The sequence below is a fragment of the Solanum dulcamara genome, chromosome 1, assembly GCF_947179165.1.
Source record: "Solanum dulcamara chromosome 1, daSolDulc1.2, whole genome shotgun sequence".
Taxonomy (NCBI): domain Eukaryota; kingdom Viridiplantae; phylum Streptophyta; class Magnoliopsida; order Solanales; family Solanaceae; genus Solanum; species Solanum dulcamara.
Window position 1 is genome coordinate 16,298,916 of NC_077237.1, and position 72,089 is coordinate 16,371,004.

The 72,089-nt window shown below is 34.2% G+C and overlaps 2 protein-coding genes and 1 non-coding gene across 7 annotated transcripts; 2 read left to right on the forward strand and 1 right to left on the reverse strand.

Moving 5' to 3' along the window:
• The first annotated feature begins 675 nt into the window (after positions 1-675).
• On the forward strand, positions 676-13,290 carry LOC129902648 (uncharacterized). 2 transcript variants are annotated; one of them, XM_055977997.1, is made up of 4 exons: positions 676-883; positions 1,788-2,818; positions 9,280-10,147; positions 12,833-13,290. In XM_055977997.1, the coding sequence occupies exons 2-4, from the start codon at positions 1,844-1,846 to the stop codon at positions 12,877-12,879; spliced, it is 1,890 nt and encodes a 629-aa protein (XP_055833972.1). In that variant the 5' UTR covers positions 676-883; positions 1,788-1,843; the 3' UTR covers positions 12,880-13,290. The 2 variants fall into 2 exon arrangements, with proteins under 2 accessions (XP_055833972.1, XP_055833979.1); XM_055978004.1 differs by having other exon boundaries at positions 676-837.
• Positions 13,291-19,831: 6,541 nt separating this feature from the next.
• Positions 19,832-47,290, forward strand: LOC129902657 (ABC transporter D family member 1). Of its 4 annotated transcripts, none has more exons than XM_055978024.1 (27): positions 19,832-19,937; positions 21,940-22,110; positions 23,764-23,880; positions 24,990-25,269; positions 26,756-26,980; positions 27,324-27,521; positions 27,673-28,127; positions 29,238-29,373; positions 29,450-29,528; positions 33,180-33,418; positions 33,548-33,852; positions 33,936-34,047; positions 34,131-34,289; positions 34,812-34,911; positions 35,006-35,114; positions 36,060-36,150; positions 36,802-36,926; positions 37,009-37,158; positions 37,233-37,305; positions 40,998-41,178; positions 41,272-41,430; positions 42,652-42,795; positions 42,871-43,098; positions 46,236-46,396; positions 46,501-46,553; positions 46,652-46,730; positions 46,820-47,290. In XM_055978024.1, the coding sequence occupies exons 3-27, from the start codon at positions 23,819-23,821 to the stop codon at positions 46,946-46,948; spliced, it is 4,032 nt and encodes a 1,343-aa protein (XP_055833999.1). In that variant the 5' UTR covers positions 19,832-19,937; positions 21,940-22,110; positions 23,764-23,818; the 3' UTR covers positions 46,949-47,290. The 4 variants fall into 4 exon arrangements, with proteins under 4 accessions (XP_055833999.1, XP_055834015.1, XP_055833991.1 ...); XM_055978016.1 differs by lacking the exon at positions 19,832-19,937 and adding an exon at positions 19,982-20,162; XM_055978031.1 differs by lacking the exon at positions 19,832-19,937 and adding an exon at positions 19,982-20,162 and having other exon boundaries at positions 21,940-22,046.
• Positions 47,291-48,272: 982 nt separating this feature from the next.
• On the reverse strand, positions 48,273-48,344 carry TRNAW-CCA (transfer RNA tryptophan (anticodon CCA)). The gene has a single exon. It is a non-coding gene; the product is annotated as a tRNA-Trp (tRNA).
• Between the last annotated feature and the right edge of the window lie 23,745 nt (positions 48,345-72,089).

Here is a 72,089-nt window from a genome sequence, read left to right on the forward strand (position 1 = left end):
TTTACAAAAGTTATGAATGATTTGAAGTGAAAATAATTTTTTGGTATGTTTCAAATTTCGTAAATCAACTTTAAGTTGAACTTTAGAATTGTCCAAATTTTATGGTCAAACATAATTTTCATAATTCAACTCTAAAAAATAGTAAAAAAATATTCATGGCTAAACAGTCCGTTAATCCTCTTTAGAATCCTGAATAATTTTGAATATAAACTAGAACAAATCTCTAATATATTCTTAAATATTTGGGAAAATTACATCTAATAGACCAATTATGAAACTATTTATTCAAATTGGACTCAATCCAAACTATTTAGCCTTAATAAACTCATGACCCAAATTATTTACCCTCTTACCTCACTTTTTCCTTTTAATTTATCGCATGACGTGATGCTGACATCAGCATCACTGCTCCTCTTTGATACCATCACCATGAGAGCATATTATATACTCTCATATATCAAATGCGCAAAATAGTTAAAAATAAGAAGTATGAAAATAATGTGGTATGCAGTGATAAATAATTTCTTTTTTTTGGATATAACAATAATTATTCCAAAAAATAATTTATATTCTCTCCCCCGCACTATTATTTCTTTTTTCCCTTGACTGGAATTAATGTGCACCTATATTTTCAGCACAAAAATAAAAAGACCAATTTACTCAAAAACCCATTCTTGAAATTTGAGAGTCAAGAGGAGTGAGGAGACATCCAAAATTCTCAAACAGTAATTAAAAAACACAATCTTTTTTTGTCTGAAAGCTACTTCTTGCTGTACTCTTCTGCATACCCAAGTTTTATTTTTTTGAAAAAGAAACTACTCTGCCTGTTCTTTCCAAGTAACTTTCTCAATTCTTCTCTTTGGTTCTGGGTTTTTTCTGCTAGGTTAGTTTGTTTTTCTTGTTGTTATGGCTTGTTTATACTGTTCAGACAAATTTATTAGTAGAAAAACAACTTTTTGGGTGGAGTTTCTTAATTTTGTAAATCTCAATTTGTCTGGGGTTCAAATTTTCTTTTGTAGTTTCTGCTAGGTGTAACTTGTTCTTGATTTGTTGTTTAGATCTGTTTGATTTTGCAAGATGTCAACTTTATAGGAAGGATCAGCTGTTTTGTCTGTTGTTTGCTTCTCTCATTTGCATTTTGGACTTGGGGTTTTATGGTTTTTGTTTTATTCTTGAATTCGGGTGCTCGCTCTGTTTGTAGTGATTAATGCTTCAAGGCAAAAGTGGAACTGGTTTTTTTAAAAAGTTTATGTTTAGATTTTTACTGTAATTTCGCGGAAATTGTGGAGTAATTGGACATGGACAAAGGAGTGGACGTGATAGTGTAACTTGTATAAGAAATGGAAAATGTGTAAGTACATTGTTTTGTAAGTTTAATTTCCCCATTTATAGTTCCCAATGGCAGATGGGCTTTCTTGCCTGAAAATTACTTTATTGGCGGATTTGGTTCCGTTTATTGGCCTCACATTTTCAAGATATATTTTTTCAAATACAATGCCCTCTCATACATGGATCTATTGTTGCCCTAAGCAAATGTGAAAGCCTGGCTGGAGGGGTGATGAAGCACCTAATTCACAAATAAATCATGAATAATATTTCGTGTTATTTCATGAACTCTTGTTTAGACGAAAGCCATGGACCTTAAATTGATGTGTTGTTAGTGACTTGGGGAAGAGTATCAAAGTTCTTATGTTATGCACATTTGTTGACTTCTTAGTTCTTCTTATGGTCTCTGCTGCAAAATGCATTTCAGAACTTCACAATGGCAATCCAACATGTCTTTGCAGGTATAATTGCCGACGAGAAGGTGGATTAAAAAGTAAATTCTTACTCTTTCATTTAGATGAGCATGGATAAAGCTTCTGCTGACTGTCCATACCCAGGATGCTTCTTCTGTGTCATGAAGGAAGGAAACCCAAGTAAGCGCCGAGCAAGTATATTGAAGTTTTTTCGAGAACTTCCTTCACAGGATGATGATGGTCAAGTTCTTCCCATCAGTGGCCTATGGAACACTGCCATGGCGCATCCTAATGATCCAGAGTTTATTGAATTGGGGATATTCGAATGCATGTCAGCACTTATTTGGAAGGGTTTAAAGAACCGTCGCTGGCTTTCACATGACCAAAATATCTATATTCCTTATTATGCGGCACATATAATTGGATCCTACACCATGAATATGGAAGAGTTTGCTGATAGAGCTGTGCGTGCTGGAATCATCCCTCCTTTAGTTGAACTTTTGAGAGGTAGGCTAACTTGGGTTGAACAAAGAGTTGCAGTGAGAGCTTTAGGACACTTAGCTACCTATGCCAGCACCTTTCCAGCTGTTGCAAGTCATGGTGAGATTCTAGAGCTCTCCATCCAACTCGCAATGAGTTCTCTTGAAATTGTTTACTCCCACTTTTACCAATATGTTGATAGAAGACTTAGTTATCATTGTGACCTCCTTACGCGTGGCATGGGTGGAGTCGAAATGGAGTCCCGAAAGGCAGAAGAATGGGCCAGTCAGCTACAATGTTGGTCCCTTCAGCTTATTAATTGTTTTGCTTTCAAACCTGAATTTCTTGCTACTATTTGCAAACCGGAATTTCTAGCAAAGCTTCCAGGAATGTGGGGTGGACTTGTTAATGAAAACTCCCCTGCTGGAATTGGTCTGTTAAGGACAATTTGCCATCACAAGCTTGGTAGAGGGCCTGTTGCTGCATGTCCTGGTATTATAGAGGCATTGTGCAATATAGCTCGCTCATCGGATGACTGGCAGTATATGGCAATTGACTGTCTTTTGTGGTTGCTCCAGGATCCAAGTACCTGTCATAAGGTAATTATGTTCTCTAGAACTATTCTGCCGGAGCTAATAGCTGGAATATTTTATTCGGTATTGGTTTTACATTCAATAGAATCTGGTGGCGGAATAGGGCACTAATGTAGCTGGAATACGTTATTCAGTAGTGTTAGTATTTAGGTTAAATTGAATCATGTGGTGGAATATGACATACCTATGTTATATAAATGATTTTATATCTCTCCTTTACTTCATGGAGCTTAACTTTGATCATATAAGCTCATCCATTAAATGTGGAAATGCTCCATTTTCCTATGTTTGCAGTTTGCGTCCAGAACTTATTAAATCAAAATAGGTATACACTTCACACTTTGGATACCTCTTCTCCTAGTTCACAATGTACGTATCTTATCATAGATGTTTAACTGATCTTTGAAATCAATGTTGTTCATACACCCAGCAGACTCTAATTCAAAGAGGTTGGTCCTTCAGAGTGTGCATAAGTATTCATATTTTGGAGCATGCACGTGTAGGTCCATAATTTGTAGAGAGACAATGGAAAAAAAGATGAGTGTTATAGTGATGTGGAACTCTGTGTGAACTTTAAAGTATGCATGCTATCGGTATAGACATAAGCAATCACCCTAAAAAAAACCTTATGTCTTAAAAGTTTTGTTCCACTGTACTTGTCAACAATAACATACCCAGTGAAATCTCACAAAGTGGGGTCTGGGGACGGTAGAGTGTACGCAGACCTTACTACTACCTCATAGAGGTATAGAGGTTGTTTCCAAAAAATCCTCCGCTCAAGTGTATCAAACCTAGGAAAAAGAAGAAAACAATGACGAAAGCATAAGAGAGAAAACAACAACAACAAATAATATGATAAACAAAATGCAATAAACAACATATGGCAAGATCTATAAGGGCACGACTAGTCCTATGACCTGCACTATACCTCTACACGGCAAGACAACACTCTACCCCTACTAGCCTTCTATCCTAATAAGTAATCTCCACTTCTTTCTATCTAGAGTCATGTCCTCGGTAAAATGAAGTTGCGTCATGTTATGACGAATCACCTCGCCCTAATACTTTTTCGGCCTGCCCCTACCCCACCGCTTACCCCCTACATCCAACCTCTCGCACCTCCTCATTTGGGCGTCAGCGCACCTCCTCTGCACATGCCCAAACTATCTCAGTCTTGCTTCCCTAATCTTGTCCGCCATCGGAGCCATTTCCACCTTCTCCCGAATAACCTCATTCCTAATCTTGTCACTTTTATTATGCCACACATCCATTTCAACATCCTCATTTCTGCGACATGCATCTTCTGAATATGAGAGTTCTTGACTGGCCAACATTCCACCCCATACAACAAGGATGGTCTAACCACCATTCTGTAGAACTTACCTTTAAGTTTAGGTGGTATCTTCTTGTCACACAAGACTCCAGAGGCAAGCCTCCATTTCATCCAAGCAGCCTCAATGCGATGTGTGACATCATCGTCGATATCCCCACTACTCTGAATGACGGACCCCGAGATATTTAAAATTTTTGCTCTTGGGAATAGTCTGTGTGGCAAGCCTTACTTCTACGGCCGTTTCAGCCAACGCCACACTGAATTTACACTCCAAATGCTCCGTTTTGGTCCTACTCAATCTAAACCCTTTGGATTCCAGAGTTAGTCTCCAAATCTCCAACCTATCATTAACTCTGTCCCGAGTCTCATCAATCAGTACTATGTCGTCCGCAAATAGCATACACCATGGAACCTCATCCTGAATATGCCGTGGCAACTGTACTTGTCCAAAAAAGAAAAATCAGATGTCCTGAGAATATATCTCAGAATACTGTGCTATGTATTCTGCTTCTTAGCTTGGTATATTCAGCTCCATTTGATGAAGTCTGTGTTGCTAGATTAAGTATTGAAGACAAACATGCCACACCTGAGAGATGTATTATGTAATGAGATGGTATTAGTAAATATTAGAAAGAAATAGAAATTAAAAAAAGAATCAATCAGCAAATAGGAGAACCTGAGTTCTGAAGTTTGATGTATACCCTCTCAATCCGGTGCCGGCTCCATGGTGAAGCATGTAAGACACTTGCTCAAGGCTTTCCAGAGGGGTGGGGGTGGGGCATTTTTTTTAGAAATAATAAATTTATAGGTTTTTTAAATAAAAATAGTGAGTACTTTTAGTATAAAGGTTAAAAAAATTCATATAAAAAGAAAGATAATTTTGTTACATTTTTGAATAAATCATCAAATAATTATTACGGGATGTATGAATACTTATTTGAGATCATTAGATGATGAGAATTTAAAAAGATATTGTCCTAACTTTGAGTGTTCCTTAAAATATAATAGTCAATCTGATATTGATGATTAGACTTTTTCTGAATTAGAAGTGTAAAGGAAAATAGTATAAGTAGAAAGTAATACTCTAATTGACATATTCAAGCAATTAAAAAGATTTGATTCTTTTTCAAATGCTTTTTTTTTTGAAACTGGTAACTTTTTGTATTCCTCAGCATTAAGGCTTATATGCTGGCCACCTCCAAAAGATGTTACAAGAAAAGAAAAATACAAAAATACTTACAGAGATCCTATGAAGTCCACTAATTGGATCTCCTCTTCTATATCCTGTTCTTTACACCAAAAGCCTAGAGTAGTAGTTACTTTCCATTTGATCTTCTTTATTGTACACTCCTTTCCTTCAAAAATTCTTTGATTCCTTTTCTTCCATATAGTCCACCAAACATATGCTGGAACTGTTCTCCACCATCTTTTCTGACTTTACTGCCTCCCCTTTTGATCCAACAACTTAGGAGGTCAGAAGTGTGTTCTGGCATAGTCCAGTATTCATTGGCTATGCTAGTAAACAGAGCCCACACTTGTGCACTAACCTTACAGTGCATGAATAGGTGTTTGTTAGTCTCCAGAACTTCTTTACAAAGGAGGCATCTAGATACTATGTTGATGCCTCTCTTCTGCGTTGCCTCATGAGTCAGGCAACTTTTCCTAGCAACCAGCCAAGTGAAGCACTTCACCTTGGTAGGGGCCACACACTTTCATATTGTACTCCAAGGTCTTGTTAAGTCCCCAATTGTATAGTCTGTTCACAGAAAACATCTCCATGCTAATTTGTCTGGCTCTAGAGTAGTACCATGGAATCCACCAATCAAGCTCAACTGCTCAAGAGCTCCACCACTCTATCAATCTCCCAGTCATTAAGCATCCTTCTGAATACTAGGTTCCAACCTTGTGGAGACCACATAAAATAATGTTAATAATTCCTGTTACAGTTGCCAGTTGCCTCATTGGAAAAATGATTTTTAAAATTAAAATTGAAAAATCTTACCTAAGATCAACAATTCTCAAAATAGATTAAATGAGTTGACTATATTATTATTCGAAAAAGAATTATTAGAAGAAATGGATAATAACAAAATATTAATAAGTTTGCATCTCAAAAAGCTAGAAAAATAGATGGGAAAAAAGTTTTTCTATTTTTTAAATTTAAGGCCTCAAATAAATTTTGGCTTTAGGCTGCTAAAGTGCTTGAGCCACTACTGTCTCAATTACATAACAATTGGAAAGCTTGTTCAACCACCACCACCACAGTAACCAGTGTGTTTTCCTCAAGACCAGTATGTTCCCTTTGCATGTGCATATGGATGACAGTTTATGTTCATATATTAGGCGGAAGGACGTAAAGCAAAGAGGGTGGTGTGAGGGTGTTGGTCATGTTTACTTACACGGGTCTCTGTTTTTCTCCCTACAGCACCTGATTTCACTATTGTTACTTTCTCTGATGCCAGTCTGTCTTGAAAATGTTTGGCTTTGTGCTGTCAAAAAGGTTAAAATGAGCATCTTGTTTGGTTGATCTACTTCTTCTTTCAGATATTCTGTTTAACAAGTTTTACAATTCTGAGATAAATTCTGTTGTTAACAAAGATAACTCTTTCTTATTGTTGGTGAGATGTGCCAAATCAGCAGAGCCATACAATTAGGACTGATAGCATTCTTGATGCATCTCTAAGTAGGTTTTGTTTTGTCTATCTATTTTCAGGTAGAAGCAGAGAACCCATTTTAGAGGTGGGAAGTGACACAATGTAATGAAATCATATTAGTTTATCCTTCTGGAATAACTCACTTGAGACCTTTTTGCAACAGATAGAAAAATCTACTTGCACAATGAGAATTAACCGCAAGTTCTATTAGCAAGAAGAGAATTATGTTAATTTACTTACACCGTTGTACATTAGGTTTAGGAGAAACTGAAAGTCTTCTCATTTTGCTTTATGAAAGTCTCTCATCTTCTAGTTTTAAGAGAGAAGTGAACATCATAGCTATTTTGACGGAGTAGAAAATACAACAACTACTACTATGCCTCAGTCCGTAACAAGTTAGAGTTGGCTATATAAATTCTTGTTGTCCATCTTTCTCCATTTAAAGTCATCTAGGTGAACATTACAAAAATAAAAATGAAAAGTACTGGAAACTCTATGTTTTCTACCGGCATAAAATTTTCTGACAGGGCTAAAAGACTAGAAAGCATAGGACCTAAAGTAAACGTACTAAATTTCCAACTAGTTAGTATCATCTATCTTGATCTTTTCTTCCCTTATGCCTTATCTCTCATGAAGTCTGCATGGATTCCAAGAGATTGTGGGTACTTTAAGACAATTTCCTTCCATGTGATTTTAGGTCTATCTTTTCCCTTTTCAACACCTTCATTATCATGGTTTCGCACCTTTTTAGAGCTTATCATTCACCTTTGGTAGGCATCATTCTATTACGTAACACCATGGTTAGCACTTCCACATTACAACCATGGACTCTGATTCTCTGTATATCTACATCTATCTTTAGTTTTCGTGGAATGATGAATCTACATTCTGAATTGTGTTTGCATTGAGGCACCACAATCACGTCTAGTTTCACCTCAATTTCGCTCTTCTAATGCTGACTAAACTTGCAGTAGATGTATTCTGTCTTACTTCTCCTTATCCTGAAAACCTTACCCTCGAGTACTTATCTATAGCTCAAGCTTTTGGTTGGCACCCTCACAGGTTTCGTCAATTAGCACAGTATTCTCAACAAATAGCATTGGGACCATATCTTGTATTTTGTTGAGTGGCTCATCCATAACTAGGGTAAACAATTACAGTTGACGAGCTCAATGCCGATCCCTGGTGTAAACCCACGGTTATGGGAATTTTTTTTGTGTCTCCTACTAATGTTCTCACACTAGTGATGGGTCCTTCATACATGTCCTTTTTGACATTTATATTTGGCATAATACATAAATATGCCCTTTAACTTAACTTCAACTGGCATCTATTCCCTCCAACTTTGAATGTGCACAAGTAGACACTTAAATTTGTATAAAATTGAATAAGTAGACACACGTGTCCACGTGGCATAATACACGTAGGACGCCACATAGGACACAAAATTGTCACGTAGGATGTCATGTAGGACGAATGTGTCTATTTGTTCAAGTTTTGGATAGTTAAAATGTCTACTTGTGCACTAGTAAATTTAGAGGTCATAGTTGCCGGCTAAAGTCAAGTTAAAGGTCATATTTATGTATTATGCCTTTATATTTTGACTGAGAAGAAATATTAACCTATTTGACAGATTGAAAACACTTCTCTTACTAAGGACTAGTTACTTTGAGTAAACTCAATGATTAATAATTGCTAACAAAGTCCCCAGACTGTAAATACTTTTAAGACACCTTGCTTTATCAAGGATATGAATTTGACTTATCAAAAGAGAAAGAAAGAAAATTCCAGAGTGGCCATGTCAGTGTTACCACTAATACTCTGAATAGAATGCAACCCCAGGAAGATGAAGACATCAAATCAGACATGTGCATGTGTGTTATTGACTCTGTACTACTGCTTTAAACATATGCACTTTTGATTGCTCAAAGTTTAGAAATTTCTGGTGTTTCTTTCTGGTAGTGCTGCTATTCATATTGCTCCTGATAGTATCATTATAAACTACTGCAGCCATTTTCATCTCTAGCACTTTAGGTTCAGTATTGTACTGCTATGATCCATTAACATGTAAAGTTCTCCTTATATTAGAATTTTAGGTTTTGTTTGTGTATAAAAGAAAGTGTAAATGCGATAAGTACAAGTAATAAGGAAGACTAGGAGTTTTTCTGGGAATTTAACCCTAGTCAGTAGACCTTAACTTGGCAATTAGATCGGTGCGTTCAATCAAATTGGATGTGGTATCAATTGAATAGAAATAGCAGCTTTTGGGTGTGATCTCTATCTATATTTCATAGTCAAGATGTGCCCACAGGATGAGATTGTGCCCAGCATTCTCCTAATTTCTTTTTGATGACTAATGTTACAATATTAATATTATAGCCATAATCTGAGTCTGAAGAAGCCATGGCTTGCAGTATCTTAACCATAGATCTGGACACATCTAAAATTGTTGAAGTTCTTATCTGCTATTTTTACTGTAGGTTATTGAAAAGGCTGTACCTGCACTTGTGGATCTTGCGGAGATATCATCCCTTGGGGATCATAAGAAGCTTGGAGACTCTATTGTCAATGTTCTTCAGGAATGTATTGAATCACAAGGGACAGGTCGTACTCAAATCAATAGTCATGTGAAAGAAGAAGTTGAAGAACTATTGAATTCCAAACAGAGACTAAAATGGGAGAAAAATATGCCTAAAGAGGACCTTCATATCAAACAGGCTGCTGCACTGGTGGTAAAACTTGAAGGGAATTCGCTGTTTTCATCAGGAAATATTTCTGGGGCTGCAGCTAAATACTCTGAAGCATTGGCGTTATGCCCAATGAGGTCAAAGAAAGAGAGAGTGGTGCTCTACAGCAATCGCGCTCAATGCCATCTTTTGTTGCAACAACCCTTGGCTGCAATAGGTGATGCCACTCGTGCATTGTGTCTTCATAATCCTGTGAACCGTCATGCCAAAAGCCTTTGGAGAAGAGCACAGGCATATGACATGCTTGGTTTAGCTAAAGAGAGCTTATTAGATGCTATTCTGTTTATAAATGAGTGTTCACAATCAAATGATCCTGATCTGTCTTTAAGGCAAAACAAGATTCCTGACTATGCTGAGCGTTTAGTAAAAAAGCAGATGCGTGCAGCTTGGTTATTTAGAGAGGCTGCTATTAAACATGGTGGAGTTCAATGTGAGGGTGATGCTGGAGACATGTGTGGCCAGGAAACTGATGATTCTGAATGGGAGACAGCTAGTGAAAGTGAAATAGGAAATGAGGAGAGAGATGAAATCGGCGATGACATTTGTGGATGGGAAAATGAGGTTGAAAGGAAGGATAAGTACAAAAAGGCTTCAATCAAAGGTAATTTGATTCCTAATTTCTAATGGTTAACTGCCCCTATCACTGCTAAGCTTATAGAAATGGTGAATTATACATCTTGAAAATATAAGCCATATCGTGTGTATGTCAATTTGGCTGAAGTTACAATTTTTGTCGTCTTTGCTTAATTAATCTTGTATTCGGGATATATTTCATTACAATTGCCACAAAAAAAAACTTGTATTCACTGAATTCTGGACTTCACTAACCCAGTACAGAGCTGTTCTTTTATCCATCTTTATTTCATCATTCGTGATATGATTTGTGAAAGTGTATCTGTTCAAATAGATTAGTTTTAGTCCATCATATGCATTTCTGTAGCTTCAAATAAATGATCATAGTACCACTATTTTTGGGGAGTGATTGAAATCTTGAACAAGGATATATAAAGTGAGACAAATGAATAAGAAACTTTCTTAACTCTGTGAACTGTTGCCTTTCCTCTGGCTAATTGTTGCTGGACTACCAACAGTCTTATCCATTGTGGTTACTTCCTGAAGAGAGGGAAGCAAGTTGGATATGAAGTAATCATCTAACGTATACAGCAAGTGATGCAAGTATATGATTTCTTTAAAGTAGTGAAAGATTAGAATGATGAAGCAAATATATTGTAAGGAGTTCTCTTGGACACTTCTATGAAATTCACAAGATAATTTTTTAATTTCTAGCAGTGTCAAATGATTGTTTTAACACTTTCTTCCAGGATTCTGTGTGTTATTTTCTACAGCTCACTTAGCATTATATAAATGCCATTGAGTTATCTTGCTGATTCTTGTCTAGACATTTTTATTAAATGGTAATGCTCAATGATTGGCATTGGGTTCACATTTAGTTGAGAGCAGAACAAGTGGTAACCACGGTCCATATCCATAACAGAGAGGCAATGTTAACTATATGCTCCTGTTTCTTATCTTTATTTATCTTTCTTTGTTTCGTTTGTGTTTTTCTTTTAATCTTTAAATGTGGTAATTCTTCTTTATCAAAATAGTAATAATATCAATGAATTTGCTGATCCTAAATTTCATAATGAAAGCCATTTAGACACTTGCAATGAACTGGAATTTTATCTAAGCATATCTTTTGTGAATAATATCTTCTCTTTGGGGTCTCAATATCTACAGTTTAGTATATCCTTTGGGCTCTGCTAGCATAAGTTGACTTTCGGAGGAACCCATTTGCAGCCCCTTAAAGTTGGTATCAACTTTTCACTTATACACCTCAAGTAGGTCTAGTCCTTTTTAAACACCCGTATAGTAGTGCTTTGCTATGTCATTTTGACACTTTTTTGACAATCAACAAAAAGTTAAGGGTTGATGACATGGCAAGCAACTAATTAAATGATTACATGTGACATTTTAAGTAAAAAAAAAGAAGAAGAAAGAACTATTTTAAAATCTATTTAATAAACAAAATAAAATAATGTTCTAAAAGAAATTAGCTTACACAGACCCCCCACCCCACCCCGACCCCCCTACACATCGTCCCATACCTCTAAACTCTCTTTATCTCTTATAGAAAAAATCATTTGACAAAGAAAAACAAATCTTTAACATAAAAAATTGACAAATCATTAGAATCGAAGAATTGATGTTTTCATCTAATAATTTAAAAAAGGAATTGGGTTCGAAAAGATAGGGTCTTTGATGGTATCTAAGTGCGAATTCACCATCTTTCTTCCCCTTTACGTCTTTTTCCTCATTCCCACTTTAAATTTGCGTGTGTTTTTTGAATCTGTTCTTTTTCTCTATTGTGTCAGATCTGTTCTTTTTTCCTTTTTTCTGAGAACAGATTTGAATCGAAAATCCGATCTCCATTGATAAGCTCGGGGAAATAGTGGGAGGTAGTGGCTTGAGAAATGGAGAAGAAGAAGAGAAGAATAAAAAAAAAGTGGCGAAATAAGCCTCTCACGCGCCATTAATGAGTGTATCACACTCACTATGCCATGACAGGAAAAAGTGTTAAAATGACAGAGCGGGGCCATACTACGGGTGTTTAAAGTGTACAATAACATAATACTCATTTTAATCCCACGAGTGGTCTGAGTAGGGTAGTATGTACACAAACCTTACCTCTATCTTTGTGGGGCAGAGATGTTGTTTCCAATGAACCCTCAAAAAAGAAGGGAAGTAAGAGAAAAAGAGACAAGAAAATAACAATGCACAAAACAAGTGTAGCAATTGGAGAGAGAAAAAAGAAAATGGTCACGCACGTCCCAATAAGAATTTATTACTTTTCTTTTTCTTATGTCGCAGAATATATGCATAAAATACCTAATGAATCTCTGCCGTGGAGTCCATGATAAATCACATCAAAGCCTTTAAGAGTTCCTGAATATAAAATGGTGCCCGTCTTTTTTGGACGGACAAAAAAGGAAAGAGCTCCTAACTAATTGGGATAGAGGGAATACCATACAAAGTCTTGACTTACTTTTAATGGACATACTTAATCAAACTAAGATCCTAGGTGAGATGAGAGTTTCCAGCCTAATATTATAGGCAAAGCAAGTTGTTAGAATGCTCATGAACTTCATAATCGTTCCGATATTTGTAGCATTTACTGTTCCCAATGAAAACGATATACTTTTTATATCGCTGTCTAGATGTATTTCTGGATGTATATTGTGGTTCATCTCATCCTTAAACTTTACCCAATTTTACACTGATGCAGAGATAAAGCATGGATATAATGTGCAGCTTACTGAAGACAACGTGTAAATTTTCGCCAATTAGCTCTGTTCTGGAAAATTTAGCATCTATTAGCTTGAGAATCTAAGAGTCTCTCTTGCTGTGTCTACTCTGCACAAAGGACAGAGGTGTTTGTTCGTTGTTTTTGCACGTCGCATTGCTGAATAACTGCCCCCCCCCCCTCGTAGCCACCCTCTTTTTACATATAGTTTAAATAGATCTAGAGGAAAAGAAAAGAATTGTTAGTGTGTTTATTTCTCTTGTTTTCCTTTTTGGTTTTGGTTTGTTTCCAAGTCATTCTTTGAGAATATCGACAAAGTCGAAAGTGGTTTCTGTACATACACACTTTGGTATTTATTTTTTTTTGGCTAATTCTGGAAAAAAAAAACAGTTGTGAGTTATCTTCATTAATGTGATTGCATCAAAAATGGTTCTTTGGTATTTACTGTATGGACCATAGCTTATTAAAGCAGTTAACAGATGGCTTATAAAAGTCTATTGTGTTAGCCAAGAGGTTCTGTTTGAAATGGACTACTCAGTTTAATGAGGTTTCTTCCTTATTTACCTACAAATACTTTTATACTTTTTGTCACTGACCTCTAAAGATTTTAATGTTGTAATTTGCACGTTTTATAATACATGGTCTAAATTCATAATTTTAAAAAGATACAAATTTTGAATCAACATATACCAAACTTGTGGTGAGTGGGATTTAATGTACTTGGTTAAATTTACTTCGACTCTAAGCTTAGAAAGGCAAGATGTATGTCTATATTAGTATCCACAGTGTCATTTGTTGCTCCTTGCCCGCACTTATTACTTTACGAGAGTCGATTTGATTAATTTTTGGAGTTCAATTGAATTAGAATAATTTAATATTTTGAATTTAAACTTTAGATGTCCGAAAGTTACATAAAAGATAGGAATAATTTTAGAAACTTCTCTCCAGGTTTTGCTTTATAACACTCACCTCCCCTATGGTTTACAATATCATGCTTACTTTTCTTATTTTGAACTTTTTTGGTAACCATTCTTTAAATCTATTTAAAATAAATATAAATCAATTACGATTTGACAAGTTTCTCCTTATTTATATTAATTTCTTCATATTAGTGCATATTATTAAAAAATTATCTTATTTAATGAATATTTTAAAAATAAATCAATATTAAATTAACAGAAATAAATTAGTACTATAATATATTATACATAGATATACATGTTCATTAATTACCAAACAAAAATTAAAGGTATTTGCAAAGCAAAGTGAACTAATTCATTGGTGAGTTCATTCACGGTAATTCGCCATTTTCACCAAGAAAAATGAAGAGAAACTGAACAGGAACGTGGAAGCTTGGATAGAAAAGGACTTTCGATTCTTAAGAATGAGAATAATATTTATTTATGTTGATTTATTTTTATAATATGCATTAATATAAAGAAGGGCAAATTTGTCAAATCGTAATTATTTGATATTTATTTTTAATAGGCTTAAAGAATGATTACAAAAAAAATTCAAAATAAGAAAGTAAGCGTAATATCGTAAATCACAGAAGATGTGAGTGTTATACAACAATATTTAAAAGAGGTCTCTGAAATTATCCCTAAAGAATATTATAAATTATAATTTCTCCTATATTAATATGATTTTTAAAAAAATACATCTTTGGAAGGAGTAGCTGTCAATGTTTCATTTCTATTTTTATCGAAGTGCATTTAAGTCTTCTTTATGACATGAAATATAGATGCAACAGCAGCCTAGCTACCTTGTAACTATTGTGTCAAACATCTAATAATAACTATCAACCATTATGATAGCCGATAGGAAAGTGAGAGTCAAAAGTCAAGAAGTAAAGGCCAGTAAAGAAGGTGTTTAAGTTATTTTATGAATGTAGTTAAAAGAGTGTGGTTTATCAGTCAATAAAATTAGAAAGGATCATAAAAGCCTGATTCAAATTAGTATAGAAATAAAAAAAATTGAAATAACCCTCCGTCCCAAAATATTTGTCATATTTCACTATATTGATACGAGAAAAAAAAGAAGTGATTTATAGTATAAAAATTATATAATAATAAGTTAATCTAACCAAATTTAATTCTGAGAATAAATTAAATTAATTCTCAAAACGTGACAATTATTTTAAGTACAATTCTGTATTGCGATGGATGAAGAGGGCATGGAATTGAGGCTTGCCACTCTTTCTATTCCCAAGAGAGAAAACATTAAATATCTTGGGTCCGTCATCCATAGCAGTGGGAACATTGACGATGATGTCATGCATCGCATTGAGGCGACATGGATGAAATTGAGGCTTGCCTCTGGAGTGCTATGTGATAAAAAAGTCTCATCTAAACTTAAAGGTAAGTTCTACATAATGGTGGTTAGACCGTCATTGTTATATGGGGTGGAGTGCTGGTCAGTCAATAACTCACATGTTCAAAAGATACATGTTGCAGAGATGAAAATGTTGAGATGGATGAGTAGACACACTAGGAGTGATAAAATTAGGAATGAGGTTATTCGGGAGAAGGTGGGAATGACCTTTGTATCATACAAAATGAGAGAAGTGAAATTGAGATGGTTTGGACATGTGCAGAGGAGGTGTGTCGGCCCCAGTTAGGAAGTGCGAGCGGTTGAATTTAGGGGTTACACGGAGGAGTAGACCTAAAAAGTATTATGGGGGAAGTGATTAGACAGGATATGACGCAACTTCATATCACCGAGGGAGGTGATTAGATAGGATATGACGCAACTTCATATCACAGAGGACATGACCTCAGATAAAAAAGTGTGGAGATCGCGTATTCGGATAGAAGGCTAGTAAGGATAGGACGGTTTAAGGTTGGTCATAGGACTAGTCGTACCATTATAGTTGTTTTGTTGTTGCTGGTGCTACTGTTATTGTTTGTGTCTTGTAAAATTTACAATGCTCTTCGTTTTAGCCGCTATGCTATATCTATTTTTTTCTCTTACTTGTGATTGATACATTTGAGTCAAGGGTCTTTCAGAAACAACCTTTCTATCTTCATGAGGTAGTGGTAAGATCTGTGTACACTTTACCCTTTTTAGATCACACTTGTGGAATTCCACTGAATATGTTGTTGTTGTTGACAACTATTTTGAGATAGCCCGTTTGTTGATAAGGTATTTAATTACACATGTGCAATAACTCAAAATGGTCAATATGTCTTAGCAGCAAACTTACCAGCCATTACTAAACAGTTGTTATTTTTGTATTAAAAAATTTCATTTCTGCAGATTTTTTAGTTGAACTAAGAAAAAAATAGTAGTGCTTTTACACTGAAAATTTAGGAAGGTTCTCAATATTTCAGTGAGAATATTATTTTCATCATATATTTCCGCAATGAGTTGATTCAGTGAGAAATAAGTAGAAAAATCATACTTTATAATACCAATTTCTCATTAATTCACGGTAGAAAAAGACTTTATTTCTTGTAGTGAGCGTCAAAATTTCTTTCCACTTTTGTTAATTTTGCTATAGCAAAATATTATTATAAAGAACATATCATACACTCTCTTTGTCTCAATTTATCTGACTCACTTTTTTTTTAGTCAGCCTCAAATTTTTTTATATTTAGTAGCAATTTAACTTTAAAATACTAATTTTATCTTTAATGAAATGATTTAGAGCCACACAAACATCTATAATTTATTTTAGACCATAAATTTTAAAAAAATTCTTTCTAAAATTTTGTGTCAAGTTAAGATACATCACATAAATTAAAATAAAATAGTAATATAATATAAAAAATTGATTCCTACGTTGTTGAGGATAGATGTTATAGATATAATATATTTTGTCATAGTCCATGGAACACTGATTTGTACTTACTCACAAATCGACTTTTGTCTCAAATATTACGATTAAAATATCATGATGTTTATTAACATCAAAGGTAAACTTGGAAAATTAAAGAGCAGCACAAAAAAGAGAAGGGCAATGACCCGTATTATGTGAATCATTATTTTTTGATTATACAATAATTAATGGAAACATTAGCACTTTTAGTTATTGATAGATTTTAATTTTAATTATTATAATTTGAATTCAATACATTTAATAATTGGTTGGTTATCATTTTTTTTATCAAACACAATTAATATTCAAATAAAAAAAAGATTTTTAAAAAAATCTCTTAGACTGTAAAGCTTCACAAGTTTAATAAATTACTAGGGTAGCTTTAGAAATAATTGAAGCAACAATATTCACTTTTTAATACAATCGGCTATGACTTTAATATAGTATTACAAAATATCGTACTGAACGGAAGTTTGATTTATTGTTTACCGAATCAAAATTTAAAAATTTGATATTTGGTATCTACTTTAACTACCAATTGTCGAATTATCGAATCCAAAATTTGGAAATCTTGAACCAAATAACGAATGCCCATCCTTTTCATACAAGCTTTACCCCTTACTTTATATGTATAGTTATGATTTGACTAAATAACTAGATTCTCTTGAAGCATTAGCTATGATAATTGTCTTTAACCTGTTTGGATTGACTTTTCATTTTTGATTTATAAGCCGAAATTATAAGTTAAAAATTCTAACTTATGATTTTAAACTTATTTTTATTATTTTAGTTTTAAATTAAGTGCTTATAAGTACTTTTTAAATTTAGCCAAATACTCTAAAAATGCTTTAAAACTATTTTAACTTAAAAGTACTTAAAAATAAGCCAATCCTCAATTAAAATCAATAAGACTAGAATTTTGATCTCTACTTCTATTATAAAAAAATGATAAATTGTGTGAATTGTCTCATTTTAAAAATTTAGATATCAAAAAAGCAAAAAACTTTTATTTATATTTTGAATTTCAAAAAAGTTATGTCCAATTTAAATGACAATAATTTATTATTACTGTCTATAAAGGAAAAATAGTTTATAACATTCAGGTCAACAAAAAATATTTTATAATTTATAACTTTCATTTGGTCAACAAAAAATAATTTATGTAACATTAACAAGAAAATACTTTTGGTGTGGAGCCTTAGATCAAAAAAAGGTTCTGCACGATACCCTCTTTTTGAGAAAGTTCAAATCTCAATTCATAGAGCAACATAAAAGAAAAAAAATAAAAGTAATATTACACGAGGAAGTACAAAATGTGAAGGTGCACATTATTACTTATTTAAGATCAAAATAACAAGGCGTCCTATGAAAGTTAATAAACAATTATTGAATAGCAATAACAAAAAGAAATTATAAATAAATTCATAATATATTAAATCGATTGGATTAATTAGCAAATATAAAAATATATATAAAATTATTGAGAGAATAACCTCCTCCTAAACTTAATTTCGTTTGAAAACTACATTATGAATATTTTTGTATTTTGTGAAGAGTAAATGATCTAATTCATAAAAGTTCGAAACTTTTCCTTAAAAAAATTAAATATAAAAAAATATATTTTTATGAAAGTACAATTTTGATAATATTTTGAATTTCCTTTAGGAAAACAATAAAACTTCAGTATGCTAAAACAGTTATGGCAACAATCCTAATACTACTTATATAGAGCCCGTTTGGATTTAAAGCCCCTTTTTAGCTTTTGGACGTGTTTGCCTAATGCTGACTTTAAGCCATAAGGTTCTTAAAGTCAGTCAGAAATGAAAAGTTAGGATTTCTAACTTTTTTTTCCAAAGTGCTTAAAGTCATTTTCTTTGACCATGGAAATTACTTTTATATCCTTTATATTTTAACTAAATTCTCAAACTACCTTTTTTTATTCTTTTAACCCTAAAATTCACATCATAAGCACTTTTATCCAAACACTCAACTGCTTATTTATAAAAATAACTTTCAGCACTTCAAAGTTCTAAAAGCACTTTATACATAAAAGTTACTTTTTTTAAGCCTATCCAAACGGGCTCATAATCTTCTAATAAAAAATCAAATAATTTAATAGATCTCTTAATATGTTTTTTCTTTTAACATGCACTCCAATAAGTTAATAAAAAAAAATCCAATTCCAAATTTTAATTTTAGTGGACAGAGTTATATAATATTTATTATTGGTGGAAAGTGATAGGTTTCTCCTAAAATTAATTGAGATGCGCAAAAATTGATCCAAACATCACAATCATGAAAATAAATAAATAAAATTAATTAAAAAATACTAACAACTTGCTTGGATAGTTATTTCCTATTGTATCATAATATATATTATATGTGAAAGTGGTTGAAAAGACCTTTTTTAATTATCTTTTATGAGTAAAAGTAAATATCTCTCATAAAAATGATATAAAACAAAAAAAATATTTTTGTAAAGGATTATAAAATCAAATCTCCCGTCTGTGCATTGTTTTGATGATACTTCAATTATCATATTGTGTAGCTTTCTATCCAGATGCCTTTGTCATGACTTGTTTATTTTTATTACGGATTACTCTTTAACTATATGAAATAGAGCACATATACTTTTAAATTATATTCTGGCTCAAAAATACTCTTCTCGTCATACTATTGGCTCACTTCTATCCCTCCGTTTGACGAAATGAAATGTGGCATCTCATGTGTCTTAATTTATGCCACATATAATCTCCACATAAACACCCATCCCATCCATCAATTAAAAGCTCCAAATTCATCCATTAAAAGACCCAAATCCATCCTTAATTTGGGTCTTTTAATTGATGGGATAAGTACTTTTGTAGAAATCTTACATGACGTGAATTAATATATATGAAATGCCACATTTCATTAAGCCAATAATATGACGGAAAGAATATTTTTGAGCCAAAATATAATTTGAGAATATATGTGCTCTATTTCTAATAATTATTTTTATTTGTTATTGCATTTTCATCAATAACCCGCATTTTCATCAAGACTCTATAAGAAACAATTTCATAAATGGTAAAATAAGATTTTGAAAATGGTTAAAAAGTGAATGATGGGAAACACACTTAAATGAATCCTTAAAATAGGAGTTGTCGTGGTTAATTATTAACAAGAGAAGAGAATAGTAGGTAACAACCCTGAGAAAAAAACACCTCACTTTTTTTATTTGTCTCTATCATCATCATCTTCATCTGCTACGTCTTCTCCAATCTAGTAAGTATTTATTACTTGCACAATACCATTTCTTTTTCTCCATTTTTTTTGCACTCCCCCAACTATTCAGCAAGTTTGTTACTTTGTTGCAACCAAAATAAATAAATAAAAACTAGATTTTTTTGTATAAAAATTCTAGGGCTTGACCAGTAGTCTGGTGGTTTTTTTAGCGGTGTTGCTAATTGTCAATTGGATAGTCTGAGTTTTTCTGGTTCAAGATTTCAGGTCATCCATTTTTCACTTGTTAATTTGCTTTGCTGCCTTTTTTTTTTTTCCTTTCTAGATTCTGTATTTTGGATTCAGCAAGTAGACACGAGATAGATGTGGGTTTATCTTTTCTTGGAGTATAGCGCGAGTGTTTGTGAAATCTATGATTACATATCAAGAAATAGTTCAAGAATGATCAATTTGATAACTACATGGGAATTTAAGAAGTTGGTGTCCTTGATTCTGTTTTATTTAAATATAATTAAATGTGGGTTAGTATTTGTTTTCTTTAGTAATTTTGATTTAAAGTGACCCCTTTTCAAGACTGAGAATTCTTCTATGTATACTGAGGCCAGCACATTCCTTTGTTATAATTCCCCTTGCCCCGAAAATTCAAATTTTGTGGGATTTCCTGTTAACTGTTTGGAGTTCAATCTTTTTGCGGAAGTTTATAACGAAATAAACAGTATGATTAATGATCCTCATGGAGATTCAAAGGAGGAATGTTGTAATATAGGATCTTTGTTTTGTTGAACTTTGTTGAAAATTCAAATTTTGTAGGATTCCGTTCAACTGTTTGGAGTTCAATCTTTTTGCTGAAGTTGATAGCAAAATAAACAGTATGATTAATGATCCTCAGTGAGATTTAAAGGAGGAATGTTGTAATATAGGATCTTTGTTTTGTCGAACGCTGTCAAAAAATTAATTAAAGCAATGCGTTGTTGATAATTTTATTTGTTTGTTTCCTCTACATTAATAAGTAGTTTGTCGTAACGTGAAAGTTTGTACCTTCATTTATTGATTAGTGCTTTCTTATAGCAGCAAAAGTTGTTACTAAGTGTGGAAACTGCACACTAAACTTTTCAATTTCAGTATTTCTTTGATAGTGTCCACAAGGATTGGGATAGGAGTTGATGGTGAAAGCTTTAAACATGTAAATTCTAGATTGTTCCCAAATAGTTATGTACTTCTTGGCATTGAGAAAACATTCCTTAGATACATAGAAATTGGGAGTCTCAAAGTTGAGACAACATCAATAAAGGAGAGGCAATAAGATTTTGAAACCATGTACTGTTGATTCACATCATTCAAACATCATTATCTTTTTAGAACTGTTGACTGAGACTTGAGTTGCGTCAAGAATGAAACAAACAGGTGTTTTGTTCTATTCAATTAATTGAATTAAGTGGTATTTTCCTTAGATCTAACAAGTCTCAACAACTCAATTTTGAGATCAGCGTCACTGTCAGCTTAATGCAAGTTTAATCTCATCATTTTTGTAATTAAAAATCTCAAAGTTGCTTTGCTTTTCTGCATTGCTGCATTTTGGTTTCTTTGTCAAATGTCAACTCAAATATAGGGTATGATATTGTTGGGTCATTCTTGGATGGAGGTTGTTTCTAAGATCTACCCTATATGATGATGCAAAGTATGATGGGTGAATTATGGAGGAAAATAGTGCAGGAGTGGGGGAATGATGTTGATAATCTTATGAGGAGCTGTTCACCTGAGCTTTTTGCTTAGGAATTGGATTGAGTGTTTGGTCCTCACACGGGGTGAAGGCATGCACAAGATAAAAAATTTACAAATATTGTTTTGTCAATGTATGTGTGATCTGAAAACTATGAATTGTGATCTTGAATTGAGATCAAGTTGGTTTTGATCTTGGTATTAAGTGATCCACTACTTCAGCACTGCGTGGTTACCATCAGTGTTCCATGCCATGTTCTCTATGTTATTTTCTATGTGAATCAAATCATTCGACTAAATCAAGTTTTTTAATTTACAAGTACAGCTGTTGCTTTGAGACTGTGAACTCTGCTAGAGAAGTTTTGTGCCATATTTACGCATGGTATCTTGTGCAATGGGCTGAAGTTCATCCAGAAAATCCACTTAAAAGAAGTATGTTTTTGTACCGATTTCTTTATTTGATGGGGCTTGGTTAGATTTTTCGCCACTTCCAAAGGTAGCTTTCTATCACCATCATTGAGTACTTTTTTTTCCTGCTGCTCATTAACGTGTACAACTGGCTAATTGAACCATTTTGTAAATATGAATGAAGTCCCATTTAGATTTCATGAGTTACATGATCAGGACTTTGATTACCTTGGAAATACATGCATCTTGTCATGTTTTCATTTGTCTGATCCATATGAGGTCACGATTGACACTGTCCCACGCTAAGCAGATTGAGAAGAAGATAACCATTGGAAAATTCAAAAGTTCCTATTGAAGATCGAATGAGTCCTAGTGACAACTAGTACATTAATTAGAAATTACCTGTGAGTATATTCAAGATAAGTTACCTAGGCGTATAGTGTCTATGCTAAATGAACTTGGCTCCAGATATTGAAAGGGAGCAGCAAAGGTGAAATTCATTAGTAAAGAGAAACAAACCAGTGGACTAGCTGCTGGGAAAGGGAGATCCAACAGATCAGACAACAGGGAGTAAAGATAAGAGAGAAAATAAAGAATCAAGACAGGACTGAACAATCTAGGTGCTATTGAGCTAGCAATGAAATGGAAAGAATAGAATAAAAGTAGGATGATGTTGGTTCTGCCAACAAGGATTCAATTAAGTAGGCAATGGTTTTTGTCGGCTACTTTATATAATACTAATTATCTTAGATTCTGATTTCTGACTTTAACCTTCAATTGGCTCATGATGCTTTCAAAACAATCTCCATACTCCCTAACTACTGTTGCAGAAATTTGAACACTGATCCTCTTTTATATATCAGTAGCCACATTAAGAAAAGCCAAACACCTGTAAAACCCATAATTTTGAACCTTCATTTGGTAGTTAAAGAGTAAGATTGGATATAATACTTTTCCATTTGGATTATTACCGCTCAATGGATCACCACATACTCTCTTTAAGCAATGGATGGTTTAGTAAGCTAAAGTATATGATATGCTTTTCTATTTTCCTTTCTGGATAGGATAATTGGGCCGAAATTATTGCTTTTTTTTTTGCCAGTTACTTGTTTATACTTGTTTAGGTTACAATTGTCAAGGTTGGAGTCGCCTATGCTGAAAATTTAGGTAAAGAAAATTGTTGTTGTCGTGGGTAACTTTTCTGATTTAAGTAATCGAAAGCCATGTCCCTGATTTGTAAGGCTTGCTATGTCAGCCACCTTGGCACAATAAGATTCTCATGAATGTCAAAAAGCTAGTAAATGTAATGTTGCTCAGTAATAACTAGCCTGTAAGAGAATGCTGGATATCAAAACATGCAAATTTCTGTATTTGGTGATCTTTGGATTGTCCTTTGCATCTCTTTTGCTTTCCTATCTTCTTCTTCCCCTCCACCCTTTAGAATTTTTCTAGGGGTGTGGGAGAGCTGCTAGAAGAACTAATGAATAGGTGTTACTTTTGGTAGGAAAGGTTCAGTATAAATGGTGTTAAACTTTCTGTGCTCCTTGATATGTTATCATTTTCACGCCGTGATGGTTTCATATCTGGTGTTCCTGTATAATGATAGTGGTATGCTGAAACGGTGATATTATTTGCTTTTCCTTCTGTTGTTCTTGAAGTATATATTTTCCTCATGTCCCACATTACTAATAGACAATTACTCATGTCCCACATTACTAATAGACAAGTACTATTCCTACAGATATCAAGAGCTTTAGCTGCTAAAATCTGTTGGTTTGGAAGATTTATTTTCAGACATGCCTTCTCTTCAGCTTCTGCAGTTGACTGAACATGGGCGAGGGCTTCTGGCTTCTAAAAGGTATAGAATGTTTTCTCCATTTTGTGCTGCTAGTTCATATCTTTTTTCTTGTGTCAATGCATGTCTAGTTTTGAAATACCAAAAATAATAGCCAAAAGAAAAGAACGTTACCAAATAATTTCTGAGACTAGCGCACTGTTCGCTCTTTTCTTTTGATAGGTGATAAAACTTTACTTTCCCAAAACAGATCTGTACATAATAGAACTCTACAAAGTTCCTTCCAACAAAGTTCATCCTGTGATCCTACAAATAAAGAGCTATAGTATAAGAGTTTTAACAGAAGCGATACATAATCAGGTTCAGTACGATTTAGAATGCAAAACGTTGTCGTTAACTAGAGATTGCCTTCTCTTTGCAGAAAATATATCTTATTGATTATGGTAGAATATTAGTATTACAGAAATTTCGAAAGTAAGATCTCCTAGACATGCTTTCATTGGGAGAGAGTTTTAGGCAGAGTTCAGAATGGAAAGTCCTCATCGTCATGGCTGCTCTGGGTCAAACTTCAATAGAATGAACCAATGTTTTAGATGGCAAAAGTGTAAGTCCAGGCGAAGGCCTTTGGTGTTTATAGGAACACGTGGTTTAAAGAAATAAAAATGCGGATAGAAGAAACATTCAGGGAAGGAGAAAAAACATTCCCTAAAAGGAGTCACTTATGCACATTTGATGTTTTATTAATGGAACGGGAGATACTATAAATTTGAATTAAGACACTCAGGAGTGCCTAAAAAGTGAAAAGAGCAAAATATAAGAGTTAGAAGGATCTACAAGAGATAGATATCACCAAAACTAATGAACAAAAGAGTCAATCTTGAAACTGATGAGGATTAAGTGAATGTACCTTACTACACAGAAGGGCTGAGAGTGTATGTTAGCTTTGTGTAATTTAAATTGAAGTTTTAACTGTAACCTATTTCAGGTTTTCCACTTTTCTGTGCTTGAAACCATACCTCTGAACTTCAAGTGACATTTGATGCAACATCATGTTCATATATTCTTGCATGCATCAATATCTTATAACAGTGTTTTGAAAACTATGGATCAATCAATCAATTCCTTTGCCCTTACCTGTAATAGTAATCTCAAATGTTATTCTTAATTTACAGGAAAGCTCTGCTGCTTACGACGGGTATAATTGTTGCTGGTGGAACAGCTGCCGCATACATGCAGTCACGGAGAACCTATAACGGGCATGATTCTATGCAGTCCAATGGAGTGGATGATGGTGTAATAGAGCCAAATAAGAAGATTGGAAAGGGTAATAATGTGAAGAAAAGCAGGCAAAAGAAAGGAGGTTTGAAGTCCGTAAAAGTTTTAGCAGCCATTCTGCTATCTCGAATGGGCAGAATGGGTACAAGAGATCTGTTTGCTCTGGTAGCCACAGTGGTGAGATTCTTTACTCAAAGCATATACTTCATATATAACTTAAAGCATATATGTTACTGTTCAACCGCTCCTAGGATCTGATAATTTTGGAGTATGTAGAAATGTGTAGGAGGTATGCTGTAGTTTTCAGTGGAGAGAAAGACATAACATTGAGACTTATCAAAAGGGAAAACATAAGAAAAGCATTTTTAAGATTTCACAAGTTAATAGCATATGCAGATACTACTGCTGGATTTTGGTATTTTTGCTTTAGAGGTTTGGCTTTAAAATCAGAGGGATCTTGGATTGTGAAATCATGAACAGCTGGCCTCTTTTTCTTGCTTATAATTTGCATTTTGGTCTAAAGTTGAAAGTTGGGACAAAAGTTATCAGAGTTACCTTTGTACAATGCTAATTTGGCTGGCATACAATCTTTGTGGATTATTCCACCTACCCTTTCTCGTATATATTGACTCTTTTTCTAAGCAATAAGAAAGTACTATTGATGTAAATGAACAAAGGAAATGCTGTGGCCAAACTACATCCAAAAGAGTACTTTACAATGTGTATAAAGAACTAAGAAAATCTTGATGATTGACTTTCTTACAGACATACTGATCTTTCAGCATCTGTAAAGTGTACATGGTTGGCTTGCATTTTCTTTTGTTGCATCTCATCAAATTACGTATACCTTGGAGCAAATTTGCAATTTTGTCTCAAAAAACTGGTAATAGCTGTCAAGGACGCCGATGGAACTGGCTTCAGTCGAGAAATTTTTAATCAAACAGAAAATTTAATGGAGAGGGAAACATTGATGTGAAATTGTGGGCAAGAGTGGTTGGATCGTATATATAGTTGTGTATTATTTTTATGTATGTTTTTATATGAGTGCGTGTGGATTGAACGGTTTATTTGTGTCTTGAGATGAATTGCACGGGTCTAAACATTTATCTTGTGATCTTCCTGATAAAAAAAGAACATTTATCCTGTGATCTCGGGAAAGGATATATTTCCACAGTGATGAAGAGATTGACAGAGATTTTGCCTCAGGTATCCTGAAATATTCATAATATTAACTCATAAAAAAATCAACTTGATTCTATAGAAGGAATCAGTATCTGCACATGGAACAACCTGAACTTGAAATTCAATGGGAGCTTGGAAAGCTGAACGTTAGTTATCCTTGGTTAGAAGTTGAGGATCTTCTATTGTCAAATCTCAAGTTTCTCAATGCAAATGTGTGTTCCAAGTTTTTTTTTCAATTGCAATTAAAGGTGGAAAATTGAGTGGTTTCTGTCATTGCATGTGAATGATGCCTGTGAAATTTGAGTGTTTTGGTGGTCATAACATGAGGACAACCGCAAATGCTGTTATGCAGGGTTCTACAAGAACCACTGAAAAGTGGGATGGTATAAGCATTCCCAGTAAAAAGTTGTTCAAGATTTTTCCCTATTAGGCCAGGCTTGCATTGCCAGTAACTGAAACTGTTGTTTTGCTTTGTTTGCAGGTGTTACGAACTGCAGTAAGCAACCGATTGGCAAAAGTGCAGGGGTTTCTTTTTCGTGCTGCCTTCCTCCGGCGTGTGCCAATGTTTTTGCGCCTCATACTTGAAAATATTTTGTTGTGTTTCCTCCAGTCAGCCTTGCACTCAACCTCTAAATATATAACTGGGACCTTGAGTTTACGCTTCCGGAATATTTTAACAAGGCTTATTCATGCACAATATTTTCAGGTAGAGATTAACTGGTAACATCTTCCGACAACATTTGTTTTGTGTATCATGTTGGTCTTTGGGTCACCGAGATGCTATCTATCATTTAAACTGAGATTGCTCCAGAGCAGCTTTGACTGAAACGCTAGTTTATACATCACAATTAAGTATAGCATTGCACGGTTTGTAGTCAAAATCACCTTGATGGCTTCTTATTGGCACATATTTATAATTGCACAACAGTCTTACAAATTTTTCAGGAATTTTGTTTGCTAAACACTTTTGATGGTGTGTCCAAATAGGAACTAAATAATGGAAGTTTGTCTACTATCATAGTTTAACAAATCTTTGTGATGTGTATTAGGATATGGTGTACTATAAGCTGTCCCATGTTGACGGTCGGATTACAAATCCAGAACAGAGAATTGCCAGTGATGTACCCAGGTTCTCTAAAGAGCTGAGTGATCTTGTACAAGAGGATCTCATAGCTGTCACTGATGGACTTCTATATACTTGGCGCCTGTGTTCGTATGCAAGTCCAAAGTATCTTTTCTGGATTTTGGTAATTATTTTGTTAAATTATTCCAACTCTTCAACCTTTACCTTTTGATGGTTGAGTTCTTCAAATGCCTATTTATGTTTACTTCCGCTCCAAAATTTCAATTCGGAATTTTTTTGTCTAGTGGGTTCTCTTATTTGATGTTATTTTCCAGGCCTATGTCCTAGGTGCAGGGCTTACTATTAGAAATTTCTCACCTCCATTCGGGAAACTAATGTCAAAAGAACAGCAACTGGAAGGGGAATACAGACAGCTTCACTCACGATTAAGGACCCATGCAGAAAGCATAGCATTTTATGGTGGTGAAACTAGAGAAGATTTCCACATTCAACAGAAGTTTAAGACTCTAGTTCGGCACATGAAGGCCGTTCTTCATGAGCACTGGTGGTTTGGGATGATTCAGGATTTCTTACACAAGTATCTTGGTGCTACAGTTGCTGTTGTCTTGATTATTGAGCCCTTCTTCTCTGGCAATTTGAGACCTGACGCATCCACATTGGGACGAGCAGAGATGTTGAGTAACTTGAGATATCACACCAGTGTCATAATATCCTTATTCCAGGCATTGGGAACCCTTGCGATAAGTTCAAGACGACTCAATCGTCTAAGGTATTGCTTTATTGCCTTTAATATGAAGGATCAGTATAGCTAGCACATGCTCCTCATTAGATTTAGCCGATAAAGACTTTCTGCATCTGTTGCTACTGTATTGCTTCAGCCACAATGTAAGAGCCTGTTTGGATTGGCTTATTTTAAGTGCTTTTAAGCCAAAATAACTTTTAAGCACTTTTAAAGTGTTTGGATAAATTAAAAAAAGTGCTTATAAGCACGTGATTTTAAGGTAAAATGTTAAAAATAAGCCAAAAGCCATAAACTAGGATTTCTAACTTATGGCTTTTGGCTTATAAGTCAAAAGCAAAAGCCAATCCAAGCAGGCTCTAATTTCCGTATCCACAAGATTATCTAAAGGAGGCCGATGATTGTGTTTTTCTTGAACTTAACAGTGGTTACAGAACCAGGCATGGCTATAACCCAGTAAAATAAAGACAGAACAAGAGGGAAATGACTAAGATAAACTTTCCAGTTCTTTTTTTACTCATCTGTGATAGATTGATAACATGGAACCTATATAAGAAGTGAAACTCTTATCAGCAGTAAACTGAACAATAGATCAATGAAAGAATTGGCTAGATTTGTTTCCAATGATTCGAATCAATTTGTGAATACTATCTGTTGGCTGCAAGTCTTTGGCAATAATCACTAGAAGATACTAATTTTGCTTCATTATTTTTGTTAAGAAAATTGACCTTGGTGTTTGAATCAACTCAAATACTAGTTGAAATGGTGCGGATCCAAGGCTAATAAGAAGACTATAGCCTATAACTTATCCCATGTGGGATTATAGCAGCTCTTCCTCTTCCATCCATCCCTAAGATTGGACATTTGGAGCGTGAAGTAATATCCTGTATTTGGTGGCCTAACATAAGGGCCCAGTTTGACTCTACCCCAAAAACTAGCTAAGTGGTGAGGACCTTAGAAGATCTTATACTGGTCTACAGTTCATACATTTAACCATATGTTAGATTGTAACAGGTTTGAGCTATATATGAAACAATCATATTGACATACTAGAGTTGTACTACACAATTTCATTTGCATTTCCACTGTATACTTGAAATATTCTAGTTGCATTTTCTAAATCAGTTTTGGCACTTGCAGTGGGTATGCAGATCGTATTCATGAGCTCATGGTTATTTCTAGAGATTTAGGTGGACGCAATGCCTCTTCCGTACAATCTAACGGGAGTAGTAATTATGTCACTGAGGCAAATTACATTGAGTTCGATGGGGTTAAGGTGATAAACAATCTGTTTGTTTTGATTTTACCATCATCTGTATTTGGGTTCTGATCGTAGGTCTTGGTGCTTTCAGGTTGTTACTCCTAGTGATAATGTGTTGGTAGAGGACTTGAGCCTAAGGGTTGAATCAGGGTCTAATCTTTTGATAACAGGTACATTAAGTTTTTTTATATTTTCTTTTGATTGACCCGACTTTGTTTTTTTGAGCAATGGTGCTTTTGGTTCAGTTTTGTCAGATTTACTAAAGGTTCTCATGTAGTCATTTGGTTGTATTCTTAAATATACTCAGCTCTAGCTGGAAGTGAAGCATCAATTATCTGTTTAGTCAAAAAATTAAAGTGGATGGGTATCCATTCCTCCACGTCATTTTTTCAACGTGTCTGAATGTGGAAAGGCCACGACAAGAAATTCCATGAGTTTCAAGCAAATTGATGGAGAACACACACATGTATATGGTGAAAACATGGAATAGATAGTGCAAGACCGTGTCGATAAGTGATGATACAAAATCAAGTAATAGAATGGTTGATTCCTTGAAATTACTATTTAATAAGTTTCAACTAGATTGTCAAGAAGGTAGGAGAAATCAAGTAACTGATGCAAATTACTCCTAGCGAACAAGTAAAAGGACTTGGTACCAACTAATAACTCATGCATTGAATGCTTACTAGAAGGATCAAGAGAAGAGGTAAAGGTCAATTCCATGAAACGGATCTCTCCCAAGAAATTTATGCATCAAAACATCATAAACTAAACAACAACAACAATAACATTCCTAGTGTAATCCCACAAGTGGGGTTTGGGGAGGATAAAGTATACGCAAACCTTACTCTTACCTCGTAGAGATAGAGAGGCTGTTTCTGATCGACACTCAGCTTAAATAAAGCATTTCCAAACAATTTGCAAAAGGGAATACAAAAATGAAGCAGTAACAACAATGACATAATGCGAAATAGAGAGCAGTACACAACATACAGAAGAAGGAACATTAACGACAATGAAATAATGCGAGAATCGAAACACAAAAAAAAACTGGTAATAACCGAAAACGAAGAACAAGAAACTAGGAGAATATTGCTAATACTACTAGTAATAAAGAAGGCCCAAGTGCGACCACTAAGCCTATCCTAGAGGAAAGTGAGAGAACTCTCAACTACCAACTAATTTTCTACCCTAATCTGCAATCTCCAAACCCATCTATCTAAGGTCATACCCTCCGTAAGCTCAAGATGCGGTATGTCCTGTCTAATTATCTCCCCATATACTTTTTTCGTCCAGCCTCTACCTCTCCCGATGCCCGCCAACATCAGCCGCTTACACCTTGTCACTGGGGCATCTACACTTCTCCTCTTCACATGGCTAAACCATCTCAGCATCGCTTCTCTCATATTGTCCAGCAGAAGCCTCAACAGAGGAAGAATTCCGCACGAGATAACAAGGGACGTTAAGGAGGACAGGCCATCCGTACCTTGTCGTAGCTAACTTAATTCCTAATCATATCTCTCCTAGTATGCCCATATACCCACCTTAACATCCTCATCTCTGCAACATTCATCTTCTGAACATGCGAGTTCTTTGATTAGTCAATACTCTGCCTCATACAACATAATTGGTCTAACCACTACTCTATAGAACTTATCTTTAAATTTCGGCGGTACCTTCTTATCACACAAGACTCCAGAGGCGAGCCTTATTTCGCCCATCCCACACCAAAATGTGTGACATCATTGTTGATCTCCCTATCTCCTTGAATTAAAGACCCAGATACTTGAAACATCCTCTCTTGGAGATGACTTGAGTATCAAACCTCTTTTCCACGTCAACATTATGCATAGCCTTATTGAGCTTACACTCCAAGGATTTAGTTTTGGTCTTGCTCAACCTGAACCCTTTAAACTCCAAGTGCCTGGTGTGGACTTTATTCCCATGCTTATCCTACAAATATCACACTTAAGCTCGTCAACCTTTATAAACTTGCTATACCCAAAATACCGCCGTCTCTCGGAGTGCTCCAACTTTCCTAGCACAATGTCCCCATCCCTCTCTTCGTTCAAGAGTTCATGGAAGTGTGTCATAAACTAAACCCCAAACTAAAAGACTTCATATTTTTACGCAAGCTAATTGGCTTGGCCTAAATTCAAAGTAAAGATCCTAAATAACTATGTTGGCCATCTGGGGTGGACTGGCTCACAAGTGATCGGTCATGAGAATGATATTTCCAAAGTTCAAATGCTAGTCAACCTAGTCAATGTCGTGGTCAAACATGGTCAAATACTTGGCGACCCTCCGGTCTTAAATGGAGTAAGCTCATAGCCATGTCATTGGGAAATTGATAGCTAATCCATCCCTTCAAATTGTACCAAACAACTGAGCAAGGTTAGAAAAGAAAGTCATTTTATCTCCTTTCCCTTCGACCAATCTGGGTTATGGAGATGAATTATCCTATTTACTAATAGTTTCAAAATCCAGAAACATGTGGGATCAACAATAACTACACCTCAATCCCAAAGTTAGTTAGGGTGGGCTATATGAATTCTTACTATTCATATACTTCCATTTTAGCTCGTCTTAATTTTATTTTTTTAAAAAATAGTTTCTAACATTATAAGTTCTTTACTTTGTCCATTGATACACAAATCTCTCACCATAAAAGATTCTTTAACACATAGGACCGTTTTACTTTCACATCCATGGATTGGTGCATTTTTGGTGATCAACACAGGATATGAACATACCATCTCAAGCGACTCTCTCTTATTTTATTTTCTATTCGTGGCAGTTGCACCTTCTCCTGGATATTTTCATTTCTAATCTTGTCTAATTTTGTTTGACCGCAGATCCATCATGTATTTGCATTTTTGTAATATATTGGACATCATTGGTGCATTGCATACAATCATTTTGTTGAAATAAGCATTTTTTAAGGGTCATAATAGTGTGGAGGCGTTGTTCCTGTGGGTTAGCACTTAGCCACAGATATAGTTTTTTTCTCTGAGATGCATTTTGTTTACTTATTGGCAACACTATATTAGCTACTTTAAATGCTATTGAAGAAAAGAAGAAAAAGATTCTTTTGGGGAATATTATGCGTGACTATGTCCTGAAGTTTGGGGGGATTAATTAAAGTTCACAAAGTTCCCTAAATAGGAGAACTACATAATTACAAGCATATAATCCTAATCTTAGGCATAAATATAGGGAATAGAGATACTTAATTGTCATGTTGGAACACGGTGAACAAACTTCTAGGGTCCCTTTGGTTCATATACTAGTTATGTGGGGATTATAATGCAGGGATGGTTAATGTGGGAATTAGTAATGTAGGAGTTGTTATGAGGTGATTAACAATGAGGAGATTGTAATACATAATTTTTTAGTTGTTATGAGGTGATTAACAATGAGGAGATTGTTATACATAATTTTTTACTTACTTTCAAAAGGCATTTTCGTCTTTAAATTGTTTAATTTCCGCACAGCTAATACACATATTCTATTCTTTGCATAAAATTATACATAGTTTTCCACATAACTTAACGCGGGTGATATTTAATAATGTCAAACAAATGTTGCATTAGTTATGCATCAATTGTTTTTTCCTTTATGCAGTCAACTAGACACTATTATCTTATATGGGATTTTATGCTTGAATTACGTATTTCAAACCATCAACCGAACAACCCTTTAGTTATTCAAGTGTTATGTTGTAGCGCAGTGAACAAAATGTTGGCATCTGGTTCTTCACTATATTTTATTTGTGGATATATGGGAACAGAGAATATAATTCTCACTGGTTCATTTTGAAGGTCCAAATGGTAGCGGCAAAAGCTCACTTTTTCGAGTCCTTGGAGGTCTTTGGCCACTTGTTTCTGGCCATATTGTAAAACCTGGAATTGGTTCTGATCTGAATAAGGAGATCTTTTATGTTCCTCAACGTCCATATACAGCTATTGGAACACTACGTGACCAGATTATATATCCTTTGACTGCTGATCAAGAGGTTGAACCTCTCACACGAAGTGGCATGGTTGAACTTCTTAAAAATGTAAGTTTCTATGATTAATCCCCGAATTCTGCATCTTGTTCTATGACCAATCTCATGTATTTAAAGGCTTGTAATTTATAATTTCAGTCATTTTGTTTTAACGCATTGAATTCTACATTGTCATACTAGGTTGATCTTGAGTATCTTCTGGATCGCTATCCTCCTGAAAAGGAGGTAAACTGGGGTGAAGAATTATCTCTGGGAGAGCAACAAAGATTGGGGATGGCTAGACTTTTCTACCATAAACCGAAATTTGCCATTCTGGATGAATGTACAAGTGCTGTGACAACTGATATGGAGGAACGCTTTTGTTCAAAAGTAAGAGCGATGGGAACATCATGTATCACTATTTCTCACCGTCCTGCGTTGGTTGCATTTCATGATGTCGTCTTGTCCTTGGATGGTGAAGGAGGCTGGAGGGTTCACTATAAGAGGTACACAAAGCTAAGGTAACTAAGTGTTCCACACACACTGCAAATGCAGATACTTATTAGTTGCTGTTCAACAAAATCTCCAGGGCAGAGGCTCCCAGTCTCGCTGACTCAGAGTTCAATAACGACCAGCATAATGAGACAGATCGTCAAAGTGATGCAATGACCGTGCAGCGTGCATTTGCAACTGCAAAAAAGGTTTGGATACTCATGCTGTTCACACTTGTTCTCAGAGACGTCTTCTCTTGCTCTAACTAACTCCTCTTTGGCATCATCCACAGGGCACAAAATTCTCCAAGTCAGAGGCTGAATTGTATTTTTCGGAGTTGATATTAGCATCGCCATCTGAAGATGATGAATCTCCCTTGCTTGTCTTTCCACATCTTAAAAGTGTTCCAAGGATACTTCCACTGAGAATTGCTGCCATGTCTAAAGTTCTGGTGAGTGTTGTATTGCTATGACATCAATCTCGGTCCTTTAAGTTGGTTAGTTCCCAATTTCCTCTCGCGGTGGTTGCTTTTCTTTTCTTTGGTTGTGAAATTGAAACAAAGAAAAGACAATATATCTTATTCAATGTGATTTACCTGTAACATTTACTGGTTTAGACTTAAAAAACATTGGGCAAAGGAATTGTACATTTGAAAAATGGTAAGGCGGGTTTGAAATGAAAAACAATATCGCCTAGTAATAGGTAGATAGATATATATTCTGTCTCAATATGATATTACTATATCTACTCTTGTCTGGGTCCTAAAGTCAAGATAGGATATTCTGAAAAAAATTGAATCTTAAAAATATCCGTTTGGTTTTGTGAAAATGAGGAGCTTTTGGCAGTAACATGTAAAGCGGATCATCATTTTCTTTTTGATGAGGAGCTGATCACCATATCTGTGTGGAGGGAGTTAATATTATTGAGAACCATCCTTTTTGCTTGCTTCTTATAGCTCTAGTGCTTATTTTAGGTACCCAGACTGCTAGATAAACAGGGGGCACAGTTCCTCGCAGTCGCTTTACTTGTGGTGTCCAGAACATGGGTTTCTGATCGCATTGCCTCTTTAAATGGTACTACTTCTCTGTTCTTTTAAATGTTATTCTTCTTTATCTGGAATGAAGGATTTTATTGTACTATTTATAACAAAGACATCTGCTTACGTAGGAACAACTGTGAAATTTGTCCTGGAGCAAGATAAGGCGGCATTCCTACGTTTGATTGTTATTAGTGTCCTTCAGAGTGCTGCGTCCTCCTTTATTGCACCGTCTCTGAGGTGAATTTATATGTGGAAAGAGTACACGCCTTTCCTTACTTTAAACATGCTTAGCATCTACAAATTTTAAAATAATGTATACCTGGAAGACAGAGACTAAGTCTTACTTAGGTAACTCGGTTTCTCTTCCCTGACCAGAAAAAAAAGATGATTCTGTGTTCAGTTATTACAAAGAGCTAATAGGCTCCCTTCGAAGCGACACATAGAGGAAAATTATCTTGGACATGTATATCGATTACATGGACATCCAATTTTAGTCGACAAGATCAAAACATTTATTTTTTTCAGCCAGTAGAATTGACTTTCAATATTCGTTTTGATGAATGATTGCACAAAAGAACACTCAGACAATAATTATGAGGTTCAAAGTTCAAACAGAGTACATCTTAAACTTTCTACATTCCTAGATTCAAATGCAATAGTAACCTATGTCTACTTTTTCTTCTATAGTATGTAGGTAGTGACGTATCTTTGATAAGGTTATACATATAGTGATCTTATTTATTTTTTTAAAATGGAAATTTTAGAGGCAATTCTGCAGGGTTTCTTTCCAACATTATCCTGAAACCTTTTTTTCTCGACTCTGAGTTAATAGTTGTGGACAACTAGATACCACCATAGTCCATAGCCATTGACAGTAAGATCTGTCTGCTAATTCAGGGTCCTGGAAGGTTGGAAGTATCTTTAGGTATGATAGGGGCCTCTAAAGGAACTTTTGTGGTTGGGTAGGTTTAAGTTTCACAAGGTTGCTGCTTTGGCTGCTTATTGGGTGGGCAAACTGTGTACGATCATTTCATTTAGTGTGTTTATTGTTTATTATCTGCTAATGAATCTTGTCGTGTTAGACTGTTGTATTTCATATTGGAATTTTTAAATGTGTATTCTTTGTTGACCTTTGTCCTTTCTTCTTTGAGATCAATAAAAAAATTTCCTGCTCTCATACAGGCACTTGACGCAGACACTGGCACTTGGATGGAGGATTCGTTTGACCAAGCACTTGTTGAAGAACTACTTAAGAAATAATGCATATTATAAGGTACCTATATTATTCTACAAGATAAATATTTACTAAAAATCCTTTTCAGTTCTGTCAAGTTACACTGTTACTTGAACGTCTATCACTCTGTTCAACTCATAAGTTTGTTTTTAGATGTGCTGTTCAGTAAATCCCATGCTCACCCGTGACATTGTGAAAGTTTTAACCATTTGAAACGTTTTGGTCCTGTTGTATTTCCGAGCACCAGTTTGATAAAAAAAATGGTCTAGTTTTTATGCTACTATTCATCCTAATTTTGGTGTAAATTTTAGAGGTCAAATCGGGCTTTGACCAAAGTATTTTGATTACTAGGTTTCTCAATTTCTTATGGAAATGGAGAAAATGATCAACTACATGAAATATTCTACCTTGTGAAAGGTCTAGATTTTCTTTACATCTGAGAAATGCATTTGGAAATCCAATTTGACTATTGAAAATTCATACAAAAGCTTTTGGTAGATTTATTATCCATTTTGGTCCTGTTGCAGTCTTTCGTTTGGTGGAATAGTAGGACAACTTCTTTGTTCATAATCCCGTGTCCGTCATCCTTGATTAAAGGATAACTTATGCTGTAGTTCCTTTACTTTTCAGTAGAAATCTGATGTACTGTTCAAATATCTTGCAAATGTAACGTTGAAGGATGGATTGTAGGTATTTAACATGTCGGGTGTCAACTTGGATGCGGATCAGAGATTAACTCAAGATCTGGAGAAGCTAACCGCTGACTTGTCTAGTCTGGTAACTGGAATGGTGAAGCCAACTGTTGACATTCTATGGCAAGTTTCTGTTGTGGTTGTTAAGCTAATAATGTTTTAACAGTATGTTTTCTGGTTTTATAGAGGTACTACTGAAATGCAGGTTCACATGGAGAATGAAACTGCTAACTGGCCAGAGGGGAGTTGCAATATTATATGCTTACATGTTATTAGGTCTGGGTTTCCTGAGATGTGTTACTCCTGACTTTGGTGACCTGGCAAGTCAAGAACAACAGCTTGAAGGAACTTTCAGGTTGCCTGATGTTTTAGTTACTGCTCATCTTATTGTGTTTGGATAGGCTACTAATCCTGAGTATCTGTTATCAGGTTCATGCATGAAAGGTTGCGAACACATGCTGAATCTGTTGCTTTCTTTGGAGGTGGTGCTCGTGAAAAAGAGGTAGTAATAATTTTTTAACAACAATATTTTTATCAGCAGTGAGACCTTTCAGAAATAAGATATATAGGTGCGTTGTCTGATATCTGTATACATGCATATACATTGAGGTGATCAATTTCCCGTGTGATATGTTAGAAATTAGCTGGTATAGGATATTTTGTTCCTGTTTTGTGCCTCCAATTTGGAAAACAAAGCGGGTAAATAAGCTGGACCGTTTTAAGTTGTTATCATCTCTTCATATCAATTGCTACAGATTACATCAAGAGCTCACTGTCCTTTAAAAAAATAATTGTTTGGCCCAAAAGTGGGGCTGAGATGTTTAGTGTAAGGACTACGTTTGGAATGTCTGGATTTATGGGTAATACAATAAGAATATTCTTTCTTTTCAATAGGAATTTTTTCTTTTTAATAGAGAAAATTGCCACAGGCATTGATGTATGCAAGAAATGTAATGGCTTTGGCCTTTAGGTGTCTATCCAGTACCTATCTTGGGGTTTGTATTAGTACTTTGTTGTTTTTGTCCAAGAAAAAAGTTTTTTCTTCTAGAAGTTTGGTTGATAATCATTTCCCCTTTCGAGTAAAATTTAGTGATTGTTTTGTTGGGTAGTGAGGAGATGTAATCACCGCATACAATTCAAAAAAATTTACTAATGCAATGTTTGGTTGCTACATTTTGCGGGATGGAATATGGATCAAGAATGCAAGTACTTCTAGTAAATTAAGGATTAAAAAACTTAAATGACAAAATGTCCCTCATTATAGTAAACAAAATAAACATTTAAAAAGTAAAGCACATTGAAATCATGCAGGGAATACTATTTCTTAGTATATCAAACCGAACATTTAACAGGGAGTTCCTGCATTATAATCCCTTTATAGCTGTCCGTGTTGGTGGGATGTAGCAGGTACTTGATAGAATAGTCGAGGTGCGCATGAATCCAGTCACCTCTATTTTGTCCAAGAAATGTGATTCTTATAAAAAATTGAGTACCTATCTTAAAGCATGAATAGATATCTCAATTCCAGCCAATGATTTTTTGTTCTTTTGCTTCCGCATAATTTAAGACTGTATATTGGGATATCTGTATCTTCTGTTATCCCATTGTTTAGCTACTACCTATTCTACATGTAATTCCATGGGCAATAGATAGCATCCTAATGAACCTTGAGAAGATATGTTGTCATGATGGTATGTATAAGCAAAATCTGTGTTAAATGGTCTTTGAGATGGGATAACAAAGGGGAATAGCTTTACTGCCTCCAATTTTAGCGGACGCAACAGCTAAACCAGTTTCGTAGATAATTGCATGTGTTTTACCGGCCTTTTCTTGTAATTGGTTGTTGAAACTGCAGTTCCATCAGGTAAAGCATAGTAAATTCAGGTTCTAACATAATTGATGGTTTGTGGAAAATGCAGTTCCATGTACTGCAAAATGTTTATAGGCCATAGGGAACATATGAATAAACTAATGGATGGTTGTCTGTAACATATGACACCTTTCCTCTTGTCCTTGTTATCTTTTGAGTAATCTTTGTCTCAGATTAGTCGTAACTTCTGTGTGATGCAATGGAGCACATCAATGGTGATTAAAAAAGAGAGATTTGTGGAAAGAATTGACATTTAATTTGCTATTTGAAGTTGTGCTATTCATAACCAGAATGAAAAGAAAAATAACCTGTCAATTCACCACTTTGTAGACATGGACCTAATGGGGCAGTGTCCCTTTAGCAATACTGGATATGTTTGTGTGTATCAAATATGTTGGGGAGCTTCCTTTTTCTGCGTTAATAAAGTACTAAATCCTTATGCCGTATGAATAGTTATAGATGTTGTACCGAATGTTGTTATAAACAAGAAGTTGAGGAAGCAACTGGCTTTTTAAAGTGGAACTCACTATCTAAAGAAAATATAAAAATTAGTACCTAATATATATGAGTTTAGTAGCAACATTAAAACTGCTATTAGCATTACTAACTTCAGCATTTCGGGGTGTAGGTCTAATTACCTCAACTCCCCGTTTCTGGCATGCTATCGTTATAAAAGTCTCTCAATGGCGGAAATGGGAAATAGCCTCCAGTATACAACTGTGACATATTAATCCCAATAGCTCAAATTAAATATCACTATAACATAATTCATTTAGCCTACAATAAGATAAATTCAATTGCAATTGGTTTCCATTTGTCTATTAATCAGCTACAAAACAATTAATCACATCATCAATTTCATTGCTAATTGCTTTAGAACTTTGCTAATTGTTAGAATGTCCCACATTTGTTGGTTGAGAGAGCTGGCTGCTGCTTCCTTATATAATCCTGGACAATTCTCACCTTATGAGCTAGTTTTTGTGCTTGAATCAGTGTTATCAAAGACGCGCTTAAGCCTTGATGCGAGGCTCAAAACATGTTGAGCGCTTCGCCTCGCTTAGTGTGGCTTCAATGTCGTCATCAAGGTTCTAAGGCATACATTTCCTTGCCAATGAGTCTCTTCTGAAAAGACGGCACTAAACAATTGATATTTCACTTTATTGTAATTTTTTTTCCAATTTCTTTGTTCATGTATGTGTCATTCATGCTTATAATTATAATTCTTGGACTAAATATGTATATATATTTGTGGTATTTCTCCCTTTGCGCCTTTTTCCATTAAATCCCAGAGTCATCACCTTTCTTGATTTACCCAATATTTGGCCCCTAATTTTATATTGTCCAAGTTCTAGATGTCCAAATCTAGACATGTGGAGGGGGGAGGGGGTGTTAATGTTCCACATTGAGGCAATTAGTGGTTGTCTCCTTATATTGTTTTGAGTAATCCTCACCCTAGGAGTTAGCTTTTGGGATTGACATAGGCGCAAGGTATATTCATTACACTAATTATTTACCTTAATTTGTTAGTCATTTTTTATTTTCAAAATAATCAGCATTTGTATTTGTTTCTCCCTTTGTGCCTTTTTTGATTAGCCCACGCTTTATTTGCGCATTGCGCTTAAAACGCCAACGGACTTTAGACTTTTTTGCGCTTTTTGCTTTTGATAACATTGATCAGAGACGGACAAGTAAAGAAGAATATAAAATTGCATCAAGATAGTTTAGGAGAGAAAAAACTATCCCGAGAAATAGGAAAAAAAAGGAGAGAGAGAGAGAGAGAGAGAGAGAGAGAGAGAGAGAAGAGAAGAAGGAAAGCTCCAAAACAGTAGTAGAATAGGCTTCATCGCAGTAGCGAAGTAGGATTAATAGAAGAAGAATCATTGAAAAAAGAATGCTAAAAGAGAACAAAGAAGTATACCTGCTGGGATGGAACCTTATTTAAAGATGCTAAAGAGCACAAAGAAGCGTACCTGCTGGGATGGAACTTATTTCTCTTTTTACCGCCTTTTAAAGTCAACATCAAATAAGAGACCTGCTTCTCACTTAAAATGCTTTGCACCCGCTGCTTGAAGCATTGGGCTTCTCCGGAGTTGCATTGCTTCACCCATGAGAAGCAACAACCCCTTGTTTTGCATCTCTCGGTTGCTTTAAGCAATGGAATGACCTCTTTTAATAACACAGGTTGTTCTTGAAAATACTTATTTTTTAGCTCATACTGGTAAGGATTCATAGAAGATTTCTTGATTTTATTATGTCCTTTACTGTTTTCTTGTTTATCCAGTTATCTCTAGCATAATACTGATACATGTTATGATGCATGGCAGATGGTTGAAGCAAGGTTTAAAGAACTTCTTCACCACTCTTCTTTGCTTCTTAAGAAGAAATGGTTATTTGGCATAATAGATGAGTTCATCACGAAGCAGCTTCCTCACAATGTTACTTGGGGATTGAGCCTTTTGTATGCTATGGAGCACAAGGGCGACCGGGCTTTGACTTCAACTCAAGGTGATACCCAACCAACTATGAATTTGTTTATTTTTATGCTGTTATTATTTTTGTAAAAAATAACCAATTCTTTTTTACTGTCCCTTTTCTTAGGTGAACTCGCTCATGCACTACGATTTTTAGCGTCTGTTGTGTCTCAAAGCTTTTTAGCTTTTGGTGACATTCTTGAGCTCCACAAAAAATTTGTTGAGCTTTCTGGTGGTATCAATAGAATTTTTGAGCTGGAAGAGTTTCTCGATGCTGCTCAATATGGTGGGTGTGATTTGACTTTTAATTTTCTCTTGTTTCTGTCACTTCCAACTTTCAAATGCTCTTCTCTGGTTGTTAGTTTCAACACATTTGTGCGGCACTTAATGGTTAAGCTCCAAGCCTTATGCTGTAAACCTTTGAGTTGATAGGCCGGTTTGAGTCCATTGCAATAGTATTGTAGATGTCATAGTTTTGTGTATGAAGGAGAGGCGAGCATTAACTTGGTAAAGAAGTTGAAGATAGATAAATTTAATGGGAAGTTTTTTCTTTTGTTAAAAGCTTATTTGGATGGTTAATGCTGGTGGATATGCGGAAAACACTTAGTTTTGGCTGATGAATTCTTGGGATGAAAGTGTTCATCTTGAAGATGCTACAACTAGGTTATGCTAATGAATGACCAGCCAATCTGTTCTGAGGCTTTTGACATAGTGGCGTACATAGTTCCTAGATTGCATAATTTGGATTCCATGGGCACCGTCTTTTATAAATAAAAAGTGCTCTTTCTAGCCACACCAGAAATATAGTTTGTCTCCAGTAAATTATAATCATTATTTGTTTGAATATTTTACCATCTTTCTTTTCTTTTTCCTTTTGACAACATTCATGTTTCCCAGTTCTTCTATGATCCTCTCTTTCTATCAACACCATCTAATTATCTTCTCTTCTTGAGTATAAAATGTATAACATTGTTGAGGATAATTGCTAGCATCGCCAAATAAATTAGAGGGAACAAGTGTGCATCTGTAAATATTTCATGTAGCACGCAAAGGAACTATAGGCTCAAATTGTAGGGTCAATTTTGATTTTGAATGGTTAGAACTCCACATTTTACCAGAAATTGTTGGGAATTTCTGCTTATGTGGGAAATTTGGTACAAAGTAGGTTGACATTTAGCTATGATATTGGCAACAACCTCTCTACCTTCACAAGGTAGGGAGGGGCAAGGTCTGCGTACACATTACCCTCCCTGGACCCCACTTGTGGGATTACACTGGGTATGTAGTTGTTGTATTGGTATAGCAAACTCAAATAGCTGAAGCTAAATTTATTTCCGACAAAATTCCTGATATCCCCCAGTACTGAAAACTGCCTAAAATCATTCAGTTCTAACATCACAGCATAGTGATCTTTCCTTATCAAATTGCTTTTGGCTGGATATTTTTAATACTAGTCTGCAGAAGTTAGTATCATTATATGGAGCTGATGTTTCTTGTATGCATGCAGATGTACCTGAAGGTGTTAGTTCATCGCGTTCCTCTGAGGATCTAATTTCTTTCTCTGAAGTAGACATCATTACACCAGGACAAAAAATCTTGGCTAGGAAGCTAACATGTGATATAGAGAAGGGGAAAAGCCTTCTTGTAACTGGTTAGTGGTCAGATGACCTCTACTTATACTTTAGTATTTAATGATATTTATTTGCTAATTACTTCCTTTCTGAAGGCCCTAATGGAAGTGGAAAGAGTTCAATCTTCAGAGTCCTTCGTGGTTTATGGCCAGTTGTGAGTGGAAAACTAGCTAAACCATGTCAGCCTCTTAACTCAGAATTAGGCAGTGGCATCTTCTATGTACCTCAACGACCATATACGTGCTTAGGAACCCTACGGGATCAAATTATATATCCTCTCTCACATGAAGTGGCTGAGAAAAGGGTACAGGCTATGCGAGAAGGTAAATTTTCTGGCTAATAGTATATTCCTCAGTTTTTTTATGAGTTGGCTTGCTTGTTGACTGTTACAGTTTGTACTTGAGGTGAAGTAATTAAAAATCATACAGCATTCTTGGGAAATAGAGCTTTCTAACGGGTGCCGGTTGTGTGAGATTATTTGATTGACTTTTCCCTATGAAGGGTGATGCAGTAATTTATTTTGAATTGGAGTTTTCTTTGAACCGCTAATATTATCTATTTTATATTAAAAATGAAAATTCAACTGCCGAGGGATATTCCAGGTTTATGAATACATATTTGTAGTGAGCTTTCCGAAGGGATATAAAGTTATTTCTTTAAAGAGGAAGATTAAAAGATACAGATGTCATACATAGCTTTCCTTTAGCAGTTGGGAAAACTATGCTTGGTAAGTTTTTACTGTTAGAGGTTATATTATCAAGTGCAAAACCTTCAGAAATGGAGATTGTTCTGAACCATCCAAGCTTGTTTGTCATGTTTTTTTTTTGAAACATTTTGTATATATCAGTACTACCTGGATAACCATATTTACAAAATGTAAGAGTAAAATTTAGACTGAACTTACATCCTTTACAGACCCCAAAATGTCTAGGATTGTTACAGTATCATCAGGAAAAGCCTTTGTACACCAAAAACAGAATAACAATATACAGTTAAGCTCAACTTTCTGTATATTACTACTACTATTTCCAAACCATCTGACTTTCCTTTCTTTCCATATTGTCCACCAAACACATGGTGGAATAATCCTCCATCTATCCCTAATTCTTGCACCAACTCCAGCTTCTTCCCAGCTGAAAAGAGTGTCAACAATCTTACTAGGCAATGTCCATGAGATACCTCTTAGATTGATAAAAATCTTCCAAAGCTACTGTCAGAGTTTATATTATCATGTGCAAAACCTTCAGAAATGGAGATTTTTCTGAACCATCCAAGCATGTTCGTCATGTTTCTTTTTTGAAACATTTTGTACATATCAGTATTACCTGGAAAACCATATTTATAAAAAGTAAGAGAATAAAATTTAGACTGAACTTACAATCCTATACAGACCCCAAAATGTCTAGAATTGTTACAGTACCATCAGGAAAAGCCTTTGTATTCCAAAACCAGAATAACAATATACAATTAAGCTCAACTTTCTGTATATTACTACTACTATTTCCAAAACATCTACTACTATTTCCAAAACATCTGGCATTCCTTTCTTTCCATATTGTCCACCAAATACTTGGTGGAATAATCCTACATCTATCCCTATTTCTTGCACCAACTCTAGCTTCTTCCCAGCTGAAAAGAGTGTCAACAATCTTACTAGGCATTGTCCATGAGATACCTCTGAGATTGATAAAAATCTTCCAAAGCTGATCAGTGATCGGACAATGTAGAAACAAAATATATCTTGAAAATAAGGGTATCCCCCTCTTTGCCCCACATTGTCAAGGGTAAGAACAGCCTCATTGGCTAAGATCCAAGTGAAGCATGCTACTTTATGAGGCACTCTGATCTTCCAAATAGGCTTCCATGTCCAATTAGTAGTCTGTGGCTCAACCTGATTTAAGATCTTATACCCATCCCTCACTTTGTACACACCTTTGCTATGTATGTCCCTTCCACGATAAGCAGTCCATTCCAATTTTTAATCCTTGAAATGCCTCCAAAAACTTGTAAACCTCAGTCAATATTGGGATCTATCAATCATTCAAAGGTCTTCCTCTTCATGACATTGTTTGAAAAATCTGCCTGGGAAGAATACATGTGTGAGCTACCAATGAAGTAAGCAACTCTTAAGAAAAGAGTAAGGTCTAATTGAAAATTAAGCTAATTTAATCATCACAGACCCTCGTGCCAAATATGTAATATTCATACGGAGAACAAAGCTTATATCATTGTTACAGGCTATGTTGCACGAGCGCAAAGACTCCAGTATTTCAATGTAGAGTCAAATTGAGATGTGGAAACTGAGATTTAGGGGCATGACACCATAAATACAATCTTATATGTAGTCAAATTTGCAAGCAGATAATTGTAACTAATTAATTCATCAATTTAGTCTGCATTACTCTTTCTTTTTGGCTCGGTTAGTCATAAGCTGCATAATCACTTGAGAAATTTCCAAAGTAAACGAAAAGGCAAATATAACACGACCAAGATAGTCAATGTAAACATTTTAACCCATGCATGAGGTGGACCCTTTGCCTTTTGCTTTTTGGGTTTCGATCGAGTAGTATTATGATCCTCTTTACTAGGTCATGCATTTTGATATTGTGTAGTCAAAGGCGCGCTTGAAGCGCGCTTAAGCCCTGAAGTGAGGCTCAAAACGCGTTGAGCGCTTCTCCTCGCTTTATGTGCGCTTCAGTGTCGTCATCAAGGTTCTAAGGCAAACTTTTCCTTGCCAATGAGCCTCTTCTTAAGAAGTGACACTAAACAATTGATATTTCACTTTATCATAATTTGTTTTCAATTTCTTTGGTCATATATTAGTCATGCATGTTTATAATTATTAGTCTTGGACTAAACATATATATTTGTATTTTTTTCTCCCTTTGCGCCTTTTTTCGTTAAAGCCCACGCTTTATTTGCGCTTTGTGCTTAAAGCCCCAACGGACCTTAGAGCTTTTTTGCTCTTTTCGTCTTTGATAACACTGGGGACTTGATGTTATTCTTAAACTCCAAATTTACTAAATTGGGCTGCCATTTTTGGTATATCTGTCATTCTGTTGTCTTTTGAGGAGTTCAAGTCCCGAAGGCATAAGTCCAAAAATAAAATGTTCTAAACAGAATCACCAAAATATCAAAGGATGGCATTCAACTCATCTTTAAGAGGGTCATAAATCATAATTATATTGACATAAGCTTCCGGTATCAGGTCATATATCTGGCGTCTCTGCTTTATAGATATGCAAATAATTAAAAGTTGATCAACAGAAAGGTGAGAGACAGAAAGCACAAATTTCTGTAAAACATATTCACATACCTGTAAGAATTTCAATATTTGGCAAATCTTTAATAATGTCTATTTAATGGCTTTTGCTACTGTTCAAGTAGTCATTGATTTAGCAGTTACAGGTGTTGATGCCAATATAATTGTCTTCTCAGTGACTTATCTTTTGAATATCAGGTCTCAGACATCTAGGGTCTTCTAACATTTTGGATTCTCATTTGCAATCAATTCTCGAGGATGTTAAATTAGTCTACCTTTTAGAAAGAGAAGGTGGCTGGGATGCCAACCAGAACTGGGAGGACATCCTATCTCTTGGAGAACAACAACGATTAGGAATGGTGAGCTCAAAAAGTGCTGATTGCTTCTTGACCCAAAAACTTTGTATAGACATGTAATTCATGTTTTGTTTCTTTGCTGCTAACTGATTTGACATTCCTACTAGGCACGCTTATTTTTTCACAAGCCACGGTTTGGAATCCTTGACGAATGTACAAAGTAAGTAAACAAGCTCAGATCTCAGTGTCTTTCAATTGTATGGAAACTTTTCTATGGCCTCGTATACCTGACCCTGCTATTTCCTCTTCTATTTGTAGTGCTACAAGTGTTGATGTTGAAGAGCATCTTTATAGGCTTGCTAAGGAAGCTGGCATTACTGTTGTTACATCCTCACAGGTTTGCTTGATGTCTCATTTTTTCATTGGTATTTTATGGCCATCAATCCATATCTTATCAAACTTTTTTCTTGCTATGTTTTTCCTCAGCGTCCTGCTTTAATACCTTTCCATTCTCTGGAATTACGGTTGATTGATGGTGAAGGCAAGTGGCAACTGCGTTCAATTAAGATGGATGAGGGGGAAGGCAAACCAAATGAATACACACAACAATTGTGACTATGATGATGTATTCCAATGTTGTGAAAACGTTCATATAGGCAAATAATTAATGAATTATGAATGTAATACATACATTGCAGTTAGATTGAGGCTAGGAAAATATAAAGTTAGGGAGGGTATACAAAACTATTTAAGTTGTTTCTTGTAATGTTTCATATAGGAAAACGAGTATGTGTATAGCGCCTTGTTCCCATGGTTTTAAGAGGTTTAGGCATAATCTTTCCGGTCAGCCCCCCCATGAATAAAAATGGCAGGTAGAACTGAGGCTGACAGATTTACTGATTTTATCTTCTACATTTCACATTATATATTATGATGATATTTTTTCTGTTGTGGTCAGCCCCCATGTTTGTGAGTAGAACAAAGACATGTTAGTAGTACTATCGTGTTCCTCCCCAGGAAGGAAGTTTGGCGTATTTTTCGCTTTCCTTTCTCAGTGTAGGTATACCAAAAACTTAATGGAGTATCCTTTTATTCTTCTTTTTCCTTTCTATGGACTATAAGTATCTTTCTGCCATTTAGATTATAAGTCAAAACACTGGAAAAGTAGCATTGTTAGGTTTCTTTTCTTTTTTTCGAAAGAAAATGTGTTGTCTATGCAATACACAAAAAATCCACAAGGATCAAAGCAGTTGGTTTTGTAGAAAAACTCCATATCCACCGTGGCTGACTCATATAAAAAGATTGCTTGTAATTGGCTCTCAGTGAATCCCAAGTATGAAGTATGATATAGAGGATAGAAAATCCCATACATGCCGAAGTCAAAGCAACTATGAGATAGATAGATAGATAGATGTGAGTATATATCAGGAATTTAGCAAATCTTGCCATTTGGATGAAAGGAATATCATTTTAATGAAAGCCTGATTTTTTCCTTATTAAAGTTTGAGATGCCTAATTTCCCTAGATGATACAATATGACTTTTATCAACTGATACAATATGACTTTTATCAACTTAATGATTCATAGTTTGGATTTGAAAGTTCGCAATGTTGGTAGCCTCTCTACTCTTTGTTGAACAAAATTGAAAAAAGAGCCGTATTTGCTCCTATGCTTGGATAATAGTTTGTATTTACCTTTCGGTTACAAAAATACCCCGATGAGTGGTTGATGTAAGCTATTAGTTCAAATATACTCCTCTTCCGTTAAGACTATCCAAGGTGAAGTTCAACACAATAATATAGACAATTAAAATCGATAACTTAAAGACAACTCGGCCAAAACAAAAAAAGAAGATGAAGTAACTCAAAAATATATAAAAAGAATTCCCTAATGTTTGGAGGAAAAAAAGGAATTGGACCGTTTATGGATCGGGGGAGTTGAACCCGACGTGAATCGAACACGCAACCTTCTGATCTGGAGTCAGACGCGCTACCATTGCTCCACGGATCCTTGTTGTTTCTTTCATCTCACAGATATACTTATTTTTCTACGCTTCAAAAATATGATTTATTTTTTAAAATTTTAAAATCAAACACTCAGACTTATAAAATTCTACGTGGTAATTTATTAATGTATATACGGTCAAAATTCACTATATATTATTTGAAATTAAGCAATTTTATTTCGGTTAAATTTTTGATCTCATATGACGGTTATAAGAAAGTAGAATAAGTTGAATAATAATTTTAGACCAATAGACCCAGCCCCCCTCTAGGAGCTTCGGTTGTTTAAAAAAAAAATTAGTAATTTCATATATATATAAATTGGTACATACTTAAATTTGCAACTTTTCTAATTTATTGTGCCACTCTTATTTATTCAACTATTTGCTAATCTTTATTCTATTTTTTTTTCTTAAACATCTTTCTTCCCATTGTAATTGAATTGAATGGAATTCGTGGTGTGGATATAATAGAATTCATATAATTGAAGAATGAGGACACAATATTAAAGATGAATTAAGTAAATACAATTTTTTCAGTGAATGAACACTCAAATTATCAATTTTCATAGGGTTCTCCTTTTAAAATTGTTAAAATAGTTCCATCAACTTTTAATTAATTTATGGAAATGCCAGTTTCACTTTTTAACTTATTTTTTCCCTTTAAATTAAGGAGAGGTAATGATCTGCAAAATCTTATAAAATAATTCTTAAGTGCTTAAGAAAATGACCTTGAGAGTTAAAAAGATTATTTTGGAGATTAAGTTGACAAACAGGATCAGCATAGAGGATAATTAATTAATGTATCTTTTTCCACTTTATTTTTGCGGCTGTTAATTGTCATATACATACTATTTATGAGTATTCAACTTTAATAGGAAGATTAGCTTTTCGTCTAAGTGATTCTCTGTAACCGGGGAGTTGCTCGAATGATAAATGCTTTTCATTTTTAATTAGTGAATTTATTCGTGCTTCATACGGTTGTAAAAATATATTTAAATTTATTATACCCTCTTTTTTATGAAAATAAAATAACTTTTATATAAACAATATATATTTGAGATAATTGATAAATGTGAATTATTTAGAAGATATATTACGGAATACGTAGTGTATGAGCATTTTTATTACGTTTACCTTTAGTTTTGTCTTTAATTATGTGCTATAAAATCTGTGTAAGCCAGAAAGATGTGAATGAACTTATATCTTTACACTTGCATAAGCATTTTTCTTACAAACTTTTGAAGAATACTAAATGGATTCTACAATACTCGAATTCAAATTATTCGAAATTCAATATAAATATCAGACCAAAAGACACATAAGTTACAAAAAGAATAGAAAAAAAATATGAAAAGAATGAAAACAAAATTACCAATAAAATAAATAAAACCCCTTTTTCTTTTGCCTATAGAAGGTACTACTCCTTCATAAATTAATTTTATACAAATTACAAACATGAATGAATTTACAAAATAAAACCTACACGATATCTAAATAAATTCATTCATCAAATCATCAGAGAATTACAAATATAAATATAATACCACACATAGTATTAGCAAATTTGTGAAGTATAATATCTACAAATTTTAGTTTTTAAGTCCTTAGTAATATTTTTTTAATGTATTCAGCCATATCTTTTATTTATTTTGTTATAAATAATGCTACATACAAAGTGCTTGCCAATTTTGTGAATTATACTTTTTGAGAATTTAGTCGTTACTAATATTTTTGTATGCATCTAGTCATATTTTTTTTAAATGAATTTTATAGAACATGAAATAAACTTAAAATTAATAGAAAATCAAATTCAAATTTACGGCAGTTTTTATTTTTATTTTTATGCCTCTCTTTTCCATTTTAGTTTCTTTTTCCTTTTTCCTCACACGTTAATTATGTGCCTTTCTTAATTACCACTTTTACTCACAAAATTTTCTTTCAAATCAGAAGTCATTTCCTTTATTTTTCTCCTTGTATTGAATTAAAATTTAAATACCCTCTCTATGTTTGCTTTTTTTTTTTTAAAAAAAAACATCTCCTATCATTTAAATAATTTATCATTATTCTCTATAAATTTAGGGTGCCTGCATATGGAACATACCAAGACTTATATATGGAACAAAATAAATGAATCATTCTTTGTATATTAACTTTAATTTTGGCAATATTATATGGAACCTTTTCTTTTCGTTTTTTTTCTTGACATCTCTATTTTCCTATTTTTCTTATTCCTCTTTATTTGTTTTCATTTTCCTTTCTCTCTCAAAACTCCATATATTTCCTTTTGTCTTCTCTAATTTTATGCAAAATCTCCCAATATAATACTTTCTTAAAATATTTTCATTTTTTGTTATACAAATTCAAAGTATTTTAATGAAAAAAGGAAGGGAGGACTAAAGAAGAAAAACTACAACATTCATACAAGAGTTTGGGTTGAAAATTGTACCTATTAAATTAACCGTATATTTTGGCTAAAACTTCTTCAAAAGTTTCAATTCCTGCTTCTTTTCTTCATCTTGTTTCACCCTCGGACGTCAGTCAAATATGATGGTGTTTGGTATCTTGAAAGGTGATCAAGGAAGAGTTATTCATATAATAATATAATGTGTTGTTAATCCAACATCTCTACAAGAACACAAGATAGTAGTAGTGTTCGTGCTTTGAGATTACAAACTAATCTTGGATTATTATGGCCTTTTCCCTTGGACTCATTCTTTCTATGCTATATACTTCTGCAAATTCATATTGTATAAAGTTCATGTTGGCTCATGAAAAAAATGAGATGGTGAATGCATATTGTATTCTGTTTATATAGGTGTCTTTCAAATTTAATGGTGTAGAAATCTTTCAAATTCTACAGTTAAGTAATGCAGAATCTGAAAGAATTTATTGAAAAAATAAAAATAAAGATTCTTTTATCATAAATGATAAGGATTAATTTTAATATTGAAACGTTTTTATAAAGGTTTTAAATAAGTTATGACGTTTTGACATGTAATACCTCGAAAGTTGAAAAGTTTGATTGAAAAAAAAAAGTTTAGAAAATTTGCTAGTGCCAGTTTATACCAGCCGACCTACGGACCATACAAGGTTCTACGCCTCGTAGGAAGGCAGTCATAGGTGGGGTCCTGAAGTTGAAAAAAATATTAAGTCTCAAATAGGTGCCTACGTACCAATCTACGGACCGTATGAGGTCCTACAGTCCGTAGGAGGGGGTTACAGGTCGTAGGTTGTCCCATAGAAGAGATTCAGACAGTTGGATTTTAAGGCTGAACAGGATGAGAGAGTCTATGAATCTTAGACACATGTATGACCCGTAAAGTGGGGTCGTAGACCAAACTTCAGAAACTTGAATTTTTGCACTGGGTTTCCACGAGACCATGGACGGTCCATAGGAGGACCTACAGGACGTAGTGGGGTCCGTAGAGATCCTTCGATAGTTATTTTTCAGGGTTATATCAGCCATTTTCTATTCTTCTAACATCTAAACTATGTCATTTCTAAATTATTTTGAAGCCTTATAACTACCTTTACCCTTCAAAATCCTTCCATTTCCTCCCATTCACTCAAAACCCCAAAAGCTCTCAAGGAATTTCTCTCTGAAGTCTTCTTCTTCAAGAAAGCTAGGGTTTCAAGGATTCAAGTCTCCTCTCCCAATTCCAAGGTTAGAATTCATCAAGGTATATGTGAATTTTATCCATGGATCCCTTTTCATCTATGAAGTCCCGAAGAATTTTTAAATTCTCTTTATAATTTTTTTTAAAAATCTAGGGTTTCTATGATTATGTTATGAGTTCAATCAATTATTATTTTATTCCTTGTTATTGATCTTATTATGTATGATTTGATCTTAATTACATGTTTTCAAGAATTTTTACATGAACCCACACTATATGCATATGTTGATTTTGAAATCAGGTTTTTAGACTTTAAGCATGAATAATGAATTGAAGAAACTATTATTTTAGAAATCTTTTGAATGAAATATCAATATGATTTTTATGAAAATGTGGTTTCTTCAAAGTGAATTATTCTCATTATGAAAGATTTCTATGATTTAGCCACTTCCGTTAGAACATGTTTTATGCTCAGCAGGGTACTTCATCTGGTTCTTGTGGGGGACAAACTATTCTTGTGTATTGGTTGTGTTTTGATGCAAAATGGTAGGTGATAGTCTATACTTCTAGGAGACTTAAAGTTTATGAAAAGAATTAACCGACTCATGATTTAGAGTTGATGGCGATTGTGTTTGATTTGAAGATATGGAGATACTATCTCTATGGTGTTCATGTGGATGTGTTCACCAATCATAAGAGTTTTCAATACATGTTTAAGCAAAAAAATTGAATTTTCGCTAAAGAAGGTGACTTGAATTATTGAAAGATTATGAATTGAGCGTTCTTTACCATCCGAAAAGGCAAATATAATTGTTGCTGTTCTTAGTAGATTGTCCATGAATAGTGTTTCTCACATTGACAATGAGAAAAAAGAGTTGGTTCATGATGTGCACCGACTAGCACATTTGGGTGTGCGTTTGGTTGATTTTGAGGATGGTGATATTATTTTGCAAAATTGCTCAAAATTGTCTCTTGTATCGAATGTGAAGGCAAAATAAAATAGTGATCCGACTTTGATTCAATTGAATAAAGCGGTTTCAGATAAAGATATTGAGGTTTTCTCCCAAAGGATAAATGTCGTGCTTCGATATCTAGGTCAATTGTGTGTTCCAGCTATTGATGGTTTGAGGCAACATATATTATTAGAAGCTCATAATTTTGATATTCTATTCACTCGAGATCTACTAAGATGTACCTTGATTTTTAGAAAGTCTATTGGTGGAATGACATGAAGAAAGATATTGAGGAATTAGTTCCTAAGAGTCTGAATTACCAATAAGTCAAAGTTAAGCATAAAAGACCAAGAGGTTTGACTCAAGCTATTAGCATTTCTACTTGGAAGTAGGAAGATTTGAATATGAATTTCATTATGGATTTACCTTATACACGTCATCATCATGATTCGATTTGGGTATTTCTAGACCGAATGGCTTAATCAACGCATTTTCTTCCTGTCAAGACTTTCTTATTCAGCCGAGGATTATGCGAGACCTTACATTCGGGAGTTGGTTATGTTGAATGGTGTTCAATTGTCTATCATTTCATATAGAGGTACTTAGTTTACTTTTTCATTTTGGATATTGTTTCAGAAGGGTCTTAATACTCAAGTTAAGCTTAGTACAACAGCCTCAGATTAATGGTCAAACCAAATGGACTATTCAGACTTTAGAAGATAGGTTGAGAGCTTGTGTGATTAACTTAAAGGGTAACTGGATAATCATTTGTCGTTGCTTGAGTTTACCTATAATAATAGTTATCACTCGAGTATTTAGATGAATTCGTTTGATGATCTCTATTGTAGGAGGTGTAGGTCTCCTATTGATTGGTCTGAAGTTGGTGAGGTCACTTTGATAAAACCCAACTCAGTTCATGAGGCCATACAAAAAGTTTGACTAATCAGAGAGAGGTTGAGAATTGCTAGAGTAGGCAGAAATCCTATGTGGATGTGAGGAGAAGAGAGCTTGAATTTGAACTTGATGATTGAGTTTATTTGAAAATATCACCCATGAAGGTTGTGATAAGGTTTGGTAAGAAAGGAAAGCTCAGTCTCCACTATGTAGGCCCATATCAAATTTTGAGACATTTTGGTAGTGGCTTTATGAGTTGGATTTGCCTTTAGAATTGACATTGGTGCATCCACTGTTCCATATTTTCTTGTTAAAGAAGTGTATTGGTGATCCTATTTCGATTATGTCATTGGACAGTGTTGGGGGTGAAATAAAGTCTCTCTTATGAAGAAGGTTTGGTTGAGATTTTGGTTCATCAAGTCTGAAAGTTGAGAAATAAAGAAGTTGCTTCTGTGAAAGTTATTTATAAGAATCAATTAGTTGAGGGTGATACTTGGGAGGCCGAAGCTGATATGATGTCCCTCTATCCTTATCTCTTTCCCTCCACTTCAATTCCATCTTGAGGTATTAGTTCCTCATGTTTACTCTTTGGATTCATGCTTTTGAACTATTCTCATATTTTCATATGCATGCACGTTCATGAAAATCAGTTTTTAAGTTCATGTTTTAGCTTGGAGTCGATTAATCCTTGATTTTATGCATTTTGATGTGATTTACTTTTATGTTAGGTTGTTAGATCTCTTTCCCTACTCTATACATGCTAGCTTGAGTCCCATTTGAGGATGAATGTTCCAAGGGGGAGATATTGTAACACCTTAAATTAAAAAATTGTTTGGAATTTTTTTTTAGAAAATTTGCTTGTACTAGTTTGTATGAGTCAATCTACGGACCGTAAAAGGTCCTACGGCCTATAGGAAGGCAATCATAGATGTGGTCCTGAAGTTGGAAAAAATATTAAGTCTCAAATAGGTGCATGCAGACCGATCTACGAACCGCATGAGGTGATACGATCCATAGGAGGGAGTTACGAGTCTTAGGTGGTACCATAGAAGAGATTTAGAGAGTTAGATTTTGAGGCTGATCAAGAGGAGAGGGTCTACGGACCGTAGACGCATGTACGACCCCTAGAGTGGAATCATAGACCAAACTTCGGAGATTTGTTTTTTTGCACTGAGTTTCCACGAGATCATGGACGATCCGTAGGAGAACTTACGACTCGTAGGTGGGGTCCGTAGAGTCCCTCTGACAATTATTTATCAAGGTTATTTTAGTCATTTTCTATTCTAGTAACACCTAAACTATGTCGTTTCTAGACTATTCCGATGTCTTATATCCTTTACCCTTCAAAATCCTCCCATTCCCTCTCATTCACTCAAAATTCCAAAAGCTCTCAAGGAATTTCTCTCTGAAGTCTTGTTCTTCAAACAAGATAGGGATTCAAGGATTCAAGTCTCCTCTTCCAATTCCAAGGCTAGAATTCATCCAGGTATATGAATTTTTTTTTGTAGATCCCTTTTCATCTATGGAGTCCCAAAGAATCTTCAAATTCTCTTTATGATTTCTTTCAAAAATCTAGGATTTCTATGATTATGCTATGATTTTAATCAAATATTATTTTATTCCTTCATATTATTCTTGTTGTGTATGATTGGATCTTAATTACATATTTTCAAGAATTTTTACATGAACCCACACTATATGCATATTTTGATTTTGAAATCATGTTTTGAGACTTTAAGCATGAATCATGAATTGAAGAATATGATTTAAGGAAACTTTTGAATGAAGTATCAATATGATTTTTATGAAAACAAAGTTGCTTCAAAGTGAAGTATTTTCATTATGAAAGATTTTTATGGTTTAGCCACTTTCTATTGTTGTTTGATTTTCTATGAAAAAACTTATCATGATTTAGATGCTTTAGATAAGTCTCTTATAAGTATGTTACGAAATCATGGTTATGTTGAAAGGAGCTATTTTCATGATTTAAGTATTTTACATTTAACAAATATATGAAAATGATAAATTCAAAATATGTATATGATACAAAGAGAATGTGTCAGTTATAAATCTGATATTGACTTAGGCTTATTTGGTACAAAGCACTACATGATTTTTTATTAAAATGTATCAGATACATTAAAGACTGATACATTAAAATTCTGATACATGAACTTTCAACTTTAATTTGAGTTTGATATATTGATTATTGACACATGACCATTCGATTGATATTTAGGATTGATACATTGAAGACTACTATATAAGCTTTCAACTATTATTTGTAAATGATATATCAGAATGATGTATCTTCCACAAAAGATGATACATAAACATTGCTATGTAACTGGTATATTGAAAGGTTAGGTATTATGAACAAAACTGATATTAATTTAGAATTATTAGATACAATGCACCACAGATTCAAAGTGTTTATGATCTAAATTTTAGATTGATATATTGAAGACCTGTACATAGAATTGATACATAAGAGAAATGTAATTGATACAAAGGCTTATGTTATGAACAACAAAATATTATATTCAACAACACCTGCTAAATAGTTGCACAGCAAACTATTAATATAGTATTTTTTCAAATTTTTTTTTATAAATAGTGCATAATCAAAAATAATATTTACTGTTGGTGCCAAAACAACAGTCTGCATTCTACTACTATAAATTTAAAAAAACTACTCGACGTTCACTGGTTCTCCTTGACCGGGATAGATGAAATTTCTCTTAGTTTTTTTTGGATCATCATTTTCACTAATATAATCATCCTTGGCCTTCCAACAATCATAATTCCACAATAGCGAGGCGTATCTTGAACGTAAGTATTCGGCATGTAGTCCTGTAGTTGGAATAGAAATTCTATTACTAAGATATTCAGCAAAAACATCCACGAACACACCACAATCCCTGCAAATAAAATATTAACCAACTTTAAAAAATAAAAATGGAATTTTAATGAATTAAATATGCATAGTTGTTATTTCTCACAAGCTATCACTTTCTTGTTGTGCAACGCCTTCAACATATTCAAATTCAAAAGGGTGATGTTCTTCAAGCATGTTACCGGTTGATTTGTCCTTGTATGAATGAAGTGATGACCAATCAGTACGTTTATTTTTCTAAACAAAATCACTATCTTAAAGGTATGTAGGTATCATTACTACTATCTTTTGAATATCTGGGGAAGGGTTTCTACTTCTTATTCCAGAGAATGAATCATAGACGCGTATCAACCTCTCTTTCAACCCAATTACTGTCAGAACCCAATGAAAATTCCTATCACAGTTTACCGGAATATATTCCTCATCTACCAAATGCCATGGCAAATCGATGGGGATTGAGAAACCTCTTATAATGTTCTTCACATACCTCTCGTGATGAGCTACAGTAGAGGCCCGTGCCATGTCTTCTGCGGTAGAAATATCAGGTGGAATGTGATAGTATCATGTGTGTGAAGATTCGATGTAAACTTTGAAGATACAGGTTGTTGTGTAGCAATACTGATTGACCAACTGTATCTTGGACTTCTTCCGAAGGTAGTAAAATATTACATCGATGTGCTGCATATTTTAAAAAAATATTAGTTATACAAACTGATACATAATTAGTAAACATAATAGAAATATCTGTATTAAATGTACCTGATCCATAATACTTATGTATCAGACAGTGTGTCTGAAATATATCACACAATGTCTTGTACTATATTAAAAAATAATTACCTCATCATTCCAGCATCTGCTCAGCTGTGACATGAGGTAGAACCAGTTCTTATCATGAAGAAATGCTACTACAAAGTTTATTTTTTTCAAATCCGAATGAAAAGCACTTTGCTTTGTAGTGTTCCTCCTTTGATTTTCTGAATGAAAACTTATATTAAAATGAGAGTACATATATAGTAAATAATTTGTATTGATATAAATTGTAAATATCGTACTTACTTGTTGGCATGCGATTTTAATAGTCCCTTATCTATTCATTGGGAGTAGTAAGTGATAAGCTCGGTTAGAGGAGTATAACATATGCCAAAACCTTCAAAGGGGTGTGTTTGATACCTATCAGTCGATATTTTTTCCTTACCTTTTTTACTAGACTCAAAATTTGTTAGATACAGGGATTGCAAGATCTTAGAAGGCATCCTACTTTATGGAAGAGGTGTCTTCGCATCATCTGGAAACACAACGGGTTTGTATGAAAGAGTGGTAGGTAGATGGCTATCACATAGCAGCCTAAGCTACTTGTTCATGACTAATGCAGTCAATGGCGTGACTGGTAATAGAAGTCCATCTATTAGAGCATTTACCACCTCTCGAGTTTCAGACGATATCAAGGTTGAAGTTGTGAAATCTTATTTTCTAAGAATGATAAAAATATTATGACTTTAATATAATAACCTGCACTAAATTTAATAAATCAGATACAAGTGTAGAATATTATTGATACATCGGGCTTATTTTTTCTTTATCAATCTGCTCAACATGTTTTTTAACATGATCAGTATTATCAACAGACTCTCTTGCATCTTTCATGGCATAATTTGATTTTTTAATGCATTATCCTAAATTAAATGTATCATATCAATACTAAACTTATTAATGTTGAATATATCATAAGAATTGATCTGATACATTACCTTTAATGTATCAGAAGCAACACGCACTTCAAAAAATTCTACAGTAACTGATTTCATGTGATGTGATGATACATACTCCAATTGTTGTGTAATATTGGATGGTTATGCTTCCTACAAATATAATAATAACAATTATTTATGAAAATGACTATTGAAATGAAAATTGAAGGATCTAATACATGATCATAAAATGTATCAAGAGCTATAGATCATCATAGATGTATCAGATACTAGAGCTATGTAGCATCAGATTAGTTATAAAATTAGTTCTGATACATTACCTTTAATGCATCATTAGCAACCTGCTCTCCATGGAATTCTGCAACATTTGATTCCATGTGATGTTCTGATACATCTTCCATTTCTTTTATCTTCTTGGATGATTCTGCTTTCTACAAATATAATAATAATAATAATTACTTATAAAAATGACTATTAAAATAAAAAATAAAGGATCTGATACACGATCATGAAATGTATCAAGATCTATAGATCATCACAGATTTATCAGATACAAGATCTATGTAGCATCAGATTGATCATAAAAAAATAATTATGATACATTACCTTTAATGTATCAGTAGCAACCTGCTGTTCAAGGGATTCTGCAGCATCTGATATCATGTGATGTTCTGATACATCCTCCATTTTTTGTATCGACTTGAATAATTTTGCTTTCTATAATTATAATAACAATTACTTCTGAAAATAACTATAAAAATAAAAATTAATGATCTCATATATGATCATGAAATGTATCAAGTAGTTTGAAAGTATATCAAAATAGAAAAAAAGGATTATCAAGAACTACATGATGTATCTACCTGAATATATTCCTGACCATGAGATTGGTCATGTTCTATGGGGGAATCAAATTTATTTGGATCATTGTGCTCCTCCAATACAATACCTGGTTATTGTTCTTCAACCACATGGAATGATTGAACAAAACCATCCTTTTGAATTAGAGAGATGTGCCAGTTATGTGGTGCACTATATTGTCAATGGCTTTCAAGAGATCGATTTGATTTGAATCGATTTTATTCTCTAGTCTCTTGAATTTTCGATCAACTTGAATATAATAATATAAAAAATCAGAATGTATCAACTTATTAAAAGTATATTTACTAATTTAAATATTATACTAATAACTTACGTATTTCTTTAGAGACTTCTTTAAGACTTTGAATTCACTTGAGCAATTTAGTTCGACTGACTTGAAGATTCACCTCCTACTGGAATGGGGTTTTTACCATGGAAAGTCTTTGCCACTGATTTTGAAGTAGTAAACATATAATTTTTTAATGGTTTTGGTGGTAGAATATCTTTGTCTTTGTTAGCCGTTTTTACTGGAATGGATTTTTTTACCATGGACAGTCTTCATTCTTTTGGGAGGAGGTGGAGTAGATGCATCAGTAACAAGATCAAATCTTCTTAACAAATCTTTGGGTTTTTAGTTGAAAAGTCCTCAAAGCCGTAGAGTTCTTGAGGTTTCATTCGCTTGGCCTTGGTAGCTGATGTAGTAGCTTCAGTAGAAGGTTCACTGCCAGTGATGTCAAGTGATTCCGATTCATCTTGTGTTGGGACAAGATTGGAACATGTATACTAAAAAAAATAAGAGTGAAAAGCATGAAAAACAAAAATAAAAATCAGTATGTATCATGATATCATTACAGAGAGCTAATGTATAAAAACATCTAATGTATCAGATTCAAGAATAATGAATGTATCATAAATATTTTGTATACTGAATCAATGAAAAATTAAAAACTAAATAATTTTAAACTATAGTTAAATAGCATCAGATGATATATATATTTGATATAAATATGAATAGGATTTTATGAAATATACCTCACTGAAAAGGCTAGACATGAAAGTCTCATATTTGGGCTTGACCGCAACAACATGCCAATTAAAAAATTTTGGAATATGATTACCCATTCTTACAATAATTTTAGAAGGGACTTGAGATACACATTTGTAAATCCATGCATTGAGAGCGTATGTCATGCCGCCCAAACGATACATTTGTTTAACAGTTGTAAACTCCTGCCTCATGTCTTTCATCAATTTGGAAAATATTATTTTATCCATGGGAACTGCTCATTTCTGTCATCCTCTACCATCTTAAAGTCATCAACATAAATAGGTGAATCACCTAGTTGAGAAAAGATAAAACTGTGGATGAAATAGAGAATGACCATCTGAACAACGTCTTCATTGATTTTCCATTCTCCCATCAGGAAACGCTGAACAAAACATTCTTTGTTTACCCCAATATTTTGTACTAGGGAAATATATAGACAATAATCTGCTTGGAGTGCATCCGGGTATCGAAATTCATTAATATTATCGGTACATTGCAAATCAATAATAACAACAAATTTCTTGATTGAGAAATGGAGTATGTTACCCTGAACGTGACGAATGTGCAATTCATCTATGTTTTTCTACTCCACCTCGAGAAGTAAGAGACATTGATGATTTGACCTTGAAAATTATACTGTGGCATATTTAGGTAGTGATCAAAGATGGTTTGCCTAAACAACTGGATACCTTTTTTCACCTATTGATGATTTCAAAATTAGCGGTATATGTAGTGCCGAATCTCAAAGAGTGGAAATAGATCTTTTTGATGACGTACTTCAGTCATTGCATTGACAGAACAAATGAATAAATACAACTTGTACTCGATACATTATATATCTACCTTCATGAAAACATAACATAACATGAGACATTAGAATAGATGATACAAAATGACTTTATGTATCAGGTGCATGACTAGTCAGTATACATATAGAGCTTATGTATATTGATATGAGACATTTTATTTTTTCCTTATGTATCAAAAATAATAAAAAAGGAAGAAATTAATGTATCATAAACAATGTAAAATCAGAAAAATCTTATGTATCATGATTAGTACATGATGTATCATGAAAATTATAAAAAGCAGTAGACCTTATGTATTAGTAACATAATAAAAAAAACCATATCAGAACTTTATGTATCAGCATACGAACTTTAAGAAAGATACATTGAAATATATTAGAAAAATCAAGATTTAAAAATAAAAATAACAGAGTACAGATTAGATGAACTCATAGCTTTGGGAGATTAGGGAGTGTTGTAACACCTTCAATTCTTTTCTCTGCTTCTGTGGGTGCTTATTAAACTGGAGATTTCGACTTCGATTTCATACGTAATTTATCCATGACTACGGGATCGTTACGATGTTTGAATCTAATCTCGTGGTAACCTTCTTAAGATGAATCAGAACCCGGTGAAACAAGAATTTCTTGATTTTGATTCAACTATGTGAGATCAACACTAAAAGATGGAGCAGAATCCATATGTATCAATGAACAAAAGAGTAAAAACAATAAAAAATTACAGTAGAAATCAATGAAAGATCGAAGGAGGTGAAATTGAAGTGAGATGACAGAAGGAAGAACTTGAATTACTTTAATTAGAAGCTTGAAATTCGGTAAAACTTGGACTGAAAATTCAAAAAAAAAAAACTGAATAAGTAGTGGCTTGAAAATAGGCGTGAATTTATGATAGTTGGGAGAACTAAAATTGAATGTATCGGTGAGTTGGAGGGAGAGTTAAAAAAAGAAGAATTTTTTAGATTTTTATAAATGGTAAGAAATAATAATAAATATAATAATATAAGGTGTGTAGATAGGTAATTTAACTTTTTAGTGTCAGATTGACTTTATGACTTTGAACTGGATTATGCCAAGAGAAAAATGCGCTCCCCCCGCCCCCTGGCAAAAGTGGGATACCTTTATACAAGCCATTTACGATGGATCACCATTTAATTTTTCTGGGTAATGACATCCAAACACATTAATGAGAAAAAAAAAATAAGCCACAGTCAGATACATTATATGGTTCTAGTAACTGTTAATTAATTCAAGAAATGATCCGACCACATTAATAGTGAAAATTAGGATGCGTTGGTTACGAAGGAAAATATTTTTATAAAAACTGAGTTGATTTTACGTATTTCTGGTGTTTAGTACTTTCTCCATTTCAAAATAATTGAATTGTTGGAGTATTATTTAGTGTTCAAAATAATTGAATTGTTCACTATTCAAGATAGATGTTTTTTTTTTTCAATTTTACCCTTCATTAATTAAATTTTCAAGGTTGAGTTCCAAGAATGAAATAAATGAGTATTGAGAGTTAGCATGGAATTTGAAAAGGGAAAAAATGAAAAAAACAAGACGAATTTATGTCTTTGTTCTTTTTTCTTAAGTTGTGTGTCATATTCCAATAATTTAATTATTTTGGAATGGAAAGATTAAGTAAGTAAAAATTGTTATACCAAAAATATTTTATATAATCTAGACAAATAGTACTGAAGTAAAATCGAGGTAGGAGTGTGGGGAATTGGGTCAATTCTTGTGTTTAGGAGATTCAATATTTTTATATCTTTTACCTTATATTTATAATATAATATTTTATCTAATGAGTTGAGACGAACATCTTAATGCCCTCCTAGATGAGTCCGGAACCTAAATGACGTATGAAAACTAAAAAGTGACTGAAATAACGTGTGAAAAATATTGACAACATATACGGATAGTGCACTAAATTAATGCTCTATATCAACTACATATACAGCCTAGTCCTTAATGGACGTAATGTCCTACAGATTTATATAGAGCACTAAATTAGTGCGCTATATGAGTCATTAAAACTATTTGCCCTAGTTCATTTTCTTCATCTTTAAAATTTTTCTCTTCCTTTATATTTTATTAAAAGATTAGCTATGAATCAAGAGTCCGAAATGTCAAAGTATTTTGTATAACTCAATATTTATTTTTATAAAGGCCATTGTAGGATTAAGACATCAAGAGCCCTTTCTATTTTCCGAGTTGTAAAAAATCAAAAGCAAGATTTTATTTTATTTTTTAGATAAATAATTGTATTATACCAAAGTGAGAATTGAAGTACATTAGATGAAGATGCTACTGGACAACCATTCCAACAGTCAATTCAGGTTATTAAGACAAATATAGCTATAGTTTCCAATGTTATCCTTACACATGATAAGCATCAAGATTTTTTAACCAAGTTGCTACTCTAGTCCTGCTTTTGGCCTTATAATGAATTTTCTGAATAATACTTGTGATCAGAATTTGTGGTTGTTGCCTTTTTTGATAGAAAATGTGCATGTTCCTCTCTCTCCAACTATAGTATACTGTCCTGCTAGCATCATTCTGTATACATATTCGCTTGGTAGTCTTCCTTTTCTCCATTTTCAGCCTATAATAGTCTTGCGTTAAAGAATACATGTGCAATGTTCTCATTTTTCTTCTAGCAAGAAGGGTGTGAAGATCCGAATTCTGAGTTATGATGACACCTATTATAATCCACCAGTAGGTAAGCCAATCCGTAATGCGAAACAACAAATAATAGGTTTAAGGGTAGAAACTAAATAAGAGCAAGCATTTTAAAGATATACAAAATAGATAAGCGGAAACAAGCTAAAATATACATACAAAATAATCCCTCCCAGAACCTAGAAGTCACAAGTATAGAGCTGACTAAATAAAAGAGTACAAGTCTCAAAAGTGGACCCCAGAAACAAGACTTGTCTCAAAAATAAAAGATTAGTCAGATATATACTGATGGAGTCTGAAACAGTACAAAACACCACCATCTCTTGATTAGAATGCTGCAAGCTCGCATCAACGCAGGACACTGGTGCTTGGACTTGCCTCATGAAAACAGATGTAGAGTGTAATATGAGTACCAAAATAACGGGTACTCATAAGGCATCATAGGCCGACTGAGCTTGAAAAGTAAAAGCAATATGAAAAGAAGGAATAGAACAAAATAAAGGTTCAGAGTGGAAGTCTAAAGTAAAGTAATGTAATGCACACGAGTGTAGAAAAGACCCTAACTAAGCTAATCTACAAGCTAACTACACCTAACTGGGCCCTCATAAGCCCAAAATGTATACTCATGCACAAGTTTAAATAAAAATGTGAATGAACTCCAATAAGCCCGATGAGTATACAGAATAGCTATAACCACCAAGAGCGGAACCTGAGAACCCAAGACCAAAGAATGCAGAACTAGAACCTCAAACCAAACCAGTAGAATCTGAAAGTATGGGGGGCGGACCTCTAATCGGATGCTCACCAGAAGTATCAAAGTAACCGACCAGATCAATGTAACTGAGGCCGAACCTCTAACCAGATGCTCTTTATAAGTATCCACGTGATCGAGGACATACCTTTAACCAAATGTTCTTTATCGGTATCAATGTGGCCAAGGTCGGAGCTCGAATTTGGATGCTCGCCAAGAGTGTTAATATTGCTGTTGAAAGTGCTCCAAATGGTCTATAGTCATAAATCTCCATAGAACACCGTCCAAACTTAGCCAATCAATTAAACCAATAGAATTGAACCCAAAATCAACCTTAAATCGCGAAATAGAACTCGATGTCACCGTTGAAACTCACAAAGTCGCAAAATCGGGGAAGTAAGGATAGAATATCATCAAAGCAAGAGTACCGCCTAGATAAGACTCAAACCATCAAGCTCAAGTTTGCTACACTATTCTACAAGGATCTAAGCCAACTAGAGCAACATCGGGGCAAGACTAAGGCCTATCGGGTCCAAATCATACATTTTAAAGAAAAGCACTAGTGAACCCTAAACTAAGGCCAAACATGCTACAAATAAATACGAAATTAAGTATTCAAATATACCACACATGGATAATAAATAAAGGCAAGTAACATGCTCATAAGTACCCCAAAGTTTTAAGAAATAGGTCTAAAACATGATTTCTAAAGGTCTAAGCATGATTCAATAGCTACCAATCCAAATTCTAACTAATCAACAATAATTCAAATTTTTGAGCTCAATCTAAAGAGAAGGATGCCTAAGTCTACCTGTAGGCCAATCACGCACTCTCTAAAATTAAAAAAGCTGGAGTTTTCCCCTTTCGAACGACCTTCGAATGCTTTTCTACTATCAAAAATACGTACACAATATCAATACAGTCATTTGACACTAAAATATATAAAACCGAGGACGAACCAATTTCAGAGTAAAAAAGTGGAATGTAGGACCTACTTTGGTAATTCCAAATTTAACTCTGTGAAAAGGGTCCTAAATACTTGCCCGAACTTGTGTTCCAAATTGGAACACAATTTGGGGCTCGGAACAACGGGAAACAAGACATGTAATAATTTCAATAATAATTACCATTAAAGTAATGGGACAATTGCCATAAATGAGAATTTACCTCAAATGGCACTTTCCTGACACTTTTCGATCACTAACCCACGTAGCCACAATAATTTTGAACCCACAGGACTTGAAATCGTGAAAATTGTACTTATATCGAGTGAGAAATCACCAGTGAAATGGGACTTGAGAGCTGATCAATGCATGGTCTTAAATTAAAATAGCAGGCAAAATTGTTTTTCACAATTACGAGGACACGTGTTGTTATCGAGACCATCCCCCAAATTTACCATCGCGATTGTGAGGGTCAAGTATCATGATTGCGAAGACCAAATGAGGTCAACCCAATCAACTCTTCATCACGATCGAGACCAGGGCCACACGATCGCAAAGACTAGGCAAGGTGACCTTTATAATCGCAAAGGCTTTATCGTGAACGTGATGAAGAAACACACCTGCACCAGCAGCTGCTGCAACAAGGGGTTTTTGGCATTGTCTAAGTCTCCGACGGGGTGCTCAAAATTCATTCGGAATCACGTGTGCAAAAATAAGATATGCTACCCCACCAAATTCGATGTTTTAGACTCAATAATGCATTTAATATTCTCATACAAGGTTATTTTAATAGAAAGTGAGTTCCACACCGAAATGCCATTTTAAGCCAAATTTCACAATGGGCCTCAAAATTAGATCAAAAGACTCAAAAAGAGAATGGAAGGTCGTTCCAAACAAAACTTGGTATTTTGGAACTCACTACGCTGATGAAATTTCTATTCGAGTGCGTTTTCCAAAAATATTGACCAAAGTCAAACTTAGGTTAAGTTTCAAAGGCTAAAACACCAAATGGTACAAACTGGCACTAGAAGCCTCAATACTCGTGCTGATTATGCTACTAGCCTAATTTGACAATTTCAGAGCTGACAGAACCCTTAGAATTTTGTTCTAAGGTCATTTTACTGATGTTTTGATTAAAATCAACTATTCAAGTTTCAAAAGCTATAAAACTTGGAAATGAGCATAAAACTCAAATGAACGATCAAGCAAATGAATAGTTAGTGCCAGCAAGTCATAAATTACTCAGGGTCACTATTGAAATGCTCTAAATGGAGAAAAGAAGGCATTAAGGCAAAAATTATCCATAGGGTCATTACAACATTAACTACTAAAAAGGACTTTTATCCACAAAATTAAGTGTCAAGTAGTACCTAAAGGTTCAAATAAGCCAAGGAATTGCTCCTGCATCTCCTGCTAGATTTCTCAAGTAGCCTCCTCTACTAAAAGGTGCCTCCAATAGACTTTAACAATAGGAATGGCTCTCGATTGCAACTTCCTAACATCTCTAACTAGAATAACAATCGACTCCTCTACAATGGCCAGACGATCATCTAACTCAAATGAATCCCACTACAGCAAATGAAACTCATACGAAACACATCGACGCAATATCAAAACATGAAAAATTGGGTGGATATCTGATTATCTGGAGGTAGGGCTAACTAATAGACAATATCTCCAACTATCCTAAAAATCTCAAACTATTTTATGTACTTGGGGCTAAGTTTGTGCCGCCTCTCAAATCTCATCACGCCCTTCATGGAAAATACTCGGAGACATACCTGATCATCGACTGCAAACCTCAGCCCCCAATGCTTGTGATTCGCATAACTCTAATGTCTACTTTGGGTTTTCCTGAGCCTATCTTGAATTACCCTCACCTGATATAAGGCCTCCTAAAGTAAGTCTGTACCATACAGCCTAGACTCCGTAGACTCAAACCAACAAATCGGAAAAACGACAATGCCTACCACATTAGGCCTCGAAGGGGGCCATCTGAATACTAGAATGATAGTTATTGTTGTACGCAAACTCCACAAAAGGTAAGAACTGGCCTACTGACCTCCAAAATTTATAACACAGGCCCGCAACATATCTTCATGGAACTGAATGGTACGCTCTGATAAGCCATCAGTCTATGGGTGAAATATTGTGCTAAGGTGGACATGGGGTACCCAACTCCTTTTTAAAATCACTCAAAAATATCAAAGTGAGTTTTTAACCCCAGTATGAAATGATAGATACATGCACACCATGAAAATGAACCACTTTATGAATGTAGATATAAACCAATCTCTTAGCACTAAAGAGAGTATGAACGGGAAGGAATTATGCTTTCTTGGTAAATTGATCCACGATGATCCAAATACTTTCAAAACCTCAAAAAGTATGAGGTAAACCCACAATGAAGTCCATGGTGATACGCTCTCACTTCCATTTCGAAATGGGTTGTTACACTCAATAAAAATTTTAAAATACCCCTAGAAGAAAGAACGCTCTAACAACATATTATTCTTAAATTTTCTGGCCAATCTAAGGCCAGAATATCAATCAGAGGAAAAACTCATGTGGAAAAGGGGTCTCACTGTGTCAAAAGAATAATTTTTTGGGCAAAATCAACCTAACTAGAAGAGTGTGCGACATGTTCGCATCGCGAATCTGCCCCTACCTAGTTCATTTTCTCACGTTTTTCATAAAACACATTTGAAAAGTGTGTTTTATTTATTGCATGACTTTTTTTTACATAAATCGCATTTGACGAATCCGATTATATGTATTTTTTCCAGACGTTTTTCAACTTCAGTAAGGGATATTTGGGTCTTTTCCCCACCCCCATATAGGTCATTTTCGACCTTATAAGGGTTTCTAAACTCATTCCTTAGACTTTTTGCGCATTCAAGAAAAAGAAACTAGGGCTAAGGGGAGGAGAAAGGGCTAGAGTTCAAGAATTTCAAGCCAGAATCTTGTTAGTTTGATTATTTGTCTTTATCCCAGGTATGTAAGGATAACCACGATGTTGGATTAAGTTCTTCCACATGCCTACATCTAATTCTATTGATCATTGAGAATGAGTTGAGTCTAACCTAGTTTCTTGAATTCTGAATGAGTTAATTCTTCTTCTATTGAGTTCCATATAATTTTGTATTGAGATTATTGTTGTTTTCTATCTCTCACTATATTGAAACTTTTGTTCATGGCTACTTTTCCTTAAACCCTATTTGATTTGATAATCATGATTTTTACATTCATTTTTTTAGTAAAGATGATGTCTTTTATGCATTAATGGAGAGAGTGATTTGGACTAATATTATATATATATACATACATATACATACACATACACACACATATGTGTGTGTGTGTTATAGAGTTTAAATGAGTTTGAGTTTTCATATGAATTGAGTTCTTGAGAATTTCCTTAAATTTAACATATTTTACATAATATTGCGTAATTGATGTTTTTCACAAATTATTTCTTAAACAAATGGTTTAAACTACTTATTTCATAAAACTTAATAGTATTTTAACTAATATTGGATATATATGCCCAATGATTGAGTCTAGAACCTTGAACTTGTAAATGCATGATTATGTTTGGGATGTGAGCATGATGATAGTCTTGAGAAAACTTGATGGTCCTTTATATCTTCATAATTGAACCCAATTGAATGGTCTGAAATGAATGTTGTCATAAATGATTGTCCCAACTACTCTTATATGATGGGGAATGATTGGATGATAGATTAATTAAAATGATTGATTGTATAAAACTGATGAACTGATAAAAGTCTATATGAGACTTGTTGATTGGTTTGATTGGGATTGATTGTCTTATGAGAACTGAGTCTTGGGAGGAGTATTGAGTACCAAATTAGGTAAGAGTAAGTAATAACTCAAACACAATAATTACGTTGCCAAACGTAGGAGAGGATTGAACAGTTAAAGTCGGATGCTTTCCTATTTTTATTATCCTGAAAAGATAGGACTTGTTGATTGTTGGATCCATATTGGTAGATTTGTCCTTTACCCTGGCAAGGTATTGGAAGATTGTGGCAACAACAATGAGCTTGTGTTATTATCACTGTCTTATAAGTGATTGTTGTTGGATAAGAGAAACTCCCATATAGGTCTTGATAGTACTCTGATTGGATTGTATATGATTAATCTCTGTCTAAACGTTACTTTTGCTTTAGATTTATGATATCCCAATTGAGTTTCTCATCTTTATGATTTGAGATATCTGAACTGGTATTATTCTACCTTGATGCATGTTTTATTCTGCCGTATTACATATGCATACATTCTACGTACTGACATCTATTTGGACCTATAATTTTTCATGATGTAGAGAAAGGTTCTAAAGATCGTCAAACAGTGCACTGCGGAAAATCTTTTCCACATTCCAGCTGATTGGTGAGTCCTCCCTACTTTTAAAAGATACCACCCTTTTATTATCAAGATTTAGAGTTTAGAATTGTACTTTTATTTTGATTAAGGTAGCCATGAGCCTGTCATTGACACCACTTAGATAGTTGATAGAGGCTTCATAGACTAAATTATTGATTGGATATTATCTTTTGGCTAGTTTCATTCATACTAGTCTTATTGATTGGATTAGGTACATTGTTGGCCTTTGGACTTATTCTTTAAGCTATCTATTTGATTATCATATTGAGCTATTTTCTTGATAAGTTAAGTCTTCTGCTGATAGAGTGTTTATTGAATAATTAAGTGAACAAGCCAAGTAGTTTTCTTTGGGACTAACAATAGTCTCTGAGTGTCAGCCACTCCTAGGATACCCTCTTAGAGTGTGACAAACTTGGTATCAGAGCACAAAGTTCAAGAGTCATATGGAGTTTATGAAGTCGTGTCTAGTAGAGTCTTTCTTATGGATATGTTGTGCACTGCACTTATAATGAAGAGGCTATAGGACATTAAAAATTATTTCACTTCTTACATATTCTGAGTTCGTGCGATAAAATTTAACTCTATAAAAGTTCCCTTCTAATTCATGCATTACTCAAATCCATTTGACTACCCCCCATACTCAAGGTGGTTGGAACAGTAAAACTCTGATTTTTATTGATGAGTTACTTTTAGATAAAGTATCTAGAGAGTAAAGAGAGGACACCAGGCTCGAGAGGAGCTGATTAGTGTGCTTAAGTTTGTTGATTTGAAAAAATGCACCCTTACTCATATGAATCGTGCGTTGAGCCAGAGAAAGATGTATTTCCATACTCTCTTCTCTAAAAACTTGCTTCAGATGTTATCCTTGAGAGGAAAGTTATATCTCTAAATGATTAGTGTCACCATCCGATGGAATATGATTTGAGGCATGGTAAGCTATGATTCATAGAATGATCCTAGACCTAGAAAAATAAAGTTAACAGAGTAGACACCAAATAGTGAGAATGGTGGTTGATTGAGGAATGTACCTAGAGTTAGGTATCTACAAGATAAGCAATGGGGTTATAAGTCAAGTACCTTTGACTTTGACTAAAGATGTAGTAAGTATCGTCTAGCTTTCATGATAACAGGTAGAGGAAGAGTTGTTGGTTAGAATGAGTTAGAGTGTACTTGAACCAAGAGAGAAGTTTTATGTTGAAGTGTCTTTGTGTTAGTAAATACCTAGTATAGGTGTTGAACGGAAGGGAGGAGTAGTCATGAGATGATAGATCTAAGCTAGGATTATGATTTTAAAGAGAGATCCCCATGATATTTAGAGGAATATGAGTATAACTAGGCAATGAGTTGTAATGAATGGGTAAGTAATACTTAGGTTATGAATGGAGATGAGGTGATAAATTATAATTAGATAGACAGTGAGACAAGGATTGATTACTTGTTATGAGGCCTTAGTAGGAGAGTGTTTCTTAATTTCACCTAGTAGTTGTAAGTTGGTATAGTATGCGAGCAGTGTGTGATGTGTGTGTTAGTACTAGACCCTAATTTTGAATTTGAGATGAGTGGTGTGAAGAAAAAGGGGATTATATTATGATTGTGATAGTGCTATTTTTAAGATTTGATTTATTTAATAGGCTTGACATGACGTATGTGAGAGATTAAGATATTAACTTGCAAGGAGTTCGTGTTATGAATGGGGGGTATGTGACCCTTAGATGTAAATAGTGAATTGAGGCTAAGTTATTCAAAAAAAAAGAAGCTTAAGATGTGTATCTGAGATAGTATAGAGTTGTATGAGGCTTTAATTTTATGAGTTGCTTTAGGTGACTAGTTAGTACCCTTTAGATGCTAATATGGAGAAGGTTGGATGTGAGTTTGTCTTTCTATATATTATTCATAAGAATTAGGTCGAATGAGTTGTATATAGATAATGATGAGTATCCTATTATAGTTCAAGTTTTCTTCAACTAAGTTACGAATATGTGAACCTAGAAGCTAAGTGGTAGCAATCTAAAGAGAAAAGGTTAGATCATAAGAGTTAGAGAAACTAGATGTGTACGCCAATAAGATCAGCTAGTATAGAAGGATGCATGAAGGATAGAATGAAGTTGAGGGAAGTATCTTAGAATGAGGCCCCAATAGAAATTTGGTATCTTCAGGTATAGTATAACTGGAGAGTT

Bases quoted from the DNA above. Each gene is read 5' to 3' on its own strand.
- LOC129902657 (XM_055978024.1), top strand. From the start codon at position 23,819: ATGCCTTCTCTTCAGCTTCTGCAGTTGACTGAACATGGGCGAGGGCTT. The intron at 35,115-36,059 runs GTGAATTTATAT...GCTCTCATACAG, and splicing joins TTTATTGCACCGTCTCTGAG to GCACTTGACGCAGACACTGG. The intron at 37,306-40,997 runs GTAGTAATAATT...GATGCATGGCAG, and splicing joins GTGGTGCTCGTGAAAAAGAG to ATGGTTGAAGCAAGGTTTAA.
- LOC129902648 (XM_055977997.1), top strand. From the start codon at position 1,844: ATGAGCATGGATAAAGCTTCTGCTGACTGTCCATACCCAGGATGCTTC. The intron at 2,819-9,279 runs GTAATTATGTTC...TTTTTACTGTAG, and splicing joins ATCCAAGTACCTGTCATAAG to GTTATTGAAAAGGCTGTACC. The intron at 10,148-12,832 runs GTAATTTGATTC...ACACTGATGCAG, and splicing joins CAAAAAGGCTTCAATCAAAG to AGATAAAGCATGGATATAAT.